At 42.5% G+C, this 69,294-nt stretch overlaps 1 protein-coding gene and 1 pseudogene across 1 annotated transcript in view; both read right to left on the bottom strand.

Annotated features, from left to right (window-relative positions):
- Positions 1-31,656: 31,656 nt before the first annotated feature.
- On the bottom strand, positions 31,657-52,468 carry LOC120034757 (annotated as a pseudogene).
- A 9,761-nt stretch (positions 52,469-62,229) lies between these two features.
- LOC120034995 (hydroperoxide isomerase ALOXE3-like) overlaps positions 62,230-69,294 on the bottom strand; it is an 11,339-nt gene continuing 4,274 nt past the window's right edge. The window contains exons 7-15 of the mRNA XM_038981727.1: positions 68,892-69,035; positions 67,000-67,203; positions 65,265-65,351; positions 64,900-64,988; positions 64,071-64,172; positions 63,818-63,939; positions 63,483-63,583; positions 63,098-63,268; positions 62,230-62,945 (exon numbers count right to left, since the gene is read on the bottom strand). Of these exons, the coding sequence (XP_038837655.1) occupies positions 62,766-62,945; positions 63,098-63,268; positions 63,483-63,583; positions 63,818-63,939; positions 64,071-64,172; positions 64,900-64,988; positions 65,265-65,351; positions 67,000-67,203; positions 68,892-69,035 (1,200 nt within the window). The 3' untranslated portion in view covers positions 62,230-62,765. The remainder of the gene's footprint in view (positions 62,946-63,097; positions 63,269-63,482; positions 63,584-63,817; positions 63,940-64,070; positions 64,173-64,899; positions 64,989-65,264; positions 65,352-66,999; positions 67,204-68,891; positions 69,036-69,294) is intronic.

Below are 69,294 nucleotides of genomic sequence, written 5' to 3'. Positions count from 1 at the left end.
TTACAAAATAGCCTCCAACACTCTAATCAGCAAATTGGATGGAGTCTATCACAGTGCCATCCGTTTTGTCACCAAAGCCCCATATACTACCCACCACTGCGACCTGTATGCTCTCGTTGGTTGGCCCTCGCTTCATATACGTCGCCAAACCCACTGGCTCCAGGTCATCTATAAGTATTTTCTAGGTAAAGCCTCGCCTTATCTCAGCTCACTGGTCACCATAGCAGCACCCACCCGTATCACGTGCTCCAGCAGGTATATTTCACTGGTCACCCCCAAAGTCAATTCCTCATATGGCCACCTTTCCTTCCAGTTCTCTGCCGCCAATGACTGGAACGAACTGCAAAAATCACTGAAGCTGGAGTCTCATATGTCCCTCACTAGCTTTAAGCACCATCTGTCAGAGCAGCTCACAGATCACTGCACCTGTACATATCCCATCTGTAAATAGCCCATCCAACTACCTCATCCCCATACTGTTATTATTTTATTTTTTTGCTCCTTTGCACCTCAGTATCTCTACTTGCACACTCATCTTCTGCACATCTATCACTCCAGTGTTTAATTGCTATATTGTAATTATTTCGCCACTATGTTCTATTTATTGCCTTACCTTCCTTATCCTACCTCATTTGCACACACTGTATATAGACTTTTTCTATTGTATTATTGACTGTATGTTTGTTTATTCCATGTGTAACTCTGTGTTGTTGTTTGTGTCGCACTGCTTTGCTTTATCTTGGCCAGGTCGCAGTTGTAAATGAGAACCTGTTCTCAACTAGCCTACCTGGTTAAATAAAGGTGAAATTCAAATTCAAATAAAACATCTGGCGAATTAAGTTGTTCCCAGACTCTGGATACTGTAGGTTAGGTGGTCTGCAACACATCCAGTCTTGTCCAGTTGGCTACAGTAGGTACAGTATCTAGTGTAGCTCGAGGACAACTTCCAAATTCTTTCAAATAACACAGACGATTCTACTATGGTGCTCGCATTAGCAAGTTGAATTTGTTTGCTAGCGTTGATCAGTGGCTGAGAGAAGAATAAACACGACGCAGACTAACAAGCAAGGTGAAGTAGTACCCAAACATCACACCTTGGAGTATAACATTACAGCCAAAACACTGGAATTGTTTCAGGGAAGTGCACTGCTTGGTAAATAATGAAAGATACATTAATGTCTGGCCTTGACGTCACAGAGGCCCGAGGATGCCGTTAACATTTAGAAACAGCCCCTGACCCTGTATCAATAGGACAGGGACGGAGCAAAAACACGCTGCGCATCAACAACCTTTCTTTACAATTGCTTAAAGAGCCTATACTTATTCCAATACGTGTATAAAATATGAGAAGATGTGGACATATGAGACAGTTCTATTGTTTAGAGGTTTCTGTGAACTATATATGGAACAGGGTGCCATTTCAGACCAACTGGACCAGCTGGCATTCTGTGTAACTGAGACATCAAAGACAGTGCTGATTGAACCAAATAATGAAAAACAGATATTATATTCCTGAATGCCCTTCTAGCCAATCGGAAACGAGTATTCAACAATGCTGTGGCATAAATATCTCTATTGTGACATGTCTCTATGGGTGGAAGATTGTATTTCTGTGTTCTTCACTCCTGAGGCTAGGTAACAATGTATGCAGGCTTGTGTCTCTGTATATATAAACTGTTATATTTACAGTCATGTTTTCATGCATGGTCCGATTGTAAATAGACGGTAAATAAATACAAATATCTATCAGACATAAACGATATAGTAGACGACTAAAGACCTAGCTTTGTGTTATACATCTCCAGTCTCATTAGGGTGCATCCCAAATGGAACCCATTCCCTACATACCGTAGCACACTTCTTTTGACCAGAGCCCAATGGGAATATGGTGGCATTTTGAATTCCCCCATAGACTGGGAGAGAAGGCACACTAGGCAGTCAACAAACATTCATCACTAATGCATTAGGGTTTATGGACCTTGCAGTCCTTCTACAAACAGCATTTCTCGCACGCACGCACGCACGCACGCACACACGCACACACGCACACACACACACACACACACACACACACACACACACACACACACACACACATTCCCATGTTTGCCTGCCAGGTCAAAACACATTTCTCACGGCTACATCTACTATCTTCTCGACCAGAATGAATCACAGTTGCTTTAATTCCCTCACCACTAAACCTTGTGGGGACACAACATTCAGTCCCATTCAAAATCCTATTTTCCATAAACCCTAACCCTTACTCTTACCCTAACCCTAACCCAAAAACCTAACCCTAACCCTAAAACTAACCCTAGCTCCTAACTCTAAACATAATTCTAACCCTAACACTAATTCTAACCTAACACTAATTCTAACCTTAACCCTAAACCCCATAGAAATAGCATTTGACGTTGTGGGAACTAACAAAATGTCCCCAGTTAGTCAACTTTTTGTTTGTTTACTATTCTTGTGGGGACTTCACACACACAGTATGAACCCACACAAGCACACACACACGGAATCAATTTCTTAAATATCCACAAACTAGACTGTCAGACTTCAGTTGAAATCTCCAAATGAGAAAAGATCTTCCATCCAGCCTCAGGGCAGATTATTTGGGATGGAGAGGGCAAGCAAACAGTCCATTCATTAAGAAAAACTACAGCAGCCAGAGAGAAATGGAGAGAGGGAGGAAAAGTGAATGTGAGAGAGACAGAGATGGTAGGGAGAGAGAAAGAGATGGTAGGGAGAAAGAAAGAGAGAGAGAGACAGAGATGGTAGGGAGAGAGACAGAGAGAGATGGTAGAGAGAGAGAGAGATGGTAGAGAGAGAGAAAGAGACAGACGGTAGGGGGAGAGAAAGAGACAGATGGTAGGGGGAGAGAAAGAGACAGATGGTAGAGAGAGAGAGAAAGAGACAGATGGTAGGGAGAGAGAAAGAGAGAGACAGAGATGGTAGAGAGAGAGAAAGAGACAGATGGTAGAGAAAGAGAGAGATGGTAGAGAGAGAGAAAGAGACAGATGGTAGGTAGAGAGAAAGAGAGAGAGACAGAGATGGTAGAGAGAGAGAAAGAGAGAGAGACAGAGATGGTAAAGAGAGAGAAAGAGAGAGAGACAGAGATGGTAGGGAGAGAGAAAGAGATAGATGGTAGAGAGAGAGAGATGGTAGAGAGAATTATGCCAATATCCACTAATATATATATATATTTTTTAAACAGCAATTAAATTTTGGAAACATCTAAACTACAGTGACCCCCTCTCATGTCATTACCAAGCCCTGCAATGCCAAGAGCTGATCAAAGAAAAGAGTCACCTCATCCAGCTGGTCCTGGGGCTGAGTTCACAAACCTTTTCTACTAACACACTGAAGCCTCAGGACCAGAACATCCAATCAATCAGAATAACCCAAAGTACAACACAGTCAAAACTACATTGCTTATTGGGAAACACAAGCACGAAGCAAAATGCAGTGCTGTCTGGCCCTAAATCGACAGTACACAGTGGTTAACTACTTGACCATGGTTACTGATCAAAACCTTAGAAAAACCTTGACAAAGTACAGGCCCAGTGAGCACAGCCTTGCTATTGAGAAGGGGAGACACAGGAAAACCTGGCTCCCTGTAGAGGAAAGGCTGTGCAACCACTGCACCACAGCAGAACCTGAGACAGAGCTGCATTTCCTGACAAAATGTTAAAAATATAAAACAATTAGAGAGAGTGTGTCATTTCCCCAAATTTGAAACCCTTATTCAAGGTTTCAAAGATCTCTGATGAGAATAGGCTGCCCATCGTGTTGGGGGAGGATGCAGAGAGCTGTGGGTTGGCAGCGCACTACATTGTTGTCTACCATAAGATGAGGAACAGTGTCTGACAGACCAACCAATCTGCAAATGTCCACTAGGCTTATTGTTACTGTTCAACATATGGTTATTTTGACCATTGATTATTGTTGTTACTGTTGTCCCATTAACAATATTGATTATTATTATTTTTATTATGTTAATATTGTAAATCTCCAAAGTAAGCTTTGGCAATATGTACATTGTTACGTCATGCCAATAAAGCAAATTGAATTGAATTGAGAGACGGTAGAGAGAGAGAGAGAGAGAGACAGAGAGAAAGAGAAAGACAGAAAGAGAGAGAGAGAGAGAGAGAGAGAGAGAGAGAGAGAGAGAGAGAGAGAGAAAGAAAGATGTGTCGAGAGAGGGAGGATAAGTAAAAAAGATTGAGGAAGGGAGGGAAACTCACAACAACGAGACTGCAGCAGCACACACATTCTAAGGAAGCGTTTAAGCGAGGATCCAAAGAGAAGGACAGTCCAAAGCTCCCTCATCTTTAATCCTGTCGTGATGCCCGAGAAACCAGTAACCGTGCCGTAATCACTCTGCTCAAAGCCGACGGTAAGTCTGTGACTAAGGCACACACAACATCCACGCATGGTTAAATCCCAAATTAATACACAGCCGAGGTAAAGGACAAAAAAAGAGAGGGATACAAAGAGGAAGGGAAGGTTATGAAGGAGGAGAGTTTGCCTTTCACGCTATCCAGGTGGATGTAGGCTCTGGTGGGGGAAGATAAGATGACAGGAAATGGAGCGAGGAGGTAGTGGAAGTGGCATCAGGTAGACAGGGCCGCTCAGTAGGGCCTTCATCTAGAGTAACAAGGCCATATTCCTGTGTATCCGTCTGTAGCACTGGGCTTTATCCTCCCTGCTCTGCAAATTGACTGAGACATCTAAGAGCTACTGTGAGGCAGATTCTCACAACAGACGTTGTTGTGCCAAAATATGTATTCCGTTGTGGGATGAGGCTTTATCCACTTGTTAGGATTATCAATATAGCGGTCTGAGTTGTTGAGCTGTGTCTACTTTGCTGTTCTCTGCTTGCTGTATAGCACAACTCCAATTTCTGCCCACAACATATTTGATGAAAAACAAAATGAGACTTTGAAGAGTCATCGTAGACAGATTGTTTTTCTATTGGCTGAAAAGGCTGGAAGATGTGCAGACTGGTCTCTGTCTTTGCAGAAACACCAGTGTAGATGGGTAGGTCAACTTTATCATGGCAGTTCGTCTCGCCTCTGACCTTGAGCCACACGTCACATACACCCCAGACTGACTAGGCTGTCTGTGGTATTTCTTCTAAATGGATTACTCTACCCCCTGTCAGTCTGCCTGCCTGCCTGTCACTATCTCTGTTTGTTACCATCTCTATCAGTCTGTCTCACTGGTCTGATCTCTCTTATACAGAAGGTCAGATACACAGTCAACACAGAGGGTTTGGCAAGTATCTGGTTCACAGGTGTAACCGATGTGAAATGGCTAGCTAGTTAGCGGTGGTGCGCGCTAATAGCGTTTCAATCAGTGATGTCACTCGCTCTGAGACCTTGAAGTAGTTGTTCCCCTTGCTCTGCAAGGGCCGCGGCTTTTGTGGCGCGATGGGTAACGATGATTCGTGGGTGTCAGTTGATGTGTGCAGAGGGTCCCTGGTTCGAGCCCAGGCAGGGGCGAGGAGAGGGACGGAAGCTATACTGTTACACAGGTTAAATTCATTCAGGTTGCCCATCCATTTCAATATGAATACATGTCTTCCTTACTTCAGAGTAAGTATGGTCTCTCACCTTTTCAAACTGGTCATTAACAGCTACAAAAATGGGATGAGTGCCGCTAGACCCCACAAATAATTAACTCATTCTCTCTTTTTGGAAGTACATACCGGCCGTAACGGAAGTAAATAATGAAGAAACTCCATATTTGGTGATCAACGAACATATTTTGACATAACGCTTGCAGAGCTGGTTAATGGGAGTTTGAATCTGAGCTTTCTGGGCATTAGAGAGGTCTCTAATGCACAGATACTGGTTCATGTGACGCTGTGTGCTGATTTAAGGAGTTATGACATCCCAGATATCCCCTCTTAACCTGTTTGGCGTGCAAACCCGACGTCGGTACACTTATGACAACAGCCAGCTCAAAGTGCAGGGCGCGAAATTCAAAAGATATTTTTTTTAAATATTTAACTTTCACACATTAACAAGTCCAATACAGCATATGAAAGGTACACATCTTGTGAATCCAGCCAACATGTCCGATTTTTAAAATGTTTTACAGGGAAGACAAAATATGTAAATCTATTAGCTAACCACGTTAGCAAAAGACACCACTTTTTTTACTATAACAGTTTATTACTCCATCAGTAGCTATCACAAATTCGACCAAATAAAGATATAAATAGCCACTAACCAAGAAACAACTTCATCAGATGACAGTCTGATAACATATTTATTGTATAGCATATGTTTTGTTCGAAACGTTTGCCTATTTCAGGTATAAATCATAGTTTACATTTCAGCTACAATCAGAAATTGCACCGAAAGCAGCCATAATATTTACAGACACCAACGTCAAATACCTAATTACTCATCATAAAACATTTCTGAAAAATACATAGTGTACAGCAATTGAAAGACAGGCATCTTGTGATTCCAGACAATATTTCCGATTTATCAAGTGTTTTACAGCGAAAACAAAATGTAGCGTTATATTAGCGTAGCCACAATAGCCAGAAACACTTGGGCGCCGACGACCAGTTCACATGCACGACAGATATTAGAAATAGCATCATAAAATGTTTCTTACTTTTGGTGATCTTCCGTCAGAATGTTGGACAAGGTGTCCTTTGTCCAGAACAGTCGTTGTTTGGATCTGGAACGGCAAATTTCCCTCTTCATTTAGCATGGGCACTTGCCAAGTGGCACGGATCTCTCCAACGTCAACAAAGTCAGAGAACGGAACACGGCAAAACTCCCGAAAAAATTTCAATAATCTGATTAAACTATATTGAAAAAACATACTTTACGATGATATGGTCACATGTATCAAATAAAATCCGAACCGGAGATAGTAGTCGTCCATAACGGCAGCTAAACAGAAGGCAATCCCACTGTCCAACTGGCGCTGCCAAGAGTACCGGAAATGAGGGACACGTCATACAAAGAGCTTGTATTCCAATTCAGAACAAGATGAATACAAAATTTCTTCTCTCACAGCCTCTTGACAACCAGGGGAAGGTCTATGAAGTGTACGTAGACTCTTACGTTTTATGCCCATGTATAGGCAGGAAGTTGAACAGAGCATCGATTTCAGACATTCCACTTCCTGGTCAGGAAATGTGCTGCAGAATGAGTTCTGTTTCACTCAGAGAAATAATTCAAACGGTTTTAGAAACTAGAGAGTGTTTTCTATCCAATAGTAATAATAATATGCATATTGTACGAGCAAGAATTGAGTACGAGGCCGTTTGAAATGGGCATCTTTTATCTGGCTACTCAATACTGCCCCTTGCAGCCATAGCCCCCTGATCACTGTGTGGATCTGAGAGGATCCGATCAGAACTATAACCCCTGAACTGGGGCTTCCAACTGGGGCTTCCCGGGCAAGAAGGCCAACCTTCGAAGGAGGCCAACTGTCATCTTAGGGCCAACTGCCAAGAAGAGATGCAAGGTGATGCAACAGAATGTCACATGAATCATATCTGAACCTGCAGTACATGTAGCCTAATACATTGTTCATAATAAGGACTTCAGGTGTACTATTCTGATTTGGTGGATTATACTGAGGTGAATTAACCTAAATATGGATTATACTGAGGTGAATTAAACTAAATCTGGATTATACTGGAGGTGAATTAAACTAAGAATGGTCTTTAATAGCAATGTGACTATCATGTATTATTCCATACAGCGAAAAACAGAACCAAATCATACTTTTATGCTTCATTTGGAAAAATGGTGATACACTTCAATTACAGTTCCCAAATATGCTGAGAAGACAGCAAATAGCTTTGCCCCAGAAACAGCTGAACCATGCAGCATAGACGAGGTGAACTAATTTCAGTGGGGAAACACAAACTGGACTCCTGTCTGATTGAACAATCCAAGACTTCCGTATTACTTAGAGTGGAGGTCTGTGGAGGAACGGAATATGAGCCTAATTGAATCTTAAACAGTCTGGTTTGTTGAACTTTTAGGTGGAATAAATTAAATTGCTCATTGTGCAAGTTAACCGTCCTAGCTGCAGACACAGTGTGTGTGTGTATGTGTGTGCGTAGGGTGCACATGCATACATGTGTGTTTGAGTGTGTGCATGTGCATGCACTTGTGAATCAGGGCTCCCTTGTAAAAGAGAAATTGGTCTCAATGGGACTTCACCACATGAATAAAGGTTCATTGTGTTTACAATTGCGTTCATGCTTGCATGTCTGTGTATCCCTAAACGTGTGTGTGTTTTCTCTCACCATGGCAGCGCTCTTCATGGCGTGGCTGATGACCACGATGACACCTCCCCTGAAGCTCTGGAGGGTGCCGGTGGCGGGACACTGCACCAGCTCCCCGTCCGGAGAGAACGCCATGCTGTAGGGGATGCTGAAGCTGCCCGAGATGTGGCCTCGGCCGAAGCTGAACACCCTGGGTTAAGGGACTTAAGGGACAACGCTTTAAAATGTACACCAGTCTATGTAAAGTCTTTATGGTATTAACTTCTTTGGGGTAGGGGGCAGTATTTTCACGTCCAGATGAAAAGCGTGCCCAGAGTAAACTGCCTGCTACTTAGGCCCAGATGCTAGGATATGCATATTATTAGTAGATTTTGATAGAAAACACTCTGCAGTGTCTACAAATGTTTGAATGATGTATGTGAGTATAACAGAACTCATATGGCAGGCAAAAACCTGAGAAAAAATCCAACCAGGAAGTAGGAAATCTGAGGTTTTTAGTTTTCCTACTCTTTGCTTATCCAAGATACAGTGGAAATGGGGTCATGTTGCACTTCCTAAGGCTTCCACTAGATGTCAACAGTCTTTAGAACCTTGTATGATGATTCTACTGTGAAGTGGGGGCGAATGAGAGGGGATTAAGTAAGGTCTGCCATGAGCTGACCATGCGCTGACCATGCGCGTTCATGTGAGAGTTAGCTTGAATTCCATCGCATTTCTGAAGACAAAGGAATTCTCCGGTTGGAACATTATTGAAGATTTATGTTAAAAACATCCTAAAGATTGATTCTATACTTCGTTTGACATGCTTCTACGGACTGTAATGTGACTTTTCGTCTGAACTTTTGCCTGGACCTGCCCGCGCGTCGTGAGTTTGGATTGTGTACTGAACGCGCAAACAACAAGGAGGAATTTGGACATAAAATATGGACATTATCGAACAAAACATTTATTGTGGAACTGGGATTCCTGGTAGTGCATTCTGATGAAGATTATCAAATGTAAGTGAAAATGTATAATGATATTTCTGACTTCTGTTGACTCCAACATGGCGGATATCTCTTTGGGTTGATTTGTCGTCTGAGCGCCGTACTCAGATTATTGCATGGGTTGCTTTTTCCGTAAAGTTTTTTTGAAATCTGACACAGCGGTTGCATTAAGGAGAAGTGGATCTAAAATTCCATGCATAACACTTGTATTTTCATCAACATTTATGATGACTATTTCTGTAAATTGATGTGGCTCTCTGCAAAATCACCGGATGTTTTGGAACTACTGAACATAACGCGCCAATGTAAACTCAGATTTTTGGATATAAATATGAACTTTACCGAACAAAACATACATGTATTGTGTAACATGAAGTCCTATGAGTGTCATCTGATGAAGATCATCAAAGGTTAGTGATGAATTTTATCTCTATTTCTGCTTTTTGTGACTCCTCTCTTTGGCTTTAAAAATGGCTGTATTTTTCTGTGACTTGGCTCTGACCTAACATAATCGTTTGGTTTGCTTTCGTCGTAAAGCCTTTTGAAATCGGACACTGTGGCTGGATTTACAACAAGTGTGTCTTTAAAATGGTGTAAAATACATGTATGTTTGAGGAATTTTAATTATGGGATTTCTGTTGTTTTGAATTTGGAGCCCTTGTCACGGGTAACTAGGGTGGGCATTCTAGTTTCTTTATTTCTATGTTTTCTGTTTCTATGTTTTGGCCGGGTATGGTTCTCAATCAGGGACAGCTGTCTATAGTTGTCTCTGATTGGGAATCAAACTTAGGCAGCCTGTTTTTCCACCTTAGTTGTGGATAGTTGTCTGTGTTAGTGGCCTGTATAGCCCTAGTCAGCTTCACGTTCGTTTTGTTGTTTCTTGTTTTTGTTGGCGACATTCAGAAATAAAAAGAAATGTACGCTCACCACGCTGCACCTTGGTCCGGTCATTTCCACCCTGACGACGATCGTGACAGCCCTGCAGTTTCACTGGCTGTTGACGAGGTGAGACGCTACCGTCCCACATACCCTAGAGAGGTTAAAGTGTCTTATTAGATGGCTGATGAAGTCAGGATCATTATGAGATGGTAATACATTGAGATTATCTCAGATGTCCTCAATAACCTCTTATGGCTGAGATCGGCTAAGATCCCGTTATTGGGATCGATTTGACAACAGCCAGTGAAAGTGCAAGGCGCCAAATTCAAACAACAGAAATCTCATAATTAAAATTCCTCAAACATAGTTGAGTGGAGTCAGCAAACTATAATTTCTGTGATTTATACTGAACAAAAATATAAATGCAACAATTTCAAATATTTGAATGAGTTACAGTTCATATAAGGACAAGCCCAAATCTATGGATTTTACGTGACTGGGCAGGGGCGCAGCCATGGGTGGGCCTTGGAGGGCATAAGCTTACTCACTTGGCAGCCAGGCCCACCTATTGGTGAGCCAGGCCCAGTCAATCAGAAATAGTTTTTTTCCAACAGAAAGGCTTCATTACAGACAGAAATACTCCTCAGTGGGTGGGCCGGATGTGGAGGTCCTGGGCTGGCGTGGTTACACATGGTCTGCGGTTGTGAGGCCGGTTAGACTTATTGCCAAATTCTCTCAAATGATATTCGAGGCAGCTTAAGGTAGAGAAATTGACAATTAAGTTATCTGGCAACAGCTCTGGTGGACATTCCTGCGTTCAGCATTCCAATTGCATGCTCCCTCAAAACTTGAGACATCTGCCTCCCGGGTGGTCTAGGGCACTGCATCACAGCGCTAGCTGTACCACCAGAGACCCTGGGTTCGCGCCCAGGCTTTGTCGCAGCCGGCCGCGACCAGGAGGTCCATGGGGCGACGCACAATTGGCCTAGCGTCGTCCGGTTTAGGGAGGGTTTGGCCGGTAGGGATATCCTTGTCTCATCGTGCACCAGCGATTCCTGTGGCGGGCCGGGCGCAGTGCGCGCTAACCAAGGTAGCCAGGTCCACGGTGTTTCCTCCGACACATTGGTGCGGCTGGCTTCCGGGTTGGAGGCGCGCTGTGTTAAGAAGCAGTACGGCTTGGTTGGGTTGTGTTTCGGAGGACGCATGGCTTTTTTTTGTATGTTAAATTTCTACAATCTTTTTTTTCAGCTCATGAAACATGGGACCAACACTTTACATGTTGCACTTATATTTTTGTTCAATGTAATATTTAAGTGAGTTCAACAGAGTTCAACAGTAAAGTCAATTCTGTGGTTGTTTGGCATTTTGAACTTTCTTTTACAAAACGTCTGACACTCCATATACATCAAGGGATGCATTAAACACCTGAATTAGTTTCCTGGTTCCCCATGGTCTTTTGAGGTAAATCATCATTATTTGAACGAGTAGGTGGCCTGTAAATATTTAATGAGGCTCTTGTGAAAGACACATGTCTGAAGAACCAATGAAATGTGTTCAGTAATTGTAACATATTGTCTGACATTTAAATACCACAAGCCGTCATATCTCATCTCTCGTCACGGTTTTGAATAGAAGGCCCTGTTGCGTGTCGTCGACATCCACTGAAGAGCTGCATGGGTAGAGACAAATGCAGAAGAGCCGGGCCTCTTGCAAAGGTTGGTCCAATACAGGGGCCTGGACTACCCACCAAGAGGACTAGTGGGCCTGTGGAATGCTTTATACTGGATTGCCTGTCTGTCTGTCTGTGTGTCCCCCACCCCCAGCTCACAGCTGGGATGGTGGTGGGGGGGTGGCGCTAGCGTCATCACTACCTGGGAGAGTGAGAGGGTGTGTGCGTGTGTGCTTGTGGAGTCTGTGTGTTTATGTGAGAAATGTGTGTGTGGGAAAGCTCTTAGATGTGTGTGAGCCAGGGAAAACTAGGCCTACCACAGGAGGCTTCTGAGGGAAGGACGGCTCATAATAATGGCTGGAATGGAGCAAATGAAACGGCATCAAACACATTCGATACCATTCAATTTATTCTGTTCCAGGCATTACGATGAGCCCGTCCTCCCCATTTAAGGTGCCACCAACCTCCGGTGATGCCTACATCTAGGACCTTTTTTCTGGTCAGTTCAGTTGGTCATGGATCCTACTCATGACTCATAGATGGGTAGGGTCCATTAGACCAGATCAATGGAACAACTCTGATAGATTACAGCTGAGCAATAGAACGGAGATCTTTCAATTGCTAAACGGTAGTCGAGTGTACAAACATAGTCCATGTACATCCCTAACAAATCCTACACCTGTATCCAAAGAATTCTCTAGACAAACATACAACAGGCTACATGTTGACATTCCTGCTCCAATAGGACAACAGTGTTGGTTATGCCGTTGCCCACTGTGTATCAGTGTTTGCAGATCAGGTCAAACAGTGGCGTGCCACAGTGCCAGGCTGTGTCTATATTTGCGGTGATCAGCTCTGTGACAGACTGACAGACACCTGGCAGAGGGCCAGCACACACTGAGAGGTGTGTGGGTGTGTCTGGTGATATGCTTCAGTGACATTGAACGACTAGAGCAAGGGGACTCAGTGCTGTACAGTCGTGGTCAAAAGTTTTGAGAATGACACAAATATACATTTTCACAAAGTGCTGCCTCAGTGTCTTTAGATATTTTTTTCAAATGTTACTATGGAATACTGAAGTATAATTACAAACATTTCATAAGTGTCAAAGGCTTTTATTGACAATTACATGAAGTTGATGCAAAGAGTCAATATTTGCAGTGTTGACCCTTCTTTTCAAGACCTCTGCAATCCGCTCTGGCATGCTGTCAATTAACTTCTGGGCCACATCCTGACTGATGGCAGCCCATTCTTGCATAATCAATGCTTGGAGTTTGTCAGAATTTGTGGGTTTTTGTTTGTCCACCCGCCTCTTGAGGATTGACCAGAAGTTCTCAATGGGATTAAGGTCTGGGGAGTTTCCTGGCCATGGACCCAAAATATCGATGTTTTGTTCCCCGAGCCACTTAGTTATGACTTTTGCCTTATGGCAAAGTGCTCCATCATATTGGGAAATGCATTGTTCGTCACCAAACTGTTCCTGGATGGTTGGGAGAAGTTGCTCTCGGAGGATGTGTTGGTACCATTCTTTATTCATGGCTGTGTTCTTAGGCAATATTGTGAGTGAGCCCGCTCCCTTGGCTGAGAAGCAACCCCACACATGAATGGTCTCAGGATGCTTTACTGTTGGCATGACACAGGACTGATGATAGCGCTCACCTTGTCTTCTCCAGACAAGCTTTTTTACGGATGCCCCAAACAATCGGAAAGGGGATTCATCCGAGAAAATGACTTTACCTCAGTCCTCAGCAGTCCAATCCCTGTACCTTTGCAGAATATCAGTCCGTCCCTGATGTTTTTCCTGGAGAGAAGTGGCTTCTCTGCTTCCCTTCTTGACACCAGGCCATCCTCTAAAAGTCTTCGCCTCACTGTGCGTGCAGATGCACTCACACCTGCCTGCTGCCATTCCTGAGCAAGCTCTGTACTGGTGGTGCCACGATCCCGCAGCTAAATCAACTTTAGAAGACGGTCCTGGCGCTTGCTGGACTTTCTTGGGCGCCCTGAAGCCTTCTTCACAACAATTGACCCGCTCTCCTTGAAGTTCTTGATGATCCGATAAATGGTTGATTTAGGTGCAATCTTACCGGCAGCAATATCCTTGCCTGTGAAGCCCTTTTAGTGCAAATCAATGATGACGGCACGTGTTTCCTTGCAGGTAACCGTGGTTGACAGAGGAAGAACAATGATTCCAAGCACCACCCTCCTTTTGAAGCTTCCACTTTGTAATTAATTGCAATTCATCTGATCACTCTTCATAACATTCTGGAGTATATGCAAATTGCCATCATACAAACTGAGTCAGCAGACATTGTGAAAATGTATATTTGTGTCATTCTCAAAACTTTTGGCCACGACTGTAGGGTAGGCCTACTGTTTTTGGATGGGTCTGTGTCAAGGGAGTTTTTGTGTGTGTGTGTGTGCGCGCGTGTGCGCACGTGCATGCGTGTATGAGTAGTTACATGTACATGTATGTGTATGGGTGTGTGTTTGAGGTTGGAGAGGGTGTGTATTTGCTTGAGCGACATGGAGACCTGGAAACTTCCAGATGGAAAGAAGAAGAGGGAGAGCCTGGCGGGCTGATGACAGACTGTGGGTGGGGACCATAGCGATGCCACACACTACAACGACAACTATCAATCATCTGGTTGCTATAACCCCCCAAACACATATGTCAATACACTATAGATCAAACAAGCTCACATGTTGCTCACCTGTCACTGACATTGGCTGTGATTGGCTGTGGCCTGAAACTGAGCAACTGGCTTCAATAGAAAACAGGAGGAGCCTACACGTTACTGTGAAAACATATTTTGGAGTTCCATGTGTGTTTAATGTGGTGTTAGTGACAAGCCTCTGATCTTTTCTCACTTTGTCATTCTGTCAGGTATTCCATATCACTTTGCCCTGAGGCCTGATACTGTACCTCCAGAAGACAACCTGAGGCCTGATACCTCCAGAAGACAACATGAGGCCTGATACTGTACCTCCAGAAGACAACCTGAGGCCTGATACCTCCAGAAGACAACCTGAGGCCTGATATCTCCAGAAGACAACCTGAGGCCTGATACCTCCAGAAGACAACATGAGGCCTGATACTGTACCTCCAGAAGACAACCTGAGGCCTGATACCTCCAGAAGACAACCTGAGGCCTGATACCTCCAGAAGACAACCTGAGGCCTGATACCTCCAGAAGACAACCTGAGGCCTGATACCTCCAGAAGACAACCAACCTGAGTTCTGATACCTCCAGAAGACAACCAACCTGAGTTCTGATACCTCCAGAAGACAACCAACCTAAGGCCTGATACCTCCAGAAGACATCTCCAGGCCATGTGTTCACACTGTCGTGTCTATTATAAAATACAGGGATCTATAATGGACTAGGCCTGTCAAGGGCTAGCTAATTCACAAAGGCCATGATAGCTTGCTTGCTCCAATCAGATTCATTGCAGACATCACTTAAAATGTCTGTGCGCAATTGGGTGCAAAATATGCTTGATGTCCACAATATGGAAAATGATTGAAAGAGATGCTAAAGAAATCTTTAAATCAATAATTTCTCCACCTCTGTTTAGTCATGCATAATGAATACTACAAGACAATACAAGATCACTGATTTAAAAATACCTTCTGGGTAAGAGCAATCATGGACACAGTGCATCACAGTTTACAGTGTGTAGTAGAGTTAAAATGGTTATTCCAACAAACTTCAAACAATTAGAATAGTTCACAACGCAGAACAGAACAACCAGGTTGAGGGTCAGTGGCCAAAGAACAGGAATATTCCAAGTTCAGACAGAAGGGGGGAGTCAGATCGCAATGATCGCCAGGAACTTTACTTTTGGTGTCTATTTTTAATTGATGCGCTACTGGTGCTGCCTGTTGATGTCAGGTAGGCAGCTACAGTAGCTGAATGATGTTAACATCTTCGGGTTTGTTTCATTAAATGTATTTTATTTAATCTGGGTGCTTGCGTCACCTACTAACACCCTGGTACACCCTGGTTGGTAGGTGATCAAATACTTATGTCATGCAATAAAATGCAAATGAATTACTTAAAAATCATACAATGTGATTTTCTGGATTTTTGTTTTAGATTCCGTCTCTCACAGTTGAAGTGTACCTATGATAAAAAATTACAGACCTCTACATGCTTTGTAAGTAGGAAAACCTGCAAAATCGGCAGTATATCAAATACTTGTTCTCCCCACTGTATGTGAGAGTGGATTCTCGGCCCTCACTAGCATGAAAACTAAGTACAGGCTGTGTATACACTGTACACTGTGTGTGGAAAATGATTTAAGACTGAGACTCTCTCCAATACAACCCAACATTGCAGAGTTATGTGCATCCTTTCAAGCACACCCTTCTCATTAATCTGTGGTGAGTTATTCACAATTTTCGATGAACAAATAAGGTTTTATATGTAAGACGGTTAAATAAAGAGCAAAATGAATGATTATTATTATATTATTATTTGTGCCCTGGTCCTATAAGAGCTCTTTGTCACTTCCCACGAGCCGGTTTGTGACAACTCAAACTCATTCTTAATTTAATAAGTGTATGGTATAGTGTGTGTGTGGCAGGCTTACAATGATGGCAAAAAACAACATTTGAAGTGCGCTGACCCTGGTGCTAGAGTGTGTACGTGGCTGGAGGTTGAATGTTTGAAGGGGACTATAAAAAGTTTGGGAACCACTGCTTTAGACCATGCATACGCACAGTTTCTAGTGGGGATATGATGACACGCTTATTCATAACAAACAAAACAGGTAAATAGAATTATAAGATGCAATCATTTGCCGTTAATGAGAAGAGTGAGGATATTTTTTTTTGCGTCTTTGTATTCTAAAATAGTTAGAAATAGGCAACTATTTCCGATTTAATTTCCATGAGTTCCTCACCTTTTCTGACTGTGATGGCTACTCAAGTATAGGCAGTTAGCTCATGCTAGCTAGAAAGCCAGTTAACCCATGCTAGCTGGCGCCTGACGTTGCAATTTTCCTTGTGGTAAAACATTACTGGATATTGTTGTACTTTTAGTTATTACTGGAGTCATCATCTTATCCAGACATGATGGAGATAGGCACAGCTAGGCAGGCTTGCTAGCATTGGCATAGACCTCTTCTTATGAGATACTTATTTTGTATACACTAACTCTGCCATGGCTCGTTGGCCAAAGCCTATGGGGAAATGAATGTTTTATAGGGTTTTGGATAAATTCAGAAAAAAAAGTCCTGTGGTAAACACAGGCTTAGGAGATCTTATACGTTTTGTACTATGTGATCATCTTCAGCTATCATCACTGTGTGAATTATGAAGCATTTAGTTAATAAAAAACAAGCACATATAGCACTTAAAGGCTTCATAATTCATAAAGGTCATGTTAATCAGGTCAACTCTGAGCAGTTGTTTTGGGCCCTGTACAGAGCCCGTTGAGTTTGTGGAGTACCCCCCCCCCCCACACAAAAGAATTATAATAATCAGAAAATAGATAGTGAGATATCATTTGAAAGCTATAAGCGATGTCTTTTCAGAAATCAAACTCAAATCTTGCTGCTGGAGATGTCATAAGATCCCCCCCCCCCCCATTAAGGCCATAAATCATGCACTATGGACATGGACATTCTCATAGAGTATGCAATGTAGGTCAAGTCACCAAAGGTACGAGCATTTAGTATGAATGGAAAGGGTACACCCTGATGGTCATTGTAAAGCAATGCATTTTCTAATCCATCCACCTTACCTTATATGCATCCTCCACATGCACCGTTTAGCTAGCTCGTCGTTTATAATAAGATAAGTGAATAGTAAAACAAGTTTGAAGTTTCTTCACCTGTCTTTCCAAAAAATATATATATCAGTAACTTCAAAGCCCTGATTGCTAAGGTCATTTTAAGTTGTCAAGCTTGAAAATCTGTTCAGCAATTTTGGCATAGTGACTCACTACCCAAACCAGATGCAACTAGTTTCAACTTTCCAGGAGACGTCATGTGATCTTTACAGCTATCTAGTGAGCAAACTGGGAATTAGGATTTATTTACATCAATGGATAGATAGAATTCAGCTTTCTCTTCATATCTACAGTACCAATCAAAAGTTTGGGCACACGTACTCATTCAAGGGTTCCTCTTAATTGTAATATTTTCTACGTTGTAGAATAATAGTGTAGACATAAAAACTATGAAAACACGTATGGAATCATGCAGAAACCAAAAAAAGGTGCTAAACAAATCAAAATATATTTTAAATTTGAGATTCTTCAAAGTAGCCACCTTTTGCTTTTATGAGAGCTTTGCACACTCTTGGCATTCTCTCAACCAGCTTCACCTGGAATGCTTTTCCAACAGTCTTGAAGGAGTTCCCACATATGCTGAGCACTTGCTGGCTGCTTTTCATTCACTCTGCGGTCCAACTCATCCCAAACCTTCTCAATTCTGTTGAGGTAGGTGATTGTGGAGGCCAGGTCATCTGATGTAGCACTTCATCATTCTCTTTCTTGGTCAAATAGCCCTTACACAGCCTGGAGGTGTGTTGGGTCATTGTACTGTTGAAAAACAAATTATAGTCCCACAAAGCACAAAACAGATGGGTTGGTGTATCGCTGCAGAATGCTGTTGTAGCCATGCTGGTTAAGTGTGCCTTGAATTCTAAATAAAACACAGACAGTGTCACCAGCAAAGCACCCCCACATCATCAAACCTCCTGCTCCATGCTTCACGGTGGGAACAAATGCATCCGTTCATCTACTCTGCGTCTCACAAAGAAATGGAGGTTGGAACCAAAAATCTCAAACTTGGACTCATCGGCCCAAAGGACAGATTTCCAATGGTCTAATATCCATTGCTTGTGTTTCTTGGCCCAAGCAAGTCTTCTTATTGGTGTCCTTTATTAGTGATTTCTTTGCAGCAATTCAACCATGAAGGCCTGATTCACACAGTCTCCTCTGAACAGTTGATTTTGAGATGTGTCTGTTACTTGAACTCTGTGAAGCATTTCTTTGGGCTGCAGTTTCTGAGACTGGTAACTCTAATGAACGTATCCTCTGCAGCAGAGGTAACTCTGGTTCTTCATTCCTGTGGCGGTCCTCATGAGAGCCAGTTTCATCATAGCGCTTAATGGTTTTTGCAACTGCACCGGAAGAAACATTCAAAGTTCTTGAAATGTTCCAGATTGACTAACCTTAATGTCTTACTTGCAGACTTGTTTACGTGCTGCTGTGCGTTCTGTTTCTAACTTTACTTTGCTACCTGACAACTTTATGGATTTTACTTTTTAATTACCGTTTATATTTTTAGTTTTTTCCCTCACTCAACTTTTTTTATTCCATTGAACTTTTTCGCTCCGGGCGCTTTATTTGGACGTGGTTCTTCAGGACCTCCACCAGCCAAAGCTAAGTAGTAACATTAACATGATGCCTTATTGCAGTTGCTGTACTCATAATATACAGGAGAAAGATCACCTTACGGCGAGGATAGCTGTGCTACAAGCCCAGCTTCAGACGCAATCGTTAGGCAAGGGTAATTTCAGTGTAGGAAAGGATGAAACAGCGTCTGTGCCACCAGTAAGTACAGATAGTAGTATAAATCCCCTCGCACAGTCCCCGCAGCCGGACAACTTTCTCGTGGCTTCTGGAGGGAAATGCTGTAGGAATGCTCAACCGGTGTCGCTTATTCAGCCGACAGAAACTTTCAACCGGTTCTCCCCATTAAGTAGCGAGTCGGAGTCAGAGGCGGAGCCTTCTCTGGTCTCTACTCCTCCCGTTACGGGGTCTGAGACGCCGAAGCCTCCCACCATTAGCTCTGACAAATTGAAAACCCTAGTCATTGGCGACTCCATTACCCGCAGTATTAGACTTAAAATGAATCATCCAGCGATCATACACTGTTTACCAGGGGGCAGGGCTACCGACGTTAAGGCTAATCTGAAGATGGTGCTGGCTAAAGCTAAAACTGGCGAGTGTAGAGAGTATAGGGATATTGTTATCCACGTCGGCACCAACGATGTTAGGATGAAACAGTCAGAGGTCACCAAGCGCAACATAGCTTCAGCGTGTAAATCAGCTAGAATGATGTGTCGGCATCGAGTAATTGTCTCTGGCCCCCTCCCAGTTAGAGGGAGTGATGAGCTCTACAGCAGTCTCACAACTGAATCTCTGGTTGAAAACTGTTTTCTGCCCCTCCCAAAAGATAGAATTTGTAGATAATTGGCCCTCTTTCTGGGACTCACCCACAAACAGGACCAAGCCTGGCCTTGTTGAGGAGTGACGGACTCCATCCTAGCTGGAGGGGTGCTCTCATCTTATCTACGAACATAGACAGGGCTCTAACTCCCCTATCTCCACAATGAAATAGGGTGCAGGCCAGGCAGCAAGGCTGTTAGCCAGCCTGCTAGCTTAGTGGAGTCCGCCACTAGCACAGTCAGTGTAGTCAGCTCAGCTATCCTCATTGAGACATTTACATTTACATTACATTTAAGTCATTTAGCAGACGCTCTTATCCAGAGCGACTTACAAATTGGTGCATTCACCTTATATCCAGTGGAACAGCCACTTTACAATAGTGCATCTAAATCAGGAGACCGTGTCTGTGCCTTGACCTAGGTTGGGCAAAACTAAGTATGGCGGTGTTCGCCTTAGCAATCTCGCTGGAATAAAGACCTCCATTCCTGCCATTATTGAAAGAGATTGTGATACCTCACATCTCAAAATAGGGCTACTTAATGTTAGATCCCTCACTTCCAATGCAGTTATAGTCAATGCACTAATCACTGATCATAATCTTGATGTGATTGGCCTGACTGAAACATGGCTTAAGCCTGATGAATTTACTGTGTTAAATGAGGCCTCACCTCCTGGTTACACTAGTGACCATATCCCCCGTGCATCCCGCAAAGGCGGAGGTGTTGCTAACATTTACGACAGCAAATTTCAATTTACAAAACAAAAAACGACGTTTTCGTTTTTTGAGCTTCTAGTCATGAAATCTATGCAGCCTACTCAATCACTTTTAATAGCTACTGTTTACAGGCCTCCTGGGCCATATACAGCGTTCCTCACTGAGTTCCCTGAATTCCTATCGGACCTTGTAGTCATAGCAGATAATATTCAAATTTTTGGTGACTTTAATATTCACATGGAAAAGTCCACAGACCCACTCCAAAAGGCTTTCGGAGCCATCATCGACTCAGTGGGTTTTATCCAACATGTCTACGGACCTACTCACTGCCACAGTCATACTCTGGGCCTAGTTTTGTCCCATGGAATAAATGTTGTGGATCTTAATGTTTTTCCTCATAATCCTGGACTATCGGACAACCTTTTTATTACGTTTGCAATCGCAACAAATAATCTGCTCAGACCCCAACCAAGGATCAAAAGTCGTGCTATAATTTCTCAGACAACCCAAAGATCCTTGATGCCCTTCCAGACTCCCTCTGCCTACCCAAGGACGTCAGAGGACAAAAAAATCAGTTTAACCACCTAACTGAGGAATTCAATTTAACCTTTCGCAATACCCTAGATGTAGTCGCACCCCTAAAAACAAAAAACATTTTGTCATAAGAAACTAGCTACCTGGTATACAGAATATACCTGAGCTCTGAAGCAAGCTTCCAGAAAATTGGAACGGAAATGGCGCCACACAAAACTGGAAGTCTTCCGACTATCTTGGAAAAACAGTACCGTGCAGTATCAAAGAGCCCTCACTGCTGCTCGATCATCCTATTTTTCCAACTTAATTGAGGAAAATAAGAACAATCCAAATGTAACGGCTTTCTTCCTGGGATGAAGGAGTGGACCAAAATGCAGCGCAGTTAGTGGTCAACATGTTTAATATAACGAACTGTGAACACTTACAACAATACAAAACAACAAACGTGAAAACCGAGACAGTCCTATCTGGTGCAGACCACAAACACAGAGACAGGAAACAACCACCCACAATCCCCAACACAAAACAAGCCACCTATATATGATTCTCAATCAGGGACAACGATTGACAGCTGTCTCTGATTGAGAACCATATTAGGCTGGACACAGAAACAGACAAACTAGACACACAACATAGAATTCCCACCCAGCTCACGTCCTGACCAACACTAAACAAGCAAAACACATAAGAACTATGGTCAGGACGTGACACCAAAATGTATATTTGATACTGTCGCAAAGCTAACTAAAAAGCAGCATTCCCCAAGAGAGGCTTTCACTTCAGCAGTAATAAATTCATGAACTTCTTTGAGGAAAAGATCATGATCATTAGAAAGCAAATTACGGACTCCTCTTTAAATCTGCGTATTCCTCCAAAACTCAGTTGTCCTGAGTCTGCACAACTCTGCCAGGACCTAGGATCAAGGGAGACACTCAAGTTTTTTAACTACTATATTTCTTGACACATTGATGAAAATAATCATGGCCTCTAAACCTTCAAACGGCATACTGGACCCTATTCCAACTAAACTACTGAAAGAGCTGCTTCCTGTGCTTGGCCCTCCTATGTTGAACATAATAAACAACTCTCTATCAACCGGATGTGTACCAAACTCACTAAAAGTGACAGTAATAAAGCCTCTCTTGAAAAAGACAAACCTTGTCCCAGAAAATATAAAAAACTATCGGCCTATATCGAATCTCCCATTCCTCTCAAAAATGTTAGAAAAAGCTGTTGCGCAGAAACTCACTGCCTTCCTGAAGAAAAACAATGTATACGAAATGCCTCAGTCTGGTTTTAGACCCCATCATAGCACTGAGACTGCACTTGTGAAGGTGGTAAATTACCTTTTAACGGCGTCAGACCGAGGCTCTGCATCTGTCCGTGTGCTCCTAGACCTTAGTGCTGCATTTGATACCATCGATCACCACATCCTTTTGGAGAGATTGGAAACCCAAATAGGTCTACACGGACAAGTTCTGGCCTGGTTTAGATCTTATCTGTCAGAAAGATATCAGTTTGTCTCTGTGGATGGTTTGTCCTCTGACAAATCAACTGTAAATTTCAGTGTTCCTCAAGGTTCTGTTTTGGGACCACTATTGTTTTCACTATATATTTTACCTCTTGGGGATGTCATTCGGAAACATAATGTTAACTTTCACTGCTATGCGGATGACACACAGCTGTACATTTCGATGAAACATGGTGAAGCCCCAAAATTGCCCTCACTGGAAGCCTGTGTTTCAGACATAAGGAAGTGGATGGCTGCAAACTTTCTACTTTTAAACTCGGACAAAACAGAGATGCTTGTTCTAGGTCCCAAGAAACATAGAGATCTTCTGTTGAATCTAACAATTAATCTCGATGGTTGTACAGTCGTCTCAAATAAAACTGTGAAGGACCTTGATGTTACTCTGGACCCTGATCTCTCTTTTGACGAACATATCAAGACTGTTTCAAGGACAGCTTTTTTCCATCTCCGTAACATTGCAAAAATCAGACATTTTCTGTCCAAAAATGATGCAGAAAAATGAATCCATGCTTTTGTCACTTCTAGGTTAGACTACTGCAATGCTCTGCTTTCCGGCTAGCCGGATAAGCACTAAATAAACTTCAGTTAGTGCTAAATACGGCTGCTAGAATCCTGACTAGAACCAAAAAATGTATCATATTACTCCAGTGCTAGCCTCCCTACACTGGCTTCCTGTTAAGGCAAGGGCTGATTTCAAGGTTTTACTGCTAACCTACAAAGCATTACATGGTCTTGCTCCTACCTATCTTTCCGATTTGGTCCTGCCGTACATACCTACACGCACGCTATGGTCACAAGACGCAGGCCTCCTAATTGTCCCTAGAATTTCTAAGCAAACAGCTGGTGGCAGGGCTTTCTCCTATAGAGCTCCATTTTTATGGAATGGTCTGCCTACCCATGTGAGAGACGCAGACTCGGTCTCAACCTTTAGGTCTTTATTGAAGACTCATCTCTTCAGTAGGTCCTATGATTGAGTGTAGTCTGGCCCAGGAGTGTGAAGGTGAACGGAAAGGCACTGGAGCAACGAACCACCCTTGCTGTCTCTGCCTGGCTGGTTCGCCTCTCTCGACTGGGATTCTCTGCCTCTAACCCTATTACAGGGGCTGAGTCACTGGCCTACTGGTGCTCTTCCATGCCGTCTCTAGGAGGGGTGCGTCACTTGAGTGGGTTGAGTCACTGACGTGGTCTTCCTGTCTGGGTTGGCGCCCCCCCTTGGGTTGTGCCGTGGCGGAGATCTTTGTGGGCTATACTCGGCCTTGTCTCAAGATGGTAAGTTGGTGGTTGAAGATATCCCTCTAGTGGTGTGGGGGCTGTGCTTTGGCAAAGTGGGTGGGGTTATATCCTGCCTGTTTGGCCCTGTCCGGGGGTATCATCGGATGGGGCCACAGTGTCTCCTGACCCCTCCTGTCTCAGTCTCCAGTATTTATGCTGCAGTAGTTTAAGTGTCGGGGGGCTAGGGTTAGTCTGGAGTATTTATCCTGTCTTATCCGGTGTCCTGTGTGAATTTAAGTATGCTCTCTCTAATTCTCTCTTTCTTTCTTTCACTCTCTAAGAGGACCTGAGCCCTAGGACCATGCCTCAGGACTACCTGGCATGATGACTCCTTGCTATCCCCAGTCCACCTGGCCGTGCTGACCTGTTGCACCCTCGACAACCACTGTGATTACTATTATTTGACCATGTTGATCATTTATGAACATTTGAACATCTTGGCCATGTTCTGTTACAATCTCCACCCGGCACAGCCAGAAGAGGACTGGCCACCCCTCATAGCCTGGTTCCTCTCTAGGTTTCTTCCAAGGTTTTGGCCTTTCTAGGGAGTTTTTCCTAGCCACCGTGCTTCTATGCTGATGTAAGAAGGGCTATATAAATACATTTAATTTGATTTGATTATAGTAATAATGGACTGTCGTTTCTCTTTGCTTATTTGAGCTGTTCTTGCCGTAATATGAACTTGGTCTTTTACCAAATAGGGCCATCTTCAACTGATTGGCTCAAACGCATGAAGAAGGTAAGAAATTCCTCAAATTATCTTTTAACAAGGCACACCTGTAAATTAAAAATTGAAATGCATTCCAGCTGACTACCTCATGAAGCTGGTTGAGAGAATGCCAAGTGTGTTCAAAGCTTTCATCAAGGCAAAGGGTGGCTACTTTGAAGAATCTCAAATATAAAATATATTTTGATTTGTTTAACACCTTTTTTGGTTACTATACGATTCCATATGTGTTATTTCATAGTGTTGATGTCTTCACTATTATTCTAAAATATAGAAAATAGTCAAAATAAAGAAAAACCCTTCTGTCCAAACTGTTGACTGGTTCTGTATATCATTCCAAGATGAAAACGACACGTTGAACATGCCCTGCACTTTTAAAATGGCTGTGTTCCAATGGGAATTTGTGCATCTTTAACCTGTCTAGCCCAGGCGTTCCGCTAGCGGAACTCCTCCCACATTCCACTGAAAAGGCAGAGAGCGAAATTCAAAAAATATTTTTTAGAAATATTTAACTTTCACACATTAACAAGTCCAATACAGCAAATGAAAGATACACATCTTGTGAATCCAGTCAACATGTCCGATTTTTAAAATGTTTTACAGCGAAAACAGCACGTATATTTATGTTAGCTCACCACCAAATACAAAAAAGGACAGACATTTTTCACAGCACAGGTAGCATGCACAAAGCCAACCTAACTAACCAAGAACCAACCAAACTAACCAACAAACAACTTCATCAGATGACAGTCTTATAACATGTTACACAATAAATCTATGTTTTGTTCGAAAAATGTGCATATTTGAGGTATAAATCAGTTTTACATTGCAGCTACCATCACAGCTACCGTCAAAAATAGCACCGAAGCAGCCAGAGCAATTATAGAGACCAATGTGGAATAACTAAATACTCATCATAAAACATTTCTGAAAAATACACAGCGTACAGCAAATGAAAGACACAGATCTTGTGAATCCAGACAATATTTCAGATTTTCTAAGTGTTTTACAGCGAAAACACAATATAGCGTTATATTAGCTTAGCACAATAGCAAACATTACAACAGCATTGATTCAAGCCAAACATAGCAATAATGTATAAACCACCAAAATATATTAATTTTTTCACTAACCTTCTCAGAATTCTTCAGATGACAGTCCTATAACATCATATTACACAATGCATATAGAGTTTGTTCGAAAATGTGCATATTTAGCGGCACAAATCGTGCTTATACAATGAGAATAGTGTCCATAACGTCAAGCAATCTGTCCGGCGCCATCTTGGAAAGGCACCTATTCTTATCGAAAACTATTCATAAACTTGACTAAAAAAATACAGGTTGGACAGCAATTGAAAGACAAATTAGTTCTTAATGCAATCGCTGGGTTACATTATTAAAATTAACGTTACTTCAAGCATACAGCGTGGCTAAAGCGAGACCGCACCATAATTCATGGCGGAATTATTATTTGACATTTGTCAACATAAGTACGAATTAACAGCATAAAGACTGCTTACTATTAGCTGAGCTTCCATCAGAATCTTGGGCAAGGTGTCCTTTCTTCAGAACAATCGTCTTTTGGCTGAAAGATGTCCTCTTGTCCTGTCGAATTAGCCGCTAACGTTAGCCACCCACTGGAGAGGTGTCCAACTCGTGAACGCGCATCACAAAGAAATCCAGGAAAATCGCAATAAACTGCTATAAACTGCTATAAGTCGGTTTAAATTAACTACCTTATGATGTCTTTAACACCTATAACGAATAAAAACATGACCGGAGATATAGAACTACTAAAACGAAAGCGTTTGCAGGACGCCATTGTGATGTCTTCTTGCGCCAGGCGCACCGTTGAAAAGGACGGTACTTCCGTTCCACGGTCTTATAAAGGGCCCAGATTGCGCAATCCACTCCATTCAAATTCTCACCGCTTACTGACATCTAGAGGAAGGCGTATGCAGTGCATGTGGCCCCATAACTTACATTGGGACTTATAAACTGACCCCAGAACAGGGACCTCGATTTCTGAAATCTCACTCCCTGACAATAAATGTGCTGCAGAATGAGTTCTGTTTCACTCAGAGAAATAATTCAAACGGTTTTAGAAACTAGAGAGTGTTTTCTATCCAATAGTAATAATAATATGCATATTGTACGAGCAAGAATTGAGTACGAGGCCGTTTAAATTGGGAACGATTTTCCCCCAATGTGTAAATAGCGCCCCCTATCATAATCAGGTGTCACCATTTGCTAAAAGATATGAGAAATATTTGTATTTTAATTCCTTTTGGAACAGTAATTAGTGACATTTTCTCAAACCTAGGATTTCAAATCGCTTATTCCCCAACATGGGGACAATTGCGGGGACCCCCCCCCAAAAAAGATTCTGCTGAGTCTCGGGCTCTGTAGTAGTCACATTGTTTCTGACACCTTTATCTGAATCCCACAGTTCTTACCTTCCTAATTCCTAACAGTGCTAAGCATGTGTTTGCAAGACATATAGTTTTGAGACAGAAATGTACTTTATGAGGGTAGTATACAATGCGTCGTTTAGAAATGCTACCAGAGGGAGTCAGAGTTTAACAGGTTAAACGACTGATATTATCTGATCGACCCAAATAGATCAGGTCTAAGCCTGTGTTAACCTCAGACCAACCCTTACGTGGCGATACTTACTTCATTCTCGACTTGGAAGGCACCAGTGTCTTCTAAACTCCCATGGCTAGTTATTGGTTGAACGTTAGAATTTACGAAATTTATTAAAATTAAATTACACCATGAAGTAATCTAACAAAGTATACAGTACATTTGTTTATCCCATGTGTAACTCTGTGTTGTTGTTTTTGTCGCACTGCTTTGCTTTATCTTAGCCAAGTCATAGTTGTAAATGAGAACTTGTTCTCAACTGGCCTACCTGGTTAAATAAAGGTGAATATATGTGTGTATATATATACACTGCTCAAAAAAATAAAGGGAACACTAAAATAACACATCCTAGATCTGAATGAATGAAATATTCTTATTAAATACTTTTTTCTTTACATAGTTGAATGTGCTGACAACAAAATCACACAAAAATTATCAATGGAAATCAAATGTATCAACCCATGGAGGTCTGGATTTGGAGTCACACTCAAAATTAAAGTGGAAAACCACACTACAGGCTGATCCAACTTTGATGTAATGTCCTTAAACAAGTCAAAATGAGGCTCAGTAGTGTGTGTGGCCTCCACGTGCCTGTATGACCTCCCTACAACGCCTGGGCATGCTCCTGATGAGGTGGCGGATGGTCTCCTGAGGGATCTCCTCCCAGACCTGGACTAAAGCATCCGCCAACACCTGGACAGTCTGTGGTGCAACGTGGCGTTGGTGGATGGAGCGAGACATGATGTCCCAGATGTGCTCAATTGGATTCAGGTCTGGGGAACGGGCGGGCCAGTCCATAGTATCAATGCCTTCCTCTTGCAGGAACTGCTGACACACTCCAGCCACATGAGGTCTAGCATTGTCTTGCATTAGGAGGAACCCAGGGCCAACCGCACCAGCATATGGTCTCACAAGGGGTCTGAGGATCTCATCTCGGTACCTAATGGCAGTCAGGCTACCTCTGGCAGGCACATGGAGGGCTGTGCGGCCCCCCAAAGAAATGCCACCCCACACCATGACTGACCCACCGCCAAACCGGTCATGCTGGAGGATGTTGCAGGCAGCAGAACGTTCTCCACGGCGTCTCCAGACTCTGTCACGTCTGTCACATGTGCTCAGTGTGAACCTGCTTTCATCTGTGAAGAGCACAGGGCGCCAGTGGCGAATTTGCCAATCTTGGTGTTCTCTGGCAAATGCCAAACCCCCACCTGTGGGCGTCGGGCCCTCATACCACCCTTATGGAGTCTGTTTCTGACCGTTTGAGCAGACACATGCACATTTGTGGCCTGCTGAAGGTCATTTTGCAGGGCTTTGGCAGTACTCATCCTGCTCCTCCTTGCACAAAGGCGGAGGTAGCGGTCCTGCGGCTGGGTTGTTGCCCTCCTACGGCCTCCTCCACGTCTCCTGATGTACTGGCCTGTCTCCTGGTAGCGCCTCCATGCTCTGGACACTACGCTGACAGACACAGCAAACCTTCTTGCCACAGCTCGCATTGATGTGCCATCCTGGATGAGCTGCACTACCTGAGCCACTTGTGTGGGTTGTAGACTCCGTCTCATGCTACCACTAGAGTGAAAGCACCGCCAGCATTCAAAAGTGACCAAAACATCAGCCAGGAAGCATAGGAACTGAGAAGTGGTCTGTGGTCACCACCTGCAGAACCACTCCTTTATTGGGGGTGTCTTGCTAATTGCCTATAATTTCCACCTGTTGTCTATTCCATTTGCACAACAGCATGTGAAATTTATTGTCAATCAGTGTTGCTTCCTAAGTGGACAGTTTGATTTCACAGAAGTGTGATTGACTTGGAGTTACATTGTGTTGTTTAAGTGTTCCCTTTATTTTTTTGAGCAGTGTATATATAAATGCAACGTACAACAATTTCAACGCTTTTTCTGACTTACAGTTCATATATACGGAAAACGGTCAATTTAAATAAATCTACTAGGCCCTAATATGCATCTTCTAGTCAAAGTTACCTTTAGAAAATGGTAGGGGAGTGGATAAAAATTAAATTTAAAAAACAGTCAGTATCTGGTGTGACCACCATTTGCCTCATCCAGCGACACCTTTGCATAGAGTTGATCAGGCTGTTGATTGTGGCCTGTGGAATATTGTCCCACTCACCTTCAATGGGTGTGCAAAGTTGCTGGATATTGGCGGGAACTGGAACACGCTGTTATAAACGTTGATCCAGAGCATCCCAAACATGCTCAGTGGGTGACATGTCTGGTGAGTATGCAGGCCATGGAAGAACTGGGCCATTTTCAGCTTTCAGGAATTGTGTACAGATCCTTGCATTATCATGCGGAAACATGAGGTGATGGCAGCAGATGAATGACGACAATGGGCCTCAGGATCTCGCCACGGTATCTCTGTGCATTCAAATTTCCATTGTGTTCGTTGTCCATAGCTTATGCCTGCCCATACCAGAACCCCACCATGGGGCACTCTGTTCACAATGTTGACATCAGCAAACCACTTGCCCACACAATGCCATACACATGGTGTACGGTTGTGAGGCCGGTTGGACGTACTGACAAATTCTCAAAAACTGTTGAAGGCGGCTTATGGAAGAGAAATGAACATTAAATTATTCTCTAGCAACAACTCTGGTCATTGATGCAGTCAGCATGCCAATTGCGCGCTCCCTCAAAACTTAAGACATCTGTGCCATTGTGACAAAACTGCACATTTTAGAGTGGCATTTGATTGTCCCCAGCACAAGGTGCACCTGTGTAATGATCATGCTGTTTAATCAGCTTCTTGATATGTCACATCGTCAGGTGGATGGATTATTTTGGCAAAGTAGAAATTCTCACAACAGGAATGTAAACAAATGTGTGCACAAAATTTGAGAGAGAGCTTTTTGTTCATATGGACAATTTCTGGGATCTTTTATTTCAGCTCATGACACCTGGGACCAACACTTTAAATGTTGCGATTATATTTTTGTTCAGTGTATATGCCGCCACCTTTGAGGTCTGATCTCCTCATTGATCGATACAGGTGGGTGTCATTCAAAGCGACACTTTATTTCTGAGTCACACTCATGACATGCTGCATGGGGTGGAACGTCTATAGGGCGGACACCCACCGGTCTTGACCATGGAAGTTTAGAAAAGACACTGGTGCCTTCCAAGTCGAAAATTAAGTATCGCCTAGTAAAGGTTGGTTAAAGAATGGTCCCCTATTCAATATCCTAAGCCATAACCCTGTTCATGGGAGGATAAGCCATCACATTGCAGGTTATTTCCATAGCTGAATCATAGTGTAACGTGAAAAAGAATGACTGACAACTGAAAGGTATTAACCACTAAAGTCTGATGGATATATATACACTCACGTTTCACCATCTGTACCTTTATACCCTTGTGTGCTACTCAGTATAAGGCTCTGGTATGTAAGGGTCAACCAGTTGAACAAAACTGCTTGCGCCACATGGACCATGAACACTGAAAGAGACAAGGATGAAGATTAACTAAGACTTATTGCATGAAATCAAAAAGCTCTTGATCAGCCAGCAAATAGAGTTACAAAGCAGAGGAACAAAAAGATAATCTCTATCTTAGCTGTATGGACAGTAGTATCCTTCTGGCTACCACACATTTATTGAGTGGGTTCAATTTAAAGCTACACTGCTAATAAATCAGGAATGTCACTTGCAGCTTGCTCTCAGCAGCAAGGCACTATGGGAAGTCACGTCTGTAGGTGTTGTCCATTTGGTAGTTTACTCTCAACACTCCTCTTTTAGAGGGAGGCAGGTAGCTGAAATAAGTTCTCCTTAAGGTCACCTGTCTCTATGGGAACCATACACCCCACCTCCTGCTCGTTAGCTGGAAAATGGAAGGCCATGGGGAGCAGCTACAGTAGCTTTCTGTTTAGCATGCAAGATTAGGTTTTGCCATTAACCGTTAACAGGAAGGGAGCCAAGGCACAAACATTTCAGTTATACAAGAACCCAACTAAAATATTAGATAAAAGGGATCATCTAGTGGCATACAAAACAGAAGTAGAAACATTTAACTTCTCATCTTGACTGCATGGCCAGCTCTAGTTATGTGGCTATGGTGCTATTAAAAAGAAGAAAAAGTGGATTGAACCGCAATTGAGTAAACTTCCTAGGTCGTACCATAAGATAAATGCTTTAAAACATGTTTCAACGGAAAACAAGGTAGTCTCCCTGTATCAGTGAGTTTCCTTCCATTTGGGGACTAATAAACACAGCCCTGACTCATTACAGGGTCACACTGTTCTCCACATTGTTGGGATTCAGGTATGTGTATGGCAAGGGCAAAGAGACATTCCTGCCTTGGATTTCAAAGTTGTATTTCTCCAGCACATCTTGAGTTTCGTGAATCAGTTCCAGAGGGGTCTTCTCGCTGAAGTGATCCTGATAGCCATTTCCAAGAGCGACCTAAGTAGGCAAGAGTTGATGAAATTTGAAATTTCACAACCACTGATATACTAATTATGACTACTGAGGAAACAATTCGATTGTGATTTAAGATTTCATTACAAATGTCAAAATATAGTTTATCTCATATACTCACAAAGTCAGTGGACTGAGTGCTCAGAAGGTACACCGCTGCCATGCCATTGACGGTGGTATTGATGTCAGGGAAGGTCTTCAGCATGGTGCTCTCAGTACACTGCCCCTTAGTGGTGGGAGGTGGTTGTTGCAGAGCGATGGGGAAGTTGGGCATCCAGCCCCCAAAATCAAACTGGAATGACAATGGTGAAATAGATCAAACCACTGCTTTTCCAATATAATTCAACAGAAACTAATTAAAATCACATTTTGAATAACAGCGGAGGATACTGCACACAGGTTTTTGACGTTTCAATGTTCATTACCTGTCCATTGTTGACTGCAGCATGTTTGACAGTCACTGTGAAGATCACCATGGTGAGAAACTTGACCAGCTCTGTCACCAAACTGAAAGACTGAGGGATTCCTGCACAGAGGAGACACAGTATGCTACAATCAGACACCGAATTGACACATTTTGCAAATGATCCAGAATATAGTTAGGGAACGAGAAGCCTAAGGGAATGGACATGTTTGATATCAGAAATAATTTAATCAACAAACCAGATCTGTAGAGAACCATTGTGATTTAATATTATACTTTTGAGTTGCAGTGATGCAACAGCATCACAAATTTTAAAAGTGTAGTCTGTCAAATTCCACCCTTTTCCCTATATAGTGCATTACCTTTGACCAGAGAGCTGTTGCCATTTGTGACGCAGGTTGTGTCATTTAAATGAGAAAAGTGTAACCTGTGCTGGTTTCTGCCAGGAACCCATAGAAGAAGATCTCCTTGATCCAGTTCTGCAGTTCAGAGTCCTTCTGGACGTCTGAGTCACAGGTGTAGTAGTGACCAATCACTTTGTGAACAAAACTATACAAAATATCAGGCATTAGCCAAAACACGATGACAACACGGCAAAAGAGCACAGACACAGTATGTGCAAAAGACACTATAAAAGTCAATATAATCTGGCAGCATGGGGGGGTATAGTAGAGTTTAGTAAACTGGACAATGCAAAATGTAGTTGCAGGAATATACAATCCTTAATACACAAATCATGCTGCTTTATAAGGTTTACAGAATTTCTTTGTGCAGATCTGGGCTTTTTTGCACCATGAAAATCTATAGGCCTGTACAAACATTACCTGTGGACGATGTCCCACAACCTGAGTCCGTCATCCCTGTAGAGGAAGTTGGGGATTGACTCCAGACCGCGTGTAGTGATGTCCTCCGGCATACAGAGGGAGCTGTAGGTCAATGAGGCCACTGCTTTCTTCAGAAACTCCATCATCCCTGAACCTCCTACACCAGCATTCTTCAAGATGGGTTAAAGGGATAGTTCACAATTTTTTAACTTAAGGGCAGATAGAGCAAAAAAATTTGCAGTGCCCGTGGACTCCCGATGAGCATTTCTGAAATCGCAGATAAAGTAAACTCAGGGGAGAACATTACATCGCAGCCCAGAATTTCGATTTTTACGGGCACCCGGGCACTCTACAGCATACCTAAAAAAAAAAATACATGTTAGAAAAATTCTGCCTCAACTTTAGTGAGAGTAGTGCTAATCTAGTGTCAGTCAATCAGATATTCAAATCTACCATACAACTTCCATTTCACAACTTTAAGGAACAGACATGAAAATTTGTTTTGAATATTTATTGATGAATTGGATGAGAGAATGAGGATTAAGGAGGGAAATGAGAATGGATCGGAGGAAGCTAAGGGCAGCAGATGAAGGGTTGACTGTAGGGTTTGGCTTTGCGTCTCAGGTAGACAGTCAGGCTAGGCTGCTGTGGGGAAGACAAATCCCCAATAAGAGAACTCCAAGTTAGATGGACCCTGGAGAGGAAGTGTGCTGTTCTGGACTGCAGGTGCTGAATGGTTGGCGATATATTTGAAGTAGTACAGACATACGAACAAGATGCCCATGAGTGAGCCAACATACCCCAGGAGAGCAAGCAGAAGCGACAGTGGCAAGTAAAAAATTCCCTTCAAGGAAGGAAACCTTGAGGAACCAGGCTCAGCTGGGGAGCCAATCCTCTTTTGGCTGGTTGGGTACGATATGGTGCGCGAGGTAGATGGTGTCCGTGAAATGAGGCATACTGTCGAACAGTGCCAGAGTTAATGCAGGTTCTGAGAGATGAGCATGTTGTGGGCTGTCCTGATGTTGTTGATGTCAGAACAGATGTAGGAATGATAGGCTTGAGAGGACCAGCGGCCAAGGAGTTGTACAGTGTAGTCTTTGATGCCATGGAAGTGGCGCCGATTCGGAATTATTGTCCGGAGTTTTAGTCAGCAGGATAGCCGGACAGGGATAGTATTAGTCTCAGATGGGAATGGAACCATTGGCGATGGAACCAGAATCTGTGATGAATAGTGAATCGGATGGAGAGGCATGTTGAGATCGAGCTGCAGGAAGTAGGGGAGTGGTTCGTAAGGGATGATAGTAGCTGGAACAGGTAGGCTGGTGTGGTTCTGCTAAACTGATCGGTTTTGCTATGTTTGATGGTGAAATCTTTGTTGAGGATGGTGACATCTGACATGCTGGGATGTGGAGAGGGATGACAAAAGGCAGACATGGTGACCAAGTTGAATGCTAAAGACAGGTAACAGATGGTTTGGAAACATCTCCAGGCTGTCCAGTAAGAGGACCATGTCATTGGTGCAACAGCTGAGAGGATGGAGTGGCTGGGAGATGAGAAGGAGTGAATGGTTCATGGGAAGGTCGTCATGGAGTAAGGAGGAACTGGGGATGGTAGGGGTTCTCCATACGGGGCCAAGCATCTGAATCTCTGAAATTGGAAGCGGGACAGAGAATCAGCGATTGAGTTACATTGACCAGGAGCATGTTGTCGTGTCTCTGACATCATTAAAGTGAAGACTGTTATTTTATCAAATCAATTCTCTGTAATTATTATTACGTGATTAAACTAATCATGTAAATGTAATTAACTAGGAAGTCGGGGCACCAAGGAAAATCTTCAGATTACAAATTTATAATTAAGATTATAATTTTCCTAATATAACTTTTCAGATATTTGAATATCTGATCAATTAGTCTTCTAATTAATGAATTATTCTTTACCTCACGTTAGTCTCATTCCAAACGTCGTAAATTGTTGGTTATCTGCACGAACCCAGCCTTCACTATGAATCATCCATACATCAATTGTCTTAATCATTTATTTACTAACTAACTAAATAATCACAGAAATACATAACAAACAAACAAACAGTAGATATGGTTACAAGGAAATGATAGGGGATGTGCCCGAGTGGGCTAAACCGGTATGGCGGCTTGGTAGACAAAGGGACTGAGAAGGGCGCGAAAGACAAAAGACACTACACAGTTGATAAATATATTCATTGAAATGCTAATCCTTTGCACACGAACGCTCACTCATTCGGGAATAATTGCAATCAATATATATATTTACGCTCAGTGTGTCGTCGTAATATCTGTTGGAATCGTCAGTCTTTCTGTTGAAAAGTTCATCTGAACTTCTCTTTGCGTCCCTGGAGTCTTTTGTGGTTAGAATGGATACTTCAGAGTCCCATTCAGAAATGTTCATATAGAATAGTTGTTTCGGCGGGTGTCGGTGTTCGCATTCCAGGTCCTTAATTCCTAGCTGCAGACTACAAATTGGTACCGAAGATTTGCTCTTATTCTGTCGGTATCGATAGTCTCAGAGTTTAACCACGTGGTATGGTTAAGAATTCAGCAACCTTAGCTCCGTCTGTGATCGAGGTACGCATGGTCTCTACTCAACCCTTAGCCCTCTCGGTAATCGAGGTATGCTTGGTCTGAAGTGGGCTTCTCCAGGTGAGGTTTATATTCGGAACAGCAGAAAAGGGATGTCCCATGATGCCAAATCAATGTATGTGCTCATGGGGCGGGCCAATGACTCACTTTAACTTTAAAGGGAATTGGATTCTCTTTCATTAAACAGTTTAAAATCACATTACATAATTTCACAAATAGTTTCATCTTTACTCATTCATTACATACAATAAGTAGATGCAAAACTCATAATGGAGACTCTTTTATAAACAGAGTTATGGTAATGAGGCTGTATTGTCTCATGAGGTCACAAACATTACACAAAATGGACCAGTCATAGCTGGATTCTTCAACAACCGTTTACACATTCTCCAAAACATGGACATTGTTCAGTTCTGTGATGTAGAAGAAGTTCCTTTGTTCTACTGTGAACCTTTCTCTCTCTATACTGCATGAGGGAGAGAGTCTCCTCCAGGAATTTACGACCTGAGTTAACAGAGCCTGGTTGTAGGGGGAAGAGAGACGTGGTGAGAGAGAGAGAGTTGGTGCTTGCTATATCCAAAGAGGGCCACATCATGACAATGTGCAGCTCTGAGAAGGAACTGATGGGTGATGGATAGCCAGGTTAGACATCTTAGGAAACGCCTGATAGGGAGGTAGTTAGATCGGTCCTTGTTAATGTGTACCATGGAAAGTTGTCGGAATGGTTGAGTATTGCCCTTCTACCAGTCATTCCCCCAGAGAGAAGCACTTACAATTAGTTAAGACTAGAAAAGGGCGGAGGAGGGGGCTGCAGGAGAGGAAGCAAGTTTGGCAGGCCATGCGGCAGCCAACCAACAACCACTGTAGAAACCCCCTATCCTGATGGAAGGGCGAGCATCAGAACATAAATGGAAGTCTGTTGATGTTCAGCAAAATCCAAAACAGGGCCTTGGCTAAGGTGTCGAACATTCGAGGGCTGCTCTGGCATCCAAAAGTCAGGAGGACAGATGTAGTACCGCCCCTCCCGACAGACTCCATAGAGATGGCAGGTTTCGGGATAGAGGGGCAGCACCTTCAAGGCGGAGATGGATGTCGGCCTTGGCAAGCCAGGCTCCACGGCAAGCAAGTTTGATGAGAGTGATGCATTGTTAACTGTGTTGTACTGCAAGGAGATGTCAGGACTGGGGATGAGGTCGTTGACACTGGAGACTAAAGTTTTCAGCTGTGCTAACATAATTGCAAAAGGGTTCACTAAGGATCAATTAGCCTTTTAAAATGATAAACTTGGATTAGCTAACACAACGTGCCATTGGAACACAGGAGTGATGGTTGCTGATAATGGGACTCTGTACGCCTACGTAAATATTCCATAAAAAATCATCCGTTTCCATCTACAATAGTCATTTACAACATTAACAATGTATTTCTGATCAATTTGATGTTATTTTAATGGACAAAAAAAAAAAAGCTTTTCTTTCAAAAACAAGGACATTTCTAAGTAACCCCAAACATTTGAACGGTGGTGTATATTTTGAGCTTTCTTATAGATCCTAGATATAGGACAGACACTTCAAAATCGTATTCATTATGATTTACAGTATCAATGTGTTTCTATGGGCTACAGTGAAGGCTAAATTCAATATTTTATTTAACCTAAAGGGGTCCTAAAATTGAAAAGATGGTTTTCGGGAAAGTATTTCTGTCAACCCACAATACGGTTATCACATCAACTGACTACACACGGACAGAGTGATAGGCAAACGCACGCATCACACAAACAGACGGGAGCAATATTGTGGAAATTAATTAGCAGATATTGTGTGAGGTTTCGCTTTTTAAGCCAATAGTGGCGAACCAGGGGTGGGATAATGTTGCATTGATTAGATGGTGTCTAAGACTTGTGAGATTTGTTTTCAGATGGAAAACATTAAAAATGAATGAGAATTGTTTGGCGAGCTACTGGTATGTCGCAATCGACCTGTAGGAGACCCCTGTGATAGCTGATACAATCAGTTTCCACTAGCATTGTGACATTCCATAAGTATTAGCGTTTTATAGAACACAACATTATAAGAATGGAATAGGCAGTACCTTTGTGATCACCCCATTCTCTGATATGAGGGCCTGTCTAGCCAGAGTGTTGATCTGCAGAGTGTAGCGGAAGTGAGAGATCAGGAGCTATGGAGAAAGATGGAACGATCGTACATGAAATTCACAACTAAAGAAGCTATGTTTTGTACTACCACCTACTGCAACTTTTTTTTAAAATACATGCATTTTCTATTGAATTTTTTCAAATTCAGGTTTCTCTTGAATTATCATGTTAAACACATTCAGTTGATTGGATAATAACAGATTTCTTTTAATAACAGTTGAAAACAAACTGTCTGCAAACAGAGCACCAGGTAGGTACCTTGTAGAGGGGATGGACCATTGGTAGGTTACGCAGTGTCGACATGGCAAACACCTCAGCCAGCAGGTGAGTCCTCAGTAGGTGAAAGTTCAGCTCATGTTCAGCGAAGTCAGCGTTCCTCACAAAGATCTTGCCCAGGAGCCAGTCATACTTAGAGTCAGTAGGAAGGAAGATGGGGTTGTCTTCTCCAGGATCCTGCTTCAGCTGTGAAAGGAAATACAAAACACAAATCATAGCTTGCTTCAATAATTGAGAACGTGTATATTACTATAATTACATTTTAAGACATACAGTACCAGTCAAAGTTGACACACCTACTCATTCGTGTTTTTCTTTATTTGTACTATTTTCTATATTGTAGAGTAGTAGTGAAGACATCAAAACTATGAAATAACATATGGAATCATGTAGTAACCAAAAAAAAAGTGTTCAACAAGTCAAAATATATTTTTCAAAGTAGCCACCCTTTGCCTTGACAGTTTTGCACACTCTTGGCATTCTCTCAACCAGCTTCATGAGGTAGTCACCTGGAATGCATTTCAATTAACCGGTTTGCCTTGTTAACCTTTTCACATGTGAGTTCCAAATATCTCTAACGCTCGCCACAGTGTGAGTTGTTTTATGCACGTGTGCACTCACTGTTCCAAAATGTGATTATTACGCAACAGGACAGTTAACGCGTGCTGCCCGCTAATTATCTATAGGCTGTGTTTCACCTTGTCAATTTCAAATTATTTTCTAACAAGTTGTATTTTCTAACAGTTTGAATTGAGGTGTTGTAACGGTATTCCTCCTCCTCTACAACCGAAGAGGAGGAGTAGTGATTGAACCAAGGCGCAGCGGGTTGATATGACATAATTTTAATAAAACAAGACGGGAAAAACACGAAACGAAACCACTTGAAATAATTAACAAAACAAATGTAGACAAACCTGAACTATACGAACTTACATATAACACTAAGAACGCACGAACAGGGAAAATAGACTACACAAAAGGAACGATGTACAAACAAACCGAACAGTCCCGTATGGTGCGAACAAACACTGAAACAGGAGACAACCACCCACAACGAACACTGTGAAACAACCTACCTAAATATGACTCTCAATTAGAGGAAACGCCAAACACCTGCCTCTAATTGAGAGCCATACCAGGCAACCCTTAAACCAACATAGAAACAGAAAACATAGAATGCCCACCCAAACTCACGTCCTGACCAACTAACACATACAACAAACTAACAGAAATAGGTCAGGAACGTGACATAACCCCCCCCCCCCCAAGGTGCGAACTCCGGGCGCACCAGCACAAAGTTTAGGGGAGGGTCTGGGTGGGCATCTGACCACGGTGGTGGCTCAGGCTCAGGACGAGGTCCCCACCCCACCATAGTCAATCCCAGCTTGCTAATCCCCCTCAGAATGACCACCCCTCTCTTCCACCCACCTAATATAGGCAACACAAAATAAAGGTACAGCTCCGGGACAAGGTAGCTCAGGACATAGAGGTAGGTGAGAATAGAGAGGTAGATAGAGAGGTAGCTCAGGATAGAGGGGCAACTCCGGACTGAAACGCAGCTCCGGACAGAGAGACAGCTCTGGACTGAGGGGCAGTTCTGGATTAATGGCCGCTCTGGCCTGAGGGGCAGCTCATGACTGGCTGACGGCTCTGGACGCTCATGGCTCGCTGACGGCTCTGGACGCTCATGGCTGGCTGACGGCTCTGGACGCTCATGGCTGGCTGGCGGCTCTGGACGCTCATGGCTCGCTGGCGGCTCTGGACGCTCATGGCTCGCTGGCGGCTCTGGACGCTCATGGCTCGCTGGCGGCTCTGGACGCTCATGGCTCGCTGGCGGCTCTGGCAGATCCTGTCTGGTTGGCGGCTCTGGCAGATCCTGTCTGGTTGGCGGCTCTGGCAGATCCTGTCTGGTTGGCGGCTCTGGCAGATCCTGTCTGGTTGGCGGCTCTGGCAGATCCTGTCTGGTTGGCGGCTCTGGCAGATCCTGTCTGGCGAATGGCTCTAGCGGCTCGGGACAGACGGGCGGCTCTGACGGCTCGGGACAGACGGGCGGCTCTGACGGCTCGGGACAGACGGATGGCTCTGACGGCTCGGGACAGACGGATGGCTCAGACGGCGCTGGGGAGACGGATGGCTCAGATGGCGCTGAGGAGACGGATGGCTCAGACGGCGCTGCGGAGACGGATGGCTCAGATGGCGCTGCGGAGACGGATGGCTCAGATGGCGCTGCGGAGACGGATGGCTCAGACTGATCCTGTCTAGCGGAAGGCTTTGGCTGCTCCTGTCTGGCGGAAGGCTCTAGCGGCTCCAGTCTGGCGGAAGGCTCTAGCGGCTCATGGCAGACGAGCGGCTTTGCAGGCTCATGGCAGACGGGCAGTTCATGCGGCGCTTGGCAGACGGACAGTTCAGGCGCCGTTGGGCAGACGGCAGACTCTGGCCGGCTGAGACGCACTGAAGGCCTGGTGCGTGGTGCCGGAACTGGAGGCACCGGACTGGAGACACGCACTTCAAGCCTAGTGCGGGGAGCAGGGACAGGGCACACTGGACTCTCAAAACGTACTATTTGCCTGGTGCGTGGTACCGGCACTGGTGGCACCGGGCTGAGGGCACGCACATCAGGACGAGTACGGGGAGAAGGAACAGTGTGTACAGGGCTCTGGAGACTCACAGGTGGCTTAGTGCGTGGTGCCCGAACTGGAGGCACTGGGCTGGAGACACGCACCATAGGGAGAGTGCGTGGAGGAGGAACAGGGCTCTGGAGACGCACTGGAAGCCTGGTGCGTAGTGTAGGCACTGGTGGTACTGGGCTGGGGCGGGGAGGTAGCGCCGGAAATACCGGACCATGCAGGCGTATTGGCTCCCTTGAACACTGAGCCTGCCCAACCTTACCTGGCTGAATGCTCCCCGTCGCCCGACCAGTGCGGGGAGGTGGAATAACCCGCACTGGGCTATGTAGGCGAACCGGGGACACCATGCGTAAGGCTGGTGCCATGTAAGCCGGCCCGAGGAGACGTACTGGTGGCCAGATATGAAGGGCCGGCTTCATGACATTTGGCTCAATGCCCAATCTAGCCCTACCAGTGCGGGGAGGTGGAATAACCCGCACTGGGCTATGCACACGTACAGGAGACACCGTGCGCTCTACTGCGTAACACGGTGTCTGCCCGTACTCCCGCTCTCCACGGTTAGCCTGGGAAGTGGGCGCAGGTCTCCTACCTGCCCTTGGCCCACTACCTCTTAGCTCCCCCCCAAGAAATTTTTGGGTAGTACTCACGGGCTTTTCGGGCTTCCGTGCCAGACGCGTCCCCTCATAATGCCGGTTCCTCTCTCCCGTTTCCTCCGCTTACCGAGCTGCCTCCAGCTGTTCCCATGGGCGGCGATTCACCTCCACTTTAGCCCATGGTCCTTTTCCTTCCATGATCTCCTCCCAAGACCATAAATCCTGCTTCGTGCGCTGTCCGTTCCTCCCGTTACACCGCTGCTTGGTTCTGGTTATTTGGTGGGTGGTTCTGTAACGGTATTCCTCCTCCTCTACAACCGAAGAGGAGGAGTAGTGATTGAACCAAGGCGCAGCGGGTTGATATGACATAATTTTAATAAAACAAGACGGGAAAAACACGAAACGAAACTACTTGAAATAATTAACAAAATAACAAAACAAATGTAGACAAACCTGAACTATACGAACTTACATATAACACTAAGAACGCACGAACAGGGAAAATAGACTACACAAAAGGAACGATGTACAAACAAACCGAACAGTCCCGTATGGTGCGAACAAACACTGAAACAGGAGACAACCACCCACAACGAACACTGTGAAACAACCTACCTAAATATGACTCTCAATTAGAGGAAACGCCAAACACCTGCCTCTAATTGAGAGCCATACCAGGCAACCCTTAAACCAACATAGAAACAGAAAACATAGAATGCCCACTCAAACTCACGTCCTGACCAACTAACACATACAACAAACTAACAGAAATAGGTCAGGAACGTGACAGGTGTGTTCCTCCCCCTCATTAATTCACATAGAAGTTGCCGATTTCAGCATTGCAGACAATTTATGTTTGAGGCTTTACTGAGCAATTTAAACTTCTCTCTTTGAGGAGAGCCCACCACACTTCACTCATGTTTGCGCAGATCAAGTATGCATATATTTGCGCAGTCTTTTTTCTTGCTGGCGCTCATGAACGGGTTAAACCAAGGCCTCATACCTTTTAAAGGGTTAATAAATTGTGTTATGATAAACTGTAAGGTCTGCTCTTAGGAGTGTGTGTTAACAACTGTTTTGAGTGTTGTGCCCTTCAGACACTATCAGAAGGCGGAAACCGCCTACGTTCATACTCCTCCTGTCTGGGACCCACCTTGGCTATCTGAGGTTCTGAGAATACGACGGGTTTTCTGAGAACACAAGGCTGCCGCAGGCATGATTAAAACAGCCACCTGTCAGAAGATGCTTAGACTCGTTCATCTTGTTATGACCCTATACTTGTGCTGAAAGGTCCATTTTCGGTCAAACCCACTTCTGAGCTTTTAATTGCTGACAAGATGGTTTCTGCTGTCAGAGGAAGGTTAGATTTATTAAAATGTTGTTGCCAGGGAAAGTCACGCAAGGGGGACTGGGGAGGCTATAAGAGTTACAGGATGTCTTAGACACTTTGCAGAACCTGGGGACAGCAATCATATACTGTACTCAGTACCAACTTCTGCTTACAATTGTATTACGAAAGGAGAATATTAGTACTTAAACAAAGAGTCTGTGTTTCCTTTCCATTACTAATATGTGTCTAATAAGTATATAGACCTGATCATCTGTTGAAGAAATTGACCAACACTTGCTTTGCCTTCCTTGTTGTTTTCCTTACAAATAATAACTTTGGACATGAGTGCGTTCATATCAAAGTATGTTCCTTATTTTCTGTATATCGTGTTGTCGTTTCTACTGTAGGCGCATACAGTATGTATGTATAGAGCATAATGTATTTACAGTTTTATTCACATGTTTTCAAGTTCTTGTGACAAATAATGCATTCCCGATTATTGCATCTATTGTAATGGACACCTATGATGTGTACTGATGATAATGAGCTAAGCTATTTGCCAGCTATGTGTGGCGCCATGTTTGTTGACATTATACAATGCATTCTGGTGTCACGTAATCTGTCAGACCAAAGATGTTATAATGAGGTGAAGGAATGGTTCACTCATCTTTCGGATAAACTTCCGGAAGTGAATGAAAGGAAGTGGATGATCGTAGACGACACACCCCCTTCAATATGCATACTATAAACAGACCAAACTCATCTAGTCTCCTCTTATTATCTTTGGTTGATGCAAAAAAAATAAACATTCCGGCGCGCACAAACTACCTATCTTTGGACTACTTTTGATTCTAGAAAGTGTTTTACTCAATTATTTTGATCAATGGTGAGCTCGCCTGTGATGTGATTAATGATAAATAGTAATTGCTAGTAGCTAATTCATTCTATTTTCTGTCAGCCAAGAGTTATACTGTACCTTATCCACTATGCACTCTGGTTTCCGAGCTGGACATGGGTGCACCTCAGCAAGTTCCTAAACGATATCAGAACCGCCATCAATAAAAGACAGTACTGCTCAGCAGTCTTCATCGACCTGGCCAAGGCTTTCGACTCCGTCAATCACCGCATTCTTATCGGCAGACTCAATAATTGGCTTCTTGCCTTGGCTTCTCAAATGACTGCCTCGCCTGGTTCACCAACTACTTCTCAGATAGAGTTCAGTGTGTCAAATCGGAGGGCCTGTTGTCCGAACCTCTAGCAGTCTCCACATGGGTGCCACATGGTTCAATTCTCAGGCCGACTCTTTTCTCTATATCAATGATGTCGCTCTTGCTGCTAGGGATTCTCTGATCCACCTCTACGCAGACGACACCATTCTGTATACATCTGGCCCTTCTTTGGACATTGTGCTAACAAACATCCAAACGAGCTTCAATGCCATACAACACTCCTTCTAAGGCCTCCAACTGCTTTTAAATGCTAGTAAAACTAAGTGCATGCTCTCCAACCACATCACTACTCTGGACGGTTCTGACTTAGAATATGTGGACAACTACAAATACCTAGGTGTCTGGTTAGACTGTAAACTCTCCTTCCAGACATTAAGCGTCTCCAATCCAAAATGAAATCTAGAATCGGCTTCCTATTTTGCAACATAGCCTCCTTCACTCATGCTGCCAAACATACCCTCGTAAAACTGACCATCCTACCGATCCTTGTCTTTAGCGATGTCATTTACAAAATAGTCTCCAACACTCTACTCAAAAAATGTGGATGCAGTCTATCACAGTGCCATCTGTTTTGTCACCAAAGCCCCATATACTACCCACCACTGCGACCTGTATGCTCTTGTTGGCTGGCCCTCACTACATACTCACGCCAAACCCACTGGCTCCAAGTCATCTATAAGTATTTTCTAGGTAAAGCCCCACCTTATCTCAGCTCACTGGTTACCATAGCAACACCCACCCATAGCACATGCTCCAGCAGGTATATTTCACTGGTCACCCCCAAACCCAACACTTACTTTGGCCGCCTTTCCTTCCAGTTCTCTGCTGTCAATGACTGGAATGAATTGCAAAAATCACTGAAGCTGGAGTCTTATATCCCCCTCTCTAACTTTAAGAATCAGCTGTCAGAGCAGCTTACCAATCACTGTACCTGTACAGAGCCAATCTGTAAATAGCACACCCAACTACCTCATCCCCATATTGTTACTTATCCTCTTGCACCCCAGGATCTCTACTTGCACATCATCATCTGCACATCTATCACTCGTGTTAATGCTAAATTGTAATTATTTCTCCCCTATGGCCTATTTATTGCCTTACCTCCCTACTATTCTACATTTGCACACACTGTACATAGATTGTTTTATTGCATTATTGACTGTATGTTTGCTTATGTGTAACTCTGTGTTGTTGTTTTTGTCGCACTGCTTTGCTTTATCTTGGCCAGGTCGCAGTTGTAAATGAGAACTTGTTCTCAATTGGCCTACCTGGTTAAATAAAGGTGAAATAAAATAAAAAATAAAATACAAATATAGAAAATACCCTTGAATGAGTTGTGTGTCCAAACTTTTAACTGGTACTAAGTTTAATTGTTACCTTTGGCTTGAGTGTTATCTGTATGGCACATAAGGTCATATGATATAACAGTAATACAATTCTTAACTCATGATACAACAAAAACCTTAGGCTAACAGTATATGATTTTGCTCATGGTTCTTGCTTTGTGGTCAATTAGGTAATTTCTGGGCAATATTTATTTTCATTTAGGGGACCCCTTTTGGCTCAAGAGCACTCCCAGTGGCAAATGTTCTATTAAGCTTCTTCAATGTGGAGTTCAGAACTCTACATTTCACCCTCATGTAAGATGTACCTGGATTGCGATGGGCATGAGCTTATCTTCTGGAGTCATGTAGAGCAAGCAGAGAGGAGCAGCCAAGAAGTGCTGTTTCCCGTTGATCACGTTTGCAGTCACTCCATGCAGGCGCTTGTAGTCAACCAGGAAGACGTTGCCTTTCTGTTTAGGTTAGGACATGAATGAGTTAGGAAGACGTCAACACCATACCAAATAATTATGTAGGCTACTGACACAATGTAATGTACTACACACAAATGACTGAGGAAGAAACCACTAGAGCAATAACAGAACGATGAGTAACAAACCTGCATTTCCTCCTCAAGGCTTTTTCCAAAAAGGGAAGCCTTCACCATGTCTTCTGTGATGGGGAAGTTCTCTGGAAGCTTGGAGCAGCGATGGATCATCATGGGGTTGATGCCGTTCAGAAGCTGGTACCCAAAAAACTCATCCTCCTTCCAGTTCTTTTCGACATAGTCTAATGGATAACAAAATAATGAAATAATGAGATGCTAATGGTTCCAGTAAACCATTTGAATCCATGACTTATTCAAGACAGACACCACTGACCAGACCTTACCATAAACATCAGTCTTGCGGCTATTGAAGACGTGACTGAGTTCATCTAGGCTTTTCCATTGCTCCTTGTTGGTGGACAGTCCTGCTAGGTTCAGATTAGTTAATCTGCCGGGACAGAGAAGGATATTAACTTCAACATGGGAAAGACTTGGATGGTGCATTTGGTTAGACAATGGTTTTAACACCAGAATGTCCCCCTTGGGTGGTTGATTCATGCACAGGCCACATATATTGAATGTGTCAATCGCAATTTGAAGAAAATGTCTGCTCTTTAGGTTAAATGTGTTCCTATGTGGTCCTGTGTGGCTCAGTTGGTAGAGCATGGCTACAATGATAGTGGGTTTGATTCCTGCTGGGGTCTAACAATATTGAAAATGCATGCACTCACTTATGTGTCTTAATAACAAACTTGTATGCCAACTGTAAATACAAATAAATTGTTAAATTACGAACCTAGTTGGTTTAGCCAAAGAAAAAGCCAGCAAACCTTCCCGTTGGCCATGATTGGCTTAGATAATGTTGGCTGGACATGCCGAGAGATGAGTTTTGATTGGTCTGCCATATAGCACACTTCTGTCTATTTGAGCTGGTCAGTATGTCTAGGTAATCCTGTCTAATGCTGCTTTTTTATGTATTGTGTATTAAAACTGCATAAGTGTTGCTCTCCACTTTCTGGAGGACTGAGTTGTGAAATCAGTGGAATTCGATTATGAAAGCTAAGGAGAAAACACCTGTCTCTAAGGGCAACCATGGCATCTGACAGGAGACGCATCCAACCATGAATGATGTACACGGGTAAGATAGTCCAGCTAGCTACACTTTCAGATATTACACGTTATTCATTTTGACAGAAAGAGACATTTGCTTGGCTAGTAATAGCCTAATGTTAGCTAGCTAACGTTGAACCTGGTTAGTTAGCTACCTACAGATTCACGCAGGGTGGGAATGTCATGAGTTGTGATTATGGTTCATTGTTTAGTCGGAAGTTACCATACACCTTAGCCAAATACATTTAAACTCAGTTTTTCACAATTCCTGACATTCAATCCTAATAAAAATTCCCTGTCTTAGGTCAGTTAGGATCACCACTTTATTTTAAGAATAATAGTAGAGAGAATGATTTATTTCAGCTTTTACTTCTTTCATCATATTCCCAGTGGGTCAGAAGTTTGCATACACTCAATTTGTATTTGGTAGCATTGCCTTTAAATTGTTTAACTTGGGTCAAACGTTTCGGGTAGCCTTCCACAAGCTTCCCACAATATGTTGGGTGAATTTGGCCCATTCCTCCTGATAGAGCTGGTGTAACTGAGTCAGGTTTGTAAAACCTCCTTGCTCGCACATGCTTTTTCAGTTCTGCCCACAAATTTTCTATGGGATTGAGGTCAGGGCTTTGTGATGGCCACTCCAATACCTTGACTTTGTTGTCCTTAAGCCATTTTGCACAACTTTGAAAGTATGCTTGGGGTCATTGTCCATTTGGAAGACCTATTTACGACCAAGCTTTAACTTCCTGACTGATGTCTTGAGATGTTGCTTCAATATATCCACATCATTTTCCTCCCTCATGAAGCCATCTATTTTGTGAAGTGCACCTGTCCCTCCTACAGCAAAGCACCTCCACAACATAATACTGCCACCCCCCTGCTTCACGGTTGGGATGGTGTTCTTCGGCTTGCAAGCCTCCCCCTTTTTCCTTCAAACATAACAATGGTCATTATGGCAAAAGAGTTCTATATTTGTTTCATCAGACCAGAGGACATTTCTCCAAAAAGTACGATGTGCAGTTGCAAACCGTAGTCTGCCTTTTCATGGCGGTTTTGGAGCAGTGGCTTCTTCCTTGCTGAGCGGCCTTTCAGGTTATGTCGATATAGGACTCGTTTTATAGTGTATATAGATACTTTTGTACCTGTTTCCTCCAGCATCTTCACAATGTCCTTTGCTGTTGTTTTGGGATTGATTTGCACTTTTTGCACCAAAGTATGTTCATCTCTAGGAGACAGAACGTGTCTCCTTCCTGAGCGGTATGACGGCTGCCTGGTCCCATGGTGTTTATACTTGTGTACTATTATTTGTACAGATGAACGTGGTACCTTCAGGCGTTTGGAAATTGCTCCCAAGGATGAACCAGACTTATGGAGGTCCTAGATTTGTTACAACAGGTTTTATATTGACTAAATTAATGCATCAGGTTAAAATGATAAGATAACCAGAAAGCGGCTCTGCGATTGTTTACTTTAGAAGGTGTCTATTCCACTAAATGGAACATTGTGTTATCTGACGTGTTTTGAGTAGGATTCTTTTTTCCAGGACTGATGGAAGTCCACTACAGTATGTTAAGGGAAACTGAATGATTTTTTAAAATTAGTAATTGATTTGAGTATGTTAATAATTCTATGAGTGAAGCAATGAATGTTTTATGTTATGATTGTTATGCTGATTGTGACATGTGTAAAGAAGTTGTGTACTACAGATGTTGACATCGTTTTCACCATGCCCTGGTGAATGGAGAGGGTGAACTCTGATCCTGAGAGTGAATCTGATCCTAATCCGTTACTGAAATTACATTTGATGATAATGATAATACTCAGGAACTATAGCAGGTTTATGCTAATGGTACATAGAGTCCATAGGTGTTACCTTGTAAATAGTGGTATCATCATGATGCTTGTCCTGGGTCATGTTCATTAAGCACATAAAGGAAGACATTTTACTGAAACCGGGAATCACTACCTGGATTTGTCCAACAAAATATGCTAATTTCTGTTTCTACCGATGGTGCTATAAGGATGAAAATGGCTATTTCCATCATGCTGACCCCTACCATTGTGCATGGTGCCAGCGTGATGACGGTCCTATTTGCAGTAATGAAACTTGTGATCAAAAATTATTTGTTTAATTTTCTGTTCCAGATTGATAAGGTTAAACTCAGGAATTTATATGTACTTTGTTTGTTTAAATGTATGTTTAACAATAATTATGTAATGCTTGTACCCTTACATTTTTCTAGAAGAAACTGAGTTTCTTGAGAGGGGGTATGTGAGAGAAATTAGGTATTTAGTAGATTTGTTTTATATTAATAGTTTAATTATACACTTAACAAATAGTAAAATACATTTTCTGTTCTACTAATGTAGTGTTTTTATGGTCTCCACTCCAGCTCCCTGCAGCTAGTCTGGGTGTATGGTCTCCACTCCAGCTCCCTGCAGCTAGTCTGGGTGTATGGTCTCCACTCCAGCTCCCTGCAGCTAGTCTGGGTGTATGGTCTCCACTCCAGCTCCCTGCAGCTAGTCTGGGTGTATGGTCTCCACTCCAGCTCCCTGCAGCTAGTCTGGGTGTATGGTCTCCACTCCAGCTCCCTGCAGCTAGTCTGGGTGTATGGTCTCCACTCCAGCTCCCTGCAGCTAGTCTGGGTGTATGGTCTCCACTCTAGCTCCCTGCAGCTAGTCTGGGTGTATGGTCTCCACTCCAGCTCCCTGCAGCTAGTCTGGGTGTATGGTCTCCACTCCAGCTCCCTGCAGCTAGTCTGGGTGTATGGTCTCCACTCCAGCTCCCTGCAGCTAGTCTGGGTGTATGGTCTCCACTCCAGCTCCCTGCAGCTAGTCTGGGTGTATGGTCTCCACTCCAGCTCCCTGCAGCTAGTCTGGGTGTATGGTCTCCACTCCAGCTCCCTGCAGCTAGTCTGGGTGTATGGTCTCCACTCCAGCTCCCTGCAGCTAGTCTGGGTGTATGGTCTCCACTCCAGCTCCCTGCAGCTAGTCTGGGTGTATGGTCTCCACTCCAGCTCCCTGCAGCTAGTCTGGGTGTATGGTCTCCACTCCAGCTCCCTGCAGCTAGTCTGGGTGTATGGTCTCCACTCCAGCTCCCTGCAGCTAGTCTGGGTGTATGGTCTCCACTCCAGCTCCCTGCAGCTAGTCTGGGTGTATGGTCTCCACTCCAGCTCCCTGCAGCTAGTCTGGGTGTATGGTCACGAGAGATAGCTTGAGCTGACAACTGATTTCAGCCTGCATTCCATAGACAAGATGTGGTGGGTGTAACCCAGATTGGGAGCCTGGAGGAGTGGAACCAAACCCTCATTGTGTCTAATCATCCTTGCATCTGGAGGACTAAGCCAGGTTGGGGGATAACCACAAGATGAACCCAAGGTGGCTTATGATTTTTTGTGTCAAATATAAGAACCATGATTCCTCTGCTCATTGGACTCTCGACGAATCACCTACGGGTGAGTCATTGACCAGCCTCATTACTGCAGAGCACTCGCATTGTTCACTTGTGTGTGGTGTGACCTGCTCCTGTATTAATATGTTTTGAATAAAGTAATATCCTGATTGGTGATTGACCTTGTCTCTCCTCATTATTGATTAGAATTTCCACGACAGTACCCCTGGGGGTTCTTGGTTCGTACTTGGGAAGACCCATAAGAAAATAGGCCTAAAGGTGAAATTCACACGAAGGGGGTACTTCAGGTGTACTCCACACAGAGCTAAATGTGATTGGGGTACAGTAAGCAAAAAAACGTTTGAGAACCAGTGCTTCAACTTACGCTTTGGCTGCTGTGAACTTGAACTCCAAGTCCTTGGTGAAAGAGAAGCGGACCTCAGCAGGGAGATCAGAAGCACTGTCAACTTTCATTATTTGGGGTAGACCCTCTGCCTATTTACTCCAGCTGAAGGGAATAGACACGGTAAATCAAGACGTGATACACAGCCTGTCATTCACTATTACACACTACCATACCAGACCTGGGTTGATTCTTTTAAGTGTAAACCCCGCCCACCTGCTACTCCAGGCAGGCTAAACTAAATGCTCAAAGTATTTGAAAGATTTACAATAGTATTTGAACCCAGGCCTAAAACATTCAAGGGAGGGGGCTTATATAAAAATGATGTCGTTAAGCAGACACTTATCCAGAGCAATTAGGGTTAAGTGCCTTGCTCAAGGGCATATCAACAGATTTTTCAACTAGTCAGCTCAGGGATCCGCTAGGCCACCTGGCACTTTTATTACGATCGCACATCAATGTATCTGTGTGTAAGAGTTATGTTTTTATTTGGATGTTGTTTAAAGTTGTTAGTGTATTTTTACAAATTAGTAATGTTTCCACAAAGCTCACCGGTACACCTCACAGCGACTCTGCAGCTCCTTCTTTCTCTCCTCTATGGCCCTTCGGTAGGTCTCATTGGATATTAGCTTACCTTATATACAAAAGACCAGAAATGTTGATAATTTTCATGTTTTTATGTATTGGTCAACATCTTAAGAAATCCACTGTGTATATCGACCATTATTCCATAAATATGGCCCCTTTCACACACACTTCAAAATAAACTATGACTTCCCTGACTTTTTTCAATGAACCCCTCTTTATTCATATTAAGACATTCACATATGCTGCTGCTATTCTCTGGTTATTATCTATTATCTTTACCCCTACCCTTCATGTACGTAGTACCTCAATTACCTCGACTAACCTGTACATTGACTCGGTACCGGTATCTCTTGTATATAGCCTCGTTATTGTGTTACTTAGTCTAGTTAATTTAGCAAATAATTACTTCATTTTCTTTAAATCGACATTGTTGTTTAAGGGCTTGTAAGCATTTCACAGTAAGGTCTACACTGGTTGTATTCGACACAAATAAAATTAGATTTGAAACTACAAATGACAATCAGCTAGCTGACCTATAGCTGTGTGTCATAGGCACAGCAGTTCTACCCAAAACTAAAACTACACAATGATCTATACTGTATAACAACATACTGACCAGTGCCCTCTCTGAACACCAGACGCTCATAGCCTGAGATCCAGCGGTAACAGGGGAAGTTGGCCTTGTCTCCTTCTGGTGTGGTCACCACAACTTTAGAGCAGAACCAGTCATCGTTGATGTAGGCGAGCAGGGCATACGGCTCTGTTTCCAGCACCACAAACTCCAGATTGCCCAGGGAGGAGTGATTGAGCACGGTGTGTTCTATCACCTACAGAGAAATAGATTAAATGTTATAATGATCCTGCAAACACACATCCTATCAGCTTAGACTCTAAGTTGAGCCTGTTTGTGTAGTTGTTTTTTGAATACCAGAATGTAGCTTTAATTTGGCCATTTTTACAGTACAGGTGGTTTAATACTTTATTAGACTCCCACACTCAGATGGATGGTGGTATAATACAACATACTTATTTTTTTACTTACAGATCCTTGGCTGGCGGTTTTAGGGATGTACATGCGTTCACTCTCTCCCTTTGTGCCGACCAGTTTGACGTAGACACTGTTCAGTGTGCCAGCAAGCAGCATTTCTCCAGTAAACACTTTCACTGTGTACTTCACCATGATGATTCTACAAGACAAATAATTCTACACACACAGCAAAACAACATATTAGACATACTGCGTTACAATTTGAGCCAACTCAAGATGATCAACTGCAACTAAATGTTTGCCACAATAAATGGGTCGTTCCACAAATAGTCCCTTTGATATCTTAAGTAGAAATTGTGCACCAATGTTGCATTTTAAAAGCCTGTTATATTTAATGAAGTGCCCTTTAATTATAGACCACCTTTTAAAAATGAATAAAGACTTTCTAAAGTGCCAAAGTTCAGCATTTTGACATTTCCCTCTGCGTACCCTGACTTATAGGAAGATTTTAACCCACTTAACCAACAAAGTTCAGCATTTTGACATTTCCCTCTGCGTACCCTGACTTCTAGGAAGAGTTTAACCCACTTAACCAACAAAGTTCAGCATTTTGACATTTCCCTCTGCGTACCCTGACTTCTAGGAAGAGTTTAACCCACTTAACCAACAAAGTTCAGCATTTAGACATTTCCCTCTGCGTACCCTGACATCTAGGAAGAGTTTAACCCACTTAACCAACAAAGTTCAGCATTTTGACATTTCCCTCTGCGTACCCTGACTTCTAGGAAGAGTTTAACCCACAATTAAATATACATTTTAAAAAGAAACATTGAACATCTATTAGTCAAATCATAGTGTGAAAGCAGGTGAGCTTGTTATTCAATTGCCCTGCTCTGTTGCACAAAACAAGCTTCGATTCCTTCTGTCATGAGGGGATGTATGGCTAATTTAAGATGAAATTGTCAACCCTGTTACTTAGACACTTAACTGTAGTCATTTTGTTATTTAAATGTGTTTATTAAGTTGAACATGTACTCTTTGGAATGTTAAAATTAGGTGCATTATTTTTCATTTCATTTGTTGGAACGGCCCAAATATTGGTAGTCTTTTACAAGATGAAAATGTTGCTTCATGTACCGACCATACAACACGTTTAAAATTAAAACGTAAATTACAATGTAATTATTGTACATCCAAGGTTGAACTGAAAAAAGTACTGTCAAGCAGCCTCCTATGTCCTGTTCATAAGGAACTATCACATTAAAATCCACAGAGAGTGCAGCAGAATTCAATTGACAAAGTATCAAGCTTTCGTTACCTGCGTGCGTAGTATCAGATCAAGTGTGCTCTGGATAAACATCACTGGCTTCTAAACTCTATATATTCATGGGCCTATGGGAGTTGCTACAGCTGACTCACAACCAGTTCTGTAGAAATTAGAATGCACCGAGGGGAGAACATTTTCTAAACCTGATTCACACATCTGCTGAAACTGGAACTAAAGGTTACAGTTCCATAAAAATAAAGTCAATGACAGTGGATTCGGAAAGTATTCAGACCCCTCCACTTTTTCCACATGTTATGTTACAGCCTTATTCTAAAATGGTTTAAATAAAAAATCCTCAATCTACACACAATACCCCATAACGACAAAGCGAAAACAGGTTTAGACATTTTTGCAAGTATTAAAAAAACAAAAAACAGAAATACCTTATTTATATAAGTATTTGCTATGAGACTTGAAATTGAGCTCAGGTTTACCCTTTTTCCAATGATCATCCTTGAGATGTTTCTACAACTTGATTGGAGTCCATCTGTGGTAAATTCAATTAATTGGACATGATTTGGAAAGGCACACACACATCTATATAAGGTCCCACATAAGGCAGTGCGTGTCAGAGCAAAAACCAAGCCATGAGGTCAAAATAGTTGTCCGTACAGCTCCGAGACAGGATTGTGACAAGGAACAGATCTGGGGAAGGGTACCAACACATTTCTCCAGCTTTGAGGGTCCCCAAGAACAGTGGCCCCCATCATTAAAATCAAATTGTATTTGTTACATGCACCAAACAGGTGTAGACCTTACAGTGAAATGCTTACAAGCCCTTAACCAACAATGCAGTCAAGAAAAAAAAAGTGTTAAATAAAAAAAAAAAGTTACAAATAATTAAAGAGTAGCAGTTATCAGGATATGATCCAGATGCAGGCACGGGAGGCGGACAGTACAGTTCTCAGATGATTAGAAACACGGGGCAAGCAAAGGGCAGGTCGAGGGCAGGCAGAGGTTAGTATTCAGGTCAGAGACAGGCAGGTACAGGACGGCAGGCAGGCACATTTTCAAGGTCACATAGCTGAAAAACTTTAACTCGAAGAATAATTCACGAAATCAAACCCCAGATCTCATCACACTATGGTAACTAGAGACTGGCATTTTCTACAAGAAATCTGCCTCCAGAAATAAATGCTTCTCCCAAGCATTCCTCTCTCCCGAGCCTTTCACACAGGCACTGTTGGGGCGAGTGACTGAACGTACAATGGCTAGTCCCAAATCATTATATATTTATATTTTTTCTCGTGCATTTTGATATTTGCCTCATGACTCCTGCATGCTTTGTTGACTACGAACATTCTTTACCCGACCGTAGGACAAACTGTTTGTTCCCACACTCGGGACTCTGACTCTATTGGTTACAAGGTCTTTTGGCCTCCCATCCTATTCTAACCACCTCCCGCCGGCTTTGTTTTCATGTTACCTGATGAAATTGCTGTACAATATGATCTTGTTGCCGTCTGATACACATTCAGATGTCATAAATCAGCACTGCAGAGCTCTCCCTGTACTATGCCGTGCCTTGATTGTATTTCTGTTGATGATATCTGGAAATGTGCATGTACACTCTGGCCCATATACTGTTGCTAGCCCCAATTCTGATATCTGCTTCATTGATTTCTGCTCTCGTAAAAGCCTGGGTTTTCTGCACGTTAACACTAGAAGCTTATTACCTAAAATGGATCAATTGAAGTGTGGGTTCAATCCAGATGTGTTGGTCATTACTGAGACGTGGTTAAAGAAGAGTGTTTTGAATACGGATGTTAACCTTTCTGGTTATAACCTTTTTCGGCAAGACAGACCTTCCAAAGGTGGGGGAGTGGCAATCTTTACCAAGGATCACCTTCAGTGCTCGGTTATCTCCTCCATGTCTGTCCCCAAACAATTTGATTTGCTGGTTTTAAGCATTAAACTCTCAAATAGCTCTTTGTTGACTGTTGCTGGGTGCTATTGTCCTCCATCAGCACCGGCCTGTACCCTACCAACCCTAAGCTCTCTCCTGGCCCCTTACACTAAGTCTGAATTTGTCCTGCTAGGGGACCTAAACTGGGACATCCTCAAAGCACCTGATCTAAAGTCCTAAAGCAATGGGACTCCCTAAATCTTTCTCAGATTATTACCAATCTCACAAGGTATGACTCCAAACACCCAGAAAAGGCTACTCTCCTCAATGTTATCCTCACAAATAATCCTGATAGGTATCAGTCTGGTGTTTTCTGTAATGACCTTAGTAATAACTGTTTTATACAGCCAGTGTTCGTAATGGCTGCGCCGTGAAACGACCTGTCCTGATTTGTCATAGACGCTTGCTAAAACACTTTAATGAGCAAGCCTTCCTTCATGAACTGGCCTCTAAAATGGTACAGAATCAGCTGTTGAAGACGCTTGGACCTTCTTTTTCTATATTTTCGGTGGTATTGTTAACAAACACGCCCCCATAAAGAAAATGAGAATTAAAAACAGGTACAGCCCCTGGTTCGACCGTGATCTTGCAGAGGTACTCCACCTCAAGAATTGCATTTGTCGAAAGGCTCGGCACATGCATACTCAGGCTGAGAAATAAGTGCACTCAGGCTATCCAGGTAGGCCAAAGTTAGTTACTTTAAGGAGAAGTTCTCTCTCTGTGGGTCTAACACCAAGAAGTTCTGGAAAACAGTTAAAGACCTGGAGAATAAACCCTCCTCTTCACAGCTGCCCATGTCCCTTAATGTTGATGAAGTGGTTGTGAAAGTGAAAGTGAAAGTGCAGGGCGCCAAATTCATACAACAGAAATCTCATAATTAAAATTCCTCAAACATACAAGTATTTTACACCATTTTAAAGATAAACGTGTTGATAATCCCACCACAGTGTCCGATTTCAAAAAGGCTTTACGACGAAAGCACCCCAAACAATTATGTTAGGTCAGTACCTAGTCACAAAAAGCAGAAATAGAGATAACATTAATCACTAACCTTTGATGATCTTCATCAGATGACACTCATAGGACTTCATGTTACACAATACATGTATGTTTTGTTCGGTAAAGTTCATATTTATATCCAAAAATCTGAGTTTAGGCGGGACGCTACTGTCTCACTTGGCAAAAAGCCAGAGAAAATGCAGAGCGCCAAATTCAAATTAATTACTATAAAAGTTACTATAAAAATCTAACTTTCATTAAATCACACATGAAAGATACCAAATTAAAGCTACACTGGTTGTGAATCCAGCTAACATGTTAGAATTCAAATAGGCTTTTCGGCGAAAGCAAACGATGCTATTATCTGAGTTAGCACCATTGTAAACAAAGAGAGATAAGCATATTTCAACCCTGCAGGCGCGACACAAAACGCAGAAATACAAATATAATTGATGCCTTACCTTTGACGAGCTTCTGTTGTTGGCACTCCAATATGTCCCATAAACATCACAAATGGTCCCTTTGTTCGATTAATTCCGTCGATATATATCCAAAATGTCCATTTATTTGGCGCGTTTGATCCAGAAAAAAACCGCTTCCAAATTGCTCAAACGTGACTACAAAATATCTCAAAGGTTACCTGTAAACTTGGCCAAAAAATGTCAAACTACTTTTGTAATACAACTTTAGGTATTTTTTAACGTTAATAATCAATAAAATTGAAGATGGGATGATCTGTGTTCAATACAGGTTTAAAACCAACTATAGCCAGCTTTCTGGTCACGCGCTTCTATCTAACAGGACACTTAATGTGACTCTCGTTCAAGATGGCTGTACTTCTTCATTACACAAAGGAATAACCTCAACCAATTTCTCAAGACTGTTGACATCCAGTGGAAGCGGTAGGACCTGCAAGCAGGTCCCTTAGAAATCTGGTTTCCCAATGAAAATTCATTTAAAAGAGAGTGAGCTCAAAAACAAAGAAAATCTGAATGGTTTTTTCTCGGGGTTTCGCCTGCTAAATAAGTTCTGTTATACTCACATACATGATTCAAACAGTTTTAGAACCTTCAGAGTGTTTTCTATCCAAATCTACTAACAAACAATATGCATATCTTATCTTCTGGGGATGAGTAGCTGGCAGTTGAATTTGGGTATGCTTTTCATCCAAACGTGAAAATGCTGCCCCCTATCCTAGAGAAGTTTTAACAATCCCTTATTCTTTAAAATAAAGTACCAGTCAAAAGTTGACACACCTACTCATTCCAGGGTTTTCTTTAGTTTTACTATTTTATACATTGTAGAATAATAGTGAATACATCACAACTATGAAATTACACATATGGAATCATGTAGTAACCAAAAATGAGTTAAACATATCAAAATATGTTATATTTGAGAATCTTCAAAGTAGCCACCGTTTGCCTTGACAGCAGCTTTGCACACTCTTGGCATTCTCTCAACCAGCTTCATCTGGAATGCTTTTACAACAGTCTTGAATTAGTTCCTACATATGCTGAGCACTTGTTAGCCACATTTCCTTCACTCTGCGGTCCAACTCATCCCAAACCTTCTTAATTGGGTTGAGGTCGGGTGATTGTGGAGGCCAGGTCATCTGATGCAGCACTCCATTACTCTCCTTCTTGGTCAAATAGCCCTTACACAGCCTGGAGGTGTGTTGGGTGATTGTCCTGTTCAAAAACAAATGATAGTCCCACTAAGCGCAAACCAGATGGGATGGGGTATCGCTGCAGAATGCTGTGGTAGCCATGCTGGTTAAGTGTGCCTTGAATTCTAAATAAATCACAGACAGTGTCACCAACAATGGACCTCCACACCATCACACCTCCTCCACCATGCTTCACGGTGGGACCCACACATGCAGAGATCATCCGTTCACCTACTCTGCATCTCACAGAGACACAGCGGTTGGAACCAAAAATCTCAAATTTGGACTCATCAGACCAAAGGACAGATTTCCACTGGTCTAATGTCCATTGCTCAGGTTTATTGGGCCAACCAAGTCTCTTCTTATTATTGGTGTCCTTTAGTAGTGATTTATTTGCAGCAATTCGACCATGAAGGCCTGATTCACGCAGTCTCCTCTGAACAGTTGATGTTGAGATGTGTCTGTTATTCTGTGAAGCATTTATTTGGGCTGCAATCTGAGGTGCAGTTAACTCTAATGAATTTATCCTCTGTTATTCAAATTTTCCGTATTGACTGACTTTCATGTCTGAAAGTAATGATGGACTGTCATTTCTCTTTGCTTATTTGAGCTGTTCTTGCCATAATATGGACTTGGTCTTTTACCAAATAGGGCTATCTTCTGTATACCACCCCTACCTTGTCACAACCCAACTGATTGGCTCAAACACATTAAGAAGGAAAGACATTCCACAAATTAACTTTTAACAAAGCACATCTGTTAATTGAAATTCCAGGTGACTACTTCATGAAGCTGGTTGAGAGAATGCCAAGAGTGTGCAAAGCTGTCATCAAGGCAAATGGTGGCTACTTTGAAGAATCTGAAATATAAAATCTATTTTGATTTGCTTAACTCTTTTTTTGGTTTCTACATGATTCCATATGTGTTTTTTCATAGTTTTGATATCTTCACTATTATTCTACAATGTAGAAAATAGTAAAAAATAAAGAAAATCTGCAATGAGTAGGTGTGTCCAAACTCTTGACCAGAACTGTAGGTTTGGGAGTGTCAGGTCTAGGCATGAAACTCTGAGGAAAACAGTCACCACACAAACATGTCTTTCTGAGGATTTCTGCCTCATCTGCAATGTTCCCACCTCTGGGGAGTAGAAGTGTTGTGATCACATCCTGTAGGTCTGGTGATCTGTTTGGAAGTTCCCCTTTACAGGATTCTATTGGTCAACAACTCATAGTTTGAATACCAACAGAACAAATGGTTTAAAATGTTTTCATATCTCTTTTTGATGCTGTCCTGAGGTTTTCTCTCTCTAAATGATCATTCATTTAAACGTATGCTTTTGCGTTGTATAATGGAGTTAATTCATTTTACAATGTTATTAAATTCCTTTGATTTAACTTTCAGACCAATTTTTTATAGTCAACTATAACTCATAGCCTAATACTTTATTGCACATTGCTAATTACCTTATGGAATGTACTAGACTTTGTTAATATACAAATGACATTGGTCAGACAATGGCTCCTGGTGAGGAATATATTGTTACAACCCTACAAACAAACTATTGCTTCCTTGATAAAATGTTGAGGGACATGCTGGCTTCACAAACATGACTGTGCAGGAATACATTTCTTTTCTCATCAATCAAATTCCAAGCACCTGATTTTTGGAGCTGGTGTTCACATAATGCCTCTCTTTCTTTGGAAAATCGTTTAAATCTTACTGGAAACTGGAATGCTATACATACTGTAGGTGAGAGTGTGGAGACGGGTCATTATGACATGCTTGTGCTTTCTGCTAACACAAGCATAGGTCTTAGGAGGGCCGTTCCAGGAATTGAGTAGACTTAGCCTCGCCTTTGAAATTTTAAAAAGATATTGTGCACTCAATTTTAAAAGCCTGTTATATTAAATGAAGTGCCCTTTAATATAGACCACATGGACATTTCTATGCAGCAGATTTTTTTATGTGAATAAAGACAACATTTCTCCACATTTTCAACATCATGGTTCCTCATTTTAAGGTCAACCCTGTAACGTGAACTGAACTCTTGTTTTATTATGGTAAACAATTACATTAGTGTATATACAGTCAAAGTCTGAAGTTTTTCATACAATTAGGTTGGAGTCATTAACTCGTTTTTCAACCACTCCACAAATTTCTTGTTAACAAACTATAGTTTTTGAAAGTCAGTTAGGACATCTACTTTGTGCATGACACAAGTCATTTTTCCAACAATTGTTTACAGACAGATTATTTAACTTATAACTCACTCATTCACAATTCCAGTGGGTCAGAAGTTTACGTACACTAAGTTGACTGTGCCTTTAAACAGCTTAGAAAATTCCAGAAAATTATGTCATGGCTTCTGATAGGCTAATTGACATCGTTTGAGTCAATTGGTGGTTTACCTGTGGATGTATTTCAAGGCCTACCTTCAAACTCAGTGCCTCTTTGCATGACATCATGGGAAAGTCAAAAGAAATCAGCCAAAACATCAGAAAAATAAATTGTAGACCTCCACAAGTTTAGTTCATCCTTGGGAGCAATTTCCAAATGCCTGAAGGTACCACGTTCATCTGTATAAACAATAGTACGCAAGTATAAACACCATGGGACCACGCAGCTGTCATACCGATCAGGAAGGAGACGTGTTCTGTCTCCTAGAGATGAACGTACTTTGGTGCGAAAAGTGCAAATCAATCCCAGAACAACAGCAAAGGACCTTGTGAAGACGCTGGAGGAAACGGGTACAAATGTATCTATATCCACAGTAAAACGAGTCCTATATTGACATAACCTGAAAGGCCGCTCAGCAAGGAAGAAGCCACTACTCCAAAACTGCCATAAAAAGCCAGACTAAGGTTTGCAACTGCACATGGGGACAAAGATCGTACTTTTGGTCTGATGAAACAAAAATAGAACTGTTTGGCCATAATGACCATCGTTATGTTTGGAGGAAAAAGGGGGAGGCTTGCAAGCTGAAGAACACCATCCCAACCGTACAGCATGGGGGTGGCAGTATTATGTTGTGGGGGTGCTTTGCTGCAGGAGGGACTGGTGCACTTCACAAAATAGATGGCATCATGAGGGAGGAAAATTATGTGGATATATTGAAGCAACATCTCAAGACATCAGTCAGGAAGTTAAAGCTTGGTCACAAATGGGTCTTCCAAATGGACAATGACCCCAAGCATACTTCCAAAGTTGTGGCAAAATCTCTTAAGGACAACAAAGTCAAGGTATTGGAGTGGCCATCACAAAGCCCTGACCTCAATTCTATAGAAAATTTGTGGGCAGAACTGAAAAAGCATGTGCGAGCAAGGAGGCCTAGAAACCTGACTCAGTTACACCAGCTCTGTCAGGAGGAATGGGCCAAAATTCACCCAACTTATTGTGGGAAGCTTGTGGAAGGCTACCCGAAACATTTGACCCAAGTTAAACCATTTAAAGGCAATGCTACCAAATACTAATTGAGTGTATGTAAACTTCTGACCCACTGGGAATGTGATGAAAGTAAAAGCTGAAATAAATAATTCACATTCTTAAAATAAAGTGGTGATCCAAACTGACCTAAGACAGGGAATTTTTTACTAGGTTTAAATGTCAGGAATTGTGAAAAACTGAGTTTAAATGTATTTGGCTAAGGTGTATGTAAACTTCCAACTTCAACTGTATATGTATGTGTATGTATATATGTATGCATGTTTTTGTATGCATATGTGTATATATATGAGTATGTATGTATGTATGTATGTATATGTATATGGATATACATGTATATATATTTACCCCAAAAATATATGGGGGATTGGAAATTATGCAGAAAATTATGTTGATGGAAGCAACAATCTTTCCGAAATATCAAGCTGATCCAGCCTTAAAAAAAAGAAACGTTTTTTTTTTTTTTTTATGTCTGGAATTCATATAATTTTCTAATCGTTTTACGCGTGTATTTTTTTAAATTTAATACATGAGGGAGGGAGACAGGGCTTCAAGCAAAATGAGATGAGGCAAATACCACAATAAGACTGGAGATAAAAAATGATTCGCTTTTAATTGCAAACGAGAGTCACACCTATTGTTCTCTCATATTATTCTGATACTTGTTTACTGTTAATCAACATTTCAGTGTCACATCATTTAGCAGGAGAGCTCATTTTCACCAGGAGTCCCTGTCGTCGTTAGTTATATGGCACCAGAAAAGAATCCGTCAGAAAGTCCCTGTATTTCTTAACATCCATTAAAACGTACAAAGGTAGTAATAACATCAACAAGGTCTATGTCCGTGAGAGGGACACCATGTGGAGGTGTGTGTTGGTTTAACACAGTTAAAACCCGCAGTGCGATTTCCCTTTATCTGATTGAAGTGGGACATTAGTTTAGCAAAGCTCCAAAAATTGACATACTCAATACATTTTGTAGATTTTAGAATGTTTAGTATTGCATGCCTCCAGAATCATTGGGTCGTGTTCATCAGGGCACGCAATGGAAAACGTTTTAAAGCGCTAAACAAAGGACAACAAAAATAAGGTGTTTTCTTCCAATTAGTGCCTAATGAACTGGACCCTGGTCTAGGACTTTGGCTTATCTAAATGGCCACACTGTTCTCCACCACAGCAGGGTCCATATAGGTGTATGGCACTGGTAGCCCAGAGTTCCTGGCATTGACGGTCTCGCTGAAGACCTTCAGCTCCGTCTGGAATTTCTGAATCATCCTGCAGGGTGGTATCTCGTTGAAGTGCTCCTCTGGGTACTGGCCAAGGGCCACCTGCATACGGAGAATAATCAGTTAGAAAAATATTGATAGTTACAATATCATTAACATTAAAAAGGACACTTAAATATGATATTTTGTACATAAATATAGTATTTCGGGCCTAGATGATATTGATAATAGTTCATGAAAGATGGCAGACTCACAAAGTCACTGGATTGCTTGCTAAGGAGCCACATAGTTGACATGCCCTGTGCTGTTGTGCCGACATCGGGGAGGGTCTCCAGCATGGTGCTCTCAGTAGACTCCCCCTTAGTGGTGGGAGGTGGCTGTTTCAGGGAGATGGGGGTGTTGGGCATCCAGCCACCATAGTCATACTGTAACACGAAGAAGAATGACTGATTATTACTGACATCCAATATAGTGCTATTCTGAAATAATATGATAGTGGCAAGGAATTACAGAAAAAACCTTGCAACGTTTTTACAAATATGTCTCTTCCTAAATGGTAGAGGAGGCAGATAATGTCAGTAGTGCTTAGATTTAGATTAATAACACACTTGAGAAAAGTATGGGCTACGCTACACCCACCTGTCCAGAGTTGACAGCAGAATGTTGGCCTGAGCAGGTGAAGATCACCACGGTGACGAACTTGACGACCTCTGGCACAGTGGAGAAAGACTGAGGGATTCCTGGACAGAAAGATAAGAACCGAGAGAGGTGTGTGATGAATGGAGTTATGCCAGGGGAGCTGGGTGGACTGTTACTATAGGACAGTCACGTCCATGGGAGTTGTGAGTTATGCCGAGGAAGTTATGGTCCAGAAACAAAAAAACATATTGGTAAAAACAAGACATTTACCCATACGTCATTACGTCATTACCCCCCCCCCCCCCCCCCCCCACTATTACCCTGTACATCGTCACCTGTGCATTCTTGGGCCAGGAAGCCATGGTCAAAGATATCCTTGATCCAGTTCTGTAGTTCCTGGTCTTCCCGGACCTCTGAGTCACTCTTGTAATAGAAACTAATCACTTCCTCTACAAACCTATACCGAAGACGACAACGGAAGAACGAAGGAAGAAGAAGATATCATATCTATGTAGAGCTATACTTTCACTGTAGATTCTACCAGCGGATGATACTATATTACCACCATGTAGGTCTGTCGTAGCCTACCTGTGGATGATGTCCCACAGCTTGAGTCCATCATCCCTGTAGTAGTTGTTGGGGACTGACTCCAGACCTCGTGCAGTGATGTCGTCCGGCATACAGAGGGAGCTGATGACTAACATCAAGGCGGTGACCCGTTCCTGTAGGTTCATGCTCTACAACATTCGCAGAGTACGACCCTGCCTCACGCAGGAAGCGGCGCAGGTCCTAATCCAGGCACTTGTCATCTCCCGTCTGGATTACTGCAACTCGCTGTTGGCTGGGCTCCCTGCCTGTGCCATTAAACCCCTACAACTCATCCAGAACGCCGCAGCCCGTCTGGTGTTCAACTTTCCCAAGTTCTCTCACGTCACCCCGCTCCTCCGCTCTCTCCACTGGCTTCCAGTTGAAGCTCGCATCCGCTACAAGACCATGGTGCTTGCCTACGGAGCTGTGAGGGGAACGGCACCTCCGTACCTTCAGGCTCTGATCAGGCCCTACACCCAAACAAGGGCACTGCGTTCATCCACCTCTGGCCTGCTCGTCTCCCTACCTCTGAGGAAGTACAGTTCCCGCTCAGCCCAGTCAAAACTGTTCGCTGCTCTGGCACCCCAATGGTGGAACAAACTCCCTCACGACGCCAGGTCAGCGGAGTCAATCACCACCTTCCGGAGACACCTGAAACCCCACCTCTTTAAGGAATACCTAGGATAGGATAAAGTAATCCTTCTAACCCCCCCCTCCCCCCCCTTAAAAGAGTTAGATGCACTATTGTAAAGTGGTTGTTCCACTGGATATCATAAGGTGAATGCACCAATTTGTAAGTCGCTCTGGATAAGAGCGTCTGCTAAATGACTTAAATGTAAATGTAATGGAGCTGTAGGTCAATGAGGCCACAGATCTCCTCAGGATCTCATTCATCCCCTCTCCGCCCGAAGCAGCAAACTACAACGTCACTTAAAGTTACTTGATTACATAATTCTGTAACATTATAATGTACTTTAACTAAGCTACAATATTACACTGGTTCTATGAGAGATAGTTAACCTACCAGCAAGTATGTTGACCCGGAGTGCCAAATGACCATACTTGGGGGTACTGTAGGTTCACTACAAGACATACAACCGCATGTATGCTGACTCTGACACAACTTCCATGGATGTGTGATTCCTAATATGGACACCACACACTTCTATGGAAACAGTCCACTCAGTAGCCTACCTGAGTGAAAACTCCTTCATCAGCTATTAGAAATGCCCGAGCCAAGAGGTTGATCTGGAGGGAGTAGCGGGTGTGTGGAATCAGAAGCTAAAGCAGTAAACCAGGGTGGAGAGAAGGATGGATGGTCAACAATCCCAAGAGAGAAACTGGCATTAGTAAGGACTGTCTGGAGGACCACATTAGAAATAAGTGTATTATACTTTCATGTGTCATTATCCTCTGTCATGGTCCAAACACACCAAGACAGTCGGGAAGAGGGCACGACAATGCCTATTCCCCCTCAGGAGACTAAAAAGATTTGCCAAAAGTTCTATAGCTGCACCATTGAGAGCATCCTGACCGGTTGCATCACTGCCTGGTATGACAACTGCTCGGCATCCGACTGTAAGGCGCTACAGAGGGTAGTGTGTACGGCCCAGCACATCACTGGGGCCAAGCTTCCTGCCATCCAGGACCTATATAATAGGAAGGTGTCATAGGAAGGCCCCAAAAATTGTCAAAGACTCCAGTCACCCAAGTCATAGACTGTTCTCTCTGTTACCGCACGGCAAGCGGTACTGGAGCGCCAAGTTTAGGTCCAAAAGGCTCATTAACAGCTTTTACCCACAAGCCATAAGATTGCTGAACGATCAATTAAATGGCCACTATTTATATTGACCTCAACCCTCACTTTACCACTGCCTACATGTACAAATTACCTCAATTACCTCGAGTAACCTGTATCCCAGCACATTGACTCGGTACCGGTACGCCTATATATAGCCTCGTTATTGTTATTTTATTGTGTTACTTTTTTAACTTTATTTTATTTAGTAAATCTTTTCTTAACTCTATTTACTTAACTGCATTGTTGGTAAGTAAGCATTTCACGGTAAGGTCTACACCTCTTGTATTTGGCGCACCTCGGAGCACTAACTGGACATGCTATGCTATATTATGTTATGTTATGCTATATTCTGTTATGCTATGATATAATATATTATGCTATGATATATTATGTTATCTTATGCTATGCTTTATTATGTTACGTTATTCTATGCTATTTTATGCTATGTTATGCTATATTATGTTATGCTATGATATATTATGTTATATTATGTTATGCTATATTATGTTATATTATGATATATTATGTTATGCTATATTATGTTATGCTATGTTATATTATGCTATGATATATGTTATATTATGCTATGATATATTATGGTATGCTAAATTTTGTTATATTATGTTATGCTATATTATGTTATGTTATATTATGTTATGCTATATTATGTAATATTATGTTATGCTATGATATATTATGTTATGTTATATTATGTTATATTATGCTATGATACATTACGTTATGCTATATTATGTTATGCTATATTTTGTTATCTTATCTTATGCTATGCTTTATTAGGTTACGTTATTGTATGCTATTTTATGCTATGTTATGCTATATTATGTTATGCTATGATATATTATGTTATGCTATATTATGTTATATTATGTTATGTTATGTTATGTTATATGTTATGTTATGCTATGATATATTATGTTATGCTATATTAGGTTATAGTATGTTATGCTCTGATATATTATGTTATGCTATGCCATATTATGGAAACCATGTGTTTTGATCAAATTCCACTCTTTCCGCTCCAGCAATTACCACGAGCCCGTCCTCCCCAATTAGGGTGCCACCAACCTCCTGGGTTTATGCTATGTTATGCTATGCTGTGTTATGTACCTTGTAGAGAGGGTGCACCATGGGCATGTTGCGCAGCAGTGCTACGGCGAACACCTCAGCCAGAAGGTGAGTGCGCAGCAGGTGGACATTGAGTTGATGCTCTTGAAAGTCAGCGCTCCTCACAAAGATCTTGGCCAGGAGCCAGTCATACTCAGAGTCAGTAGGAAGGAAGATGGGGTTGTCTTTTGCAGGCTTCTGATTCAGCTGTGGAGAGAGAGAGTGTTAGGGACCTCATAGATGGCTACCAGCAACATAATCCCTGTTTAATGGAAAAATACAAATAATAACAATAGCAGATTCCTTTTTGGTGCTACATAGAACCCTTTTTTGAAGGTTCTATAAAAAACCATGAACATAAGGTTATAAATGGAATGATAATGGTGCTATAAAGAACCCTGTCCTAAGGTTCTATAAATAACTATTTAAAAAAAAAAATCTATATAGCACCAAAAAGGGTTCTGCTATCGTTTCAACCCTTTTTGGTTCAGGGCTTGACATTCACTTTTTTAGCCACTTGTCCTTTGTACAAGTAGGAAACATTTTTTACTTGTCCAAAAGCTCAAGACACAAAAAAATGGTCTGTAACACCATTTGTACATCATTGTATGATGCAAGGAACCACTTTACAAAATGAAATGCATTACTATCTTTTTTTTTACCATAGGTAAGGCAGTCTCAAAATACAACAAGGCTCTCCTGGAGGATGGTTGGACACCCTTGGTAGAAAATGTTGCAACGTTACAATTACAACCAAATAGCCTACTTGTTATGTCTTGAAAGTAAGGGCTTCCCGTCATCGCTGGGATGATACAAAAAATATGTCTACGGTTCAAAAGACTGACAGATTCAAAATGCATACAACCACTGCACATCAAAAATGTAAAAATGCAATAGGCTGACGCAAGAGCTCAGACCGTTTAGCTTAAACTGTTGATACATTTGTTTAAAAAAATGTTTTTATTCATATTATAAGCTCAACAATGCACACATGGCTGTAGTCTATGCGCAAATGTTATTGGCATTGTTGAATTAGAATTCATAATAGCAAGCTAGGACTGATGGTTTGGTTAACTAAACTAGCAAGTCTTTTCGGTTACTCAGGCAACTAGTGTCGCTATCTAGTAAACTTGCTAGCTATTTCAGTGGATGTTGAACTCATTTATCCCTGCAAATGAACACATTTCTAGCAGTAAATGTGCTAAATTATAGCCATGGTATAAAAGGGATAATCAACTCGGGGCTCTATGAGTACTCTGGAAAATAATGTAACTCTGTGGAAGGTTAGTTCCACTCTGCTAGTGCGTTGTGGAACACACCTCATTATTAATTATTTTCCAGAGAACACATAGTCGTTGATTATCCTTTACGTATTTCACAAGACACTTTCACTGGCCATAGTCATATTGAACATAACACAACAGATAAACTGGGATGACACTCCCACTTAAAAAGAGCTTTGAGCATTTTAATTATCACAAAAAGAGGAAAGAACCCTTTTCTGAACTCCAAAGAAGCATTGAAGGACTCAAAGGTTTTACATAAAACCATCACCCTTCCCAAAGAACCCTTGATGAACCATATGTTCTAAGTGTGTAATGCATTAATTAAAAGCATTTGAAGACAATATCAAACATATTTTCTTTGGGCGCTGTCAGATACAGTGGAGGCTGGTGGAGGGAAACATGGGGAGGACGGACTCATCATAATGTTTGGAACGTAAAGAAGGGAACGGTAGTAATGAGCCTGTACTCTGCATTTCTACCTCCACCAGCCTCCACGGGTAAGTGGGCTCTCTAAAGGAGATTGAATCATGATGGGTTTACAGACTCTCTCACTTGTAATGGTCTCCGTGACTGTAGTCTTCACTTCAACATTAGTTAGGTCAACCTTACCTGGATGGCGATGGGAACCAGCATGTCATCAGGGGTTCTGTAGAGCAGGACCAGAGGAGCCGCCATGTACTGTTTTTTCCTATTGATCACGTTTGCCTTTAATCCATTAAGGTTCTTGTAGTCAAGCAGGAATATGTTGCCGCTCTGTTTGGGATTGGATGACATGGGAGAATAAATCCAAAAGTTACAATGCAACAGTTTAGGATTACGGTTCACTTTCTTGATATTTTGGAATGGGACAGATATTGTAGCTCTGTGTTTTTACTAGGATTATCCCCAAAAAATCCAATAAAGTTATTTTTGGGATTACTTTCTTGGATTTTAGGGTTACCATCCCTCCACAAAAACATAAAAGAAAGTAATACTGGGATGTTTTTCATTTTTTCAGTAACCAGGTTTCCAT

Source organism: Salvelinus namaycush, chromosome 42, assembly GCF_016432855.1.
Source record: "Salvelinus namaycush isolate Seneca chromosome 42, SaNama_1.0, whole genome shotgun sequence".
NCBI lineage: Eukaryota > Metazoa > Chordata > Actinopteri > Salmoniformes > Salmonidae > Salvelinus > Salvelinus namaycush.
Note: the sequence above shows the minus strand (reverse complement) of the source record. Positions and strands in the feature narration are given on the sequence as shown.